This window comes from Aulonocara stuartgranti (assembly GCF_965226115.1).
Source record: "Aulonocara stuartgranti genome assembly, chromosome: 15".
NCBI classification, from domain to species: domain Eukaryota; kingdom Metazoa; phylum Chordata; class Actinopteri; order Cichliformes; family Cichlidae; genus Aulonocara; species Aulonocara stuartgranti.
In genome coordinates this window covers 21,781,234-21,850,828 of record NC_138951.1, presented here as the reverse complement: position 1 = coordinate 21,850,828, position 69,595 = coordinate 21,781,234, and the positions used below count along the sequence as shown (strand labels likewise).

Genomic DNA, 69,595 nt, shown 5'->3' with positions numbered 1-69,595 from the left:
TTTGGAAACAAAGGAAGGGAGCGAATTACAACTTTGGGGTGAACCCAAGGCCAAAATAACAAACAAAAGGGAGCCTGTCACGGTTCGCTTGAGGACTCACATGCAGGACTCAGAGGCACAGTCAGTATTTATTACAGTTCCACCAGGTGTATATACAAACAGTGCAGGGGATAGTGCTATATACAAAGCGGTGACAGGGAAAGGGCTCCGGGGAAATCCAGGTAGGGAAAAGACACTTGCTCCTCTTCTGGCTCTCTCTCCAAACACTCACACAAAAGGGAATCCACTCGGGGAATGCAGGGTCGGGTCCAGGGGATCTATGTACAGAGGGAAACACACGTTAGACGTTTTGCACAGGGAAGCAAAAGAGAACTTGCTCAGAGCCGGGCTGCACTGACGCGAGTCACACACAACGATCCAGCGATGAGTAGAAGCCACTCCCTGGCTTAAATGCTGGCTGCGCTGACGAGGCCCAGGTGTTTCCTTTTCAGAGGGGGCGTGGGCCGAGGGAGTGAACCCACCATGAGTTCCGCCCTGGCGAGAGAGCGAGAGAGAGAGAGAGAGAGAGAGAGAGAGCACTACTAGTCAGCGGCCTGCTGATCCCCTGGCCGTGACAGAGCCTATCTCAGGGATAAATCAAACTTACCTAATCAAAAGAATTAAACCAAACGACAATGACGGAAGATGAATCTACTAATGTGCTTAAGCTAAGCAACACTGATGTTATTTATGTAAAAACATGTGAGGTGATGCAATAATTAATTCTGACTCAGTTCAAACTCATGCAACTTACTGAATGTGTCACACAGCGGAAATTTGTGTTTTTATGTTTTGTCAATCTGTGTATTGGTACATAGTGTTGATTTTATTTGCATGATTTTATTGTGATATTTATATTGCATGTTTGTTTATTTGTATTTATACGGCATGGTTTTATCCTCATATTTATATTATGTGTGTTAATGTTATACCATGTTCCTTTAACCCACTGTGGACTAAACAGTCAATTGTAGTCACCTGTGAGGTGGGGGCGTTCCCCAAGGTGGCCTATCAGCCGCCAAGTTGACCTGTTAAAGTGGATAGCGAGCGCAGAGACAGAGAGGAGTGACGCACGAAAGGTGAGGAGGAGAAAAAGGAACGCGTGCAACCCCGCACGTGTGTGGAACGAACTGCTGCCTGACTGTGGGGCGCCGCGAGTTGTTCGGCTATCCAGTCCCAACGCAGGAACGGCAACAGTGGGTGGCGATGGCTGCAATGTACAACAGGGCAGGGATGCCCTTCTGCCTGCATCTGACGGTGAGACGAGGGAGGCCGTGTTCAGGTGTGGAGTGGGGCGGGACTGTGCGGCGACGCGCTGTCAGGAGGAGACAGGTCTGCGATAGGAGCCCCCTCCATGGTCTGCTGCTGACGAGTTTTACCATACTGGAAGAGAAGTTCCTCTCCTGTCTCTTTTATATAAGGACCACTCGCCCATGTGTGGCTGGACTGTGGGATTATGGGACTATGGGAGGGTAATTTTAGTATATGGAAAACATGTTTTAGCCTTGTTTTAATAGTGTATAGTTATTTCTGCCGGCAGGGTTTTTAGCGGGTTGCAACACCACTTTTATTGTATACGGGGATTTTAGTTTGTATTTGGGGTTCTGACTGTGTTTTACCCTGAAAATAAATGGTGTGTTTGAAGCCAGCTAAATTTCTGTGCCCTGAGCGCTGACCCACCCACTCCCCTTTTTCGCTTGTATGTATACCAGACGTGGTGGTGAAGATTTAGGTCCACCAGTCTTAGCGGCTACAAATGCTCTATCGCATACATATGTTTATATTACACCCAATATTACACCATACATGTTCCTTTAAAAAAGAACAAAGAAGTTACTCTGTCATCCCAACATTCATGCAGCATCCAGAAAAACAACTTGTAACTTTACATGAGGTATCAAAATCCTAGTGTGTGTGTGTGGCTGATGTTAGAACGAGGGTTGAAAAGCCCATCTTATCTGCTCTCATCTTATCTTTATCCATCCAGTGCTAACTATTGTTCCTTAGAGCACCCATTTTGCCTATCAAAATTTGTACTTATTTAAACACTTCTTTAAATAACAATATCATTCAGATATGCTTAATAGCCTGACACAACAGAAAAATCCAAAGAGTCATAAATCTGCCTGATAGCAGTTGGAAAATGGCTCTTCTACATCCTCCTCGTGTGACAGAAGATGGATTTATAACATTTTCCATGATCACAGTTCTTCCAGGCCTGGAGCAGGGTGTTGTTAGGGTAGTGAGTATCTCTATCTAAATCTAAAAAACTCTCCACCCAGAGCTCAACGTTAATCTTATGGCTTTAGACATCAGTAAACCACAACTGAACTGAAAAAATTATTAAAACATAACACTGAGTTTCTGCACACACACAGTCAAGTGTCAGTCTGACATTCTAGACTTGAAAATAAGAAAAATTCAGACTGTTCTAGTAGATTATTTAGTGCTGTCAGTGTCCCTTTTGATGTTTTTTTTCCTATTTTGTTGTCAATTTGTTTGTTAATTTTAATGTTGGTCTAATAGTTGATTTTGTGGATTCTGTTGATGATGTTCTTGTTGTCAAACAATATTAAAGTTACTAACAGTAAGAAAAGACTTGAAAGTAAGTTGACCTGAGGAGAGTTCATCAAGTCTCTCATCAAGTTGTTTGGCATTAACATCCCAGAAAAATACTCCATCAGCCTTCTTTCACCACACATCATAAGCACCATGCTGCGCTCTCTCGTCTTATGTCTTTCCAACCTTTTTCTCTCTCCTGCACCAGAAGGTGGCAGTGTTGCACTGAATTTATTTGTTGAGAGATGACAGGGAGAGGCCATGACAGGATCTCTGTGTGTTACGTGTAATTGTGCTTAATAACGCTTAAGTATAAAACTTCCATTGAAAGATATAAAATGAAACTAAAACGAACCATTAACACTGAATTGGTTCTTGGTTTTTGTTACATTTTTAAACTCTTTTTTTTTTACATTACAGTTTTCTTACAATTTCTCTTTTTCTCTCTGGTTTTCAGCTTCAATAATGTTTTGGAGTGTGTGGGAGGGACTGAGGCTGGGAGTGGGAGGAGGAGCTTTGCAGCTGAGTCCTGGTTGTAATTTGCTTATAATTTGCCCAGATGTTACTACCTGCCCATCTTAACTGAACAACTTTCTAATGGATGTTTCAAGTGGATCTCCTAACAGCATGTACAGATTTTTATTTGCTCTTTCTTGTTATCACTCAACCTGGACTGGTTCAAAGAAGTTCACTTTTAACTAGCTTATTAGCATTCGTGCATTCTGCAGGATGCAGATTACATGAAAATTACAACCAGGACTCAGCCATGAAGCTCCTCTTCTCAGCACACGTCTAAACATTTACAAAGGGTTTAAAACTAAAAAGCAGAGCTCATGTTAAATCTGCTTCTATCTTTCTGAATCCATGAAAAAGATAAAAAGAGTTCGGTACAAACAGAGCTGCTTAAGAGTAAAGGTTTAATACTGAAGATGAAAGAACAGCAGGTCAAACTGGAGAGAATAATTGAGACTAGCTTGTAGTCTATTATTATTCAGGTGTGTGAAGTGTCAGAAAGAGAGAGCTTGCTAACAAATAAAATCAGTTACAAATGCTTTAAAAATAAAATAAAAATCATTCGTATTGTCATACAGCCAAAACAAAGTGTGACACTCAGTGGGCTGGCCTTGTTTTCTTGTTGCCTGTCTCTTTCAGATATCTGGTAGGTGGAGCTGACTCAATTATAGATGCAGCAAACCTGAGAAGGCCAGTCCCAGTGCATTATAAAGACACTTTGAATGAACCTCCGGCCTCCTTCGTCTGTGGCTCATTATGCTCCCCTGGTTATGTTTGGTTATGGCTGTTGTACCATTCAATCTGTGTTTGGATTTCTTTACTTTATCCCATTAAAATATCTTACAGCCTTTGTGGCCTCCCACCTACTTGTCATATCCTTTGAGCCGGTTGTGACAAAAGTTATCGATAACATAAAAGTTATAACATTGAATATAACGTTGGTGTCACAAATAAAGATAAAGTGTAACAATCAAATACATTAAAAAATAAATGTAAACACCAAAAAAGAAGCTGTTATTCTGATTATACTGGCCTCGCCTTTTCATGGCTGAAGCAGTTTCCTTTGTCATAACTCGACTTCTCAGTCAACCTTCTGAATGCAACGTTCTCAGTCTGAGAGTCTTTTCTTTATGTAACAAACTAACTGGATAAACTGTTTGAGACACACAAAGGTTTTGGATTCTAAATATGAGATAAAATCAAAATGTAAATATTTTAAACATCAGTGGATTCATTTCTGTGATCAGTTGATGTGGAAGTTGTTGATCAGTGGAGTCCGACAGAAGCAGAAGAGTCTCCAGTGTTTTCATAGTTCACTGTACCTTCATCTTCATCATTAGACACCTGTGGAAAACAGCGCATCACACCGTAGATTATCTCTCATATTCATACATTATGATACTTTTTTTCTGATATTTTCCATTTTCTGTTAATATTTTTGTTACATTTTTGAGATTTCTAAAGATAATGCAGTAGGTTCAAGAATGGTACATGTTTATGTTTGGAAAATCAATCATTCCCCCTTTTTTATTATTGTGACCTGTTATATACCTCATTATGTCAGTAGATGGTGCTGTTTAAGCCCTTCAGCTCAGAAATAAATGTGAATATAGGTTTAATTATCTGAATTCATTTAAATTTGGGGGGGTTTGGTAAGAATGCTTTAAATAACTTTATTTACTGTTGTTAGCGAAATGTATTATTTTATTGTTTTTTTAGAGTAATTGGGATTAATTTGATTTGTACTGTTTACATGAGTGAATGAGGGAATTGTAGCTCAGAAATAAAAGAGCTCTGGCTCAAGCAAGACACTAGCTTCGGTGTCCTCTCTGTTAATCCACAGTTTCTATATGAATGGCTTTGCAGTGCCCCTTAGTCTGTGTATCGCTTCCTGTTGGTCCAGATTTCCCCTGGGTCAGGCACAGTAACAGTAACAGAAATTAGAGTATATTGAGTGTTCAGACTCACAGTGTTTTCTTCAGTCTGTGTTTTGTTTCCTGAAATTACAAAAAAAAAAAAAAAAATGCATACACCAAACAGTAAAACTCAAAGCTTTTTATGTGTAAAGTTTCATCTGTGAATGTTCTCACCTTTAGTTTTTGTCCACATGTTGACTGTAACAGCAGATATTAAGAGTGCTGCTAAACCCACAGACACGATGATGCATCTCAGCAAATACAGACAATCTGAAAATAATACAAAAATGTTGGTGTCAAATTTTTGTTCAACTCAAAAGATTTCAAATGTGATAAAAACAGTCAGTTTTCTAACATGTAGTGATGATGTTTGAGTGGGTTTTTTTTAGACTGTGGAGTTTCTAAAGTATTTATTCTTATAAGTTGAACGTGATACTGAATTCTCCCACAAAGATTCAACTGTCAGTCTGACATTCAGAGACAAATTCAGTCACTACCTGCTGCTGGATCATTTGATGTCTCTTCTAACGGTGTTGATGTTGTGGATTTTGTTGTCGATGATGTTTTTGTGGTGAACTTCACTGTTGTTGATTTTGTAGTTTTCACATCTTCACCTAAAGAAAAACAATAACATCATTAAAGACACTGACAGTAAGAAAAGACTTGAAAGTAAGTGAACAGCAACAGAGAGGAAACAGTGGTGAGATGTTTAACAGTCTAAAAAGTCTCATTTTTGATGATGTCTCATGTCTGAGGATATGTTCTCTTTATCTTCATACAGACACTCAACTGTGAGTCTACAGTGTTCATATGTCAACACAGAGCTGTTCAAGATGCTTTATCATTGTTCTCATGTACACACACTGGTGAAGATGGAGATATTGTAAGAGAAAAGCAACAATAGAAAAATGAACTTCATCACTGTGATCATAATTATTGTGGTGTTTCAGTTTGTTGTTCTAACAGGACAGTTTGAGCTGAAAACATTAAGATGTAAATACTCACTGTTATTAACAGACAGATCAATCACAAAGTCTGAACCTTCTTGTGATCCTGTTGCTGTTTTGTACTGTCTGCAGGTGTAAAGACCAACATCCTGATCTGTGACCTTCTTTATAACCAGAGAACAGTTTGCAGAAAGACTCAGTCTGTCTGATTCAGGTTTGGTTTCTTTAATATGCCCAAGGTTAAAGAGTTCTACTGCTGCCGTTTTACTTGAATGACTGAAGAGCCAGGTAGTACTGCTACAGTTATGCTGACCTTGTATCACATTTTTACAAGGCAGAGTAACATCATGTCCACGTCCAGCTGTGACAGTTTGAACAGTTTGATGTTGCTCAGTTGTTCCTGTTGAGAAAAAGAGAGAGAGAGAAATGTGAAACATCACATATGTTATGAATATGAGTGTTATGTTTATAATGTGAAGTTTATTTTAAATACAACACAAGTTTAAGATTTAACTTTTGTTTTAAAGAGTCAGCTAAAGTCAAAAAGTTAATCATGACTGTTTCAGTTAAAGGAAGAAAAAGAAGCAACACCTGTGATAATAATGCAGTTCATTAATTGAATGTGTTTCTATGTACACTTACCTTTAAACTGAAGCATCAGCATCAGTAATGAAGACATTTGAATCCATGTGAATGCAGCCATCGTGCTTCTCTGTCTCTCTCAGTCTCTGTTCTTGCTCTCAGAGATGAACACAGCATCAACTTCCTGCTCACTTCCTCATAGTGGCATCACTCTTTTTTTCTTCTCTTGCTGAATTAATCCAGTTCATAATGTTTAAGCATCTGTATCTCTCCTCTCTTAATGTTGATATCAAATGATTAACAATGTTTTAAATATTCAATTACTTTTACATCTAATCTGTAATTATATACTTTTTTTTATATTTTAGTAACTTTTACATTTAAGCTTTAATTATATTTAGTTTATTTATGTCTTATAGTTACCAAGTTCAATTTGTAGACTTCTAGCAGCAGCTAGATAAGAACACAGATGAGATGTGTTAGTGGTCAGAGACCTGCTGCTTCCTCATTGCACCTCTGAAGTCATTTATTTCTGAGAAGTGAAGGGGAAGCAGAAGTGCTTTGGTGAGAATGTGGGTACAACAGCAGCAGAGCTCTGGAGGTTTCATGATGACCAGATGAACCTCTGACAGATAAATGGTTAACACATCGATGAGGATTAGACTGAAGCATCTTTAGGTTTCCCATCATTTTCAACAAATAGCAGATTATTTTATCTTGTTTTTTTTATGTAATTTGAATAACAGGCACTAATTCTGCTGCAAAACAATCAATAATATTATTACATATATTTTCTGTTTATCTTTGGTTCAGTCTTATTATCATACAGCCAATACAAAGAGACATAATTTAAGATAAAATTTAAAAAATTGTAATATGCAGTATAACATCAGTTACTGTCACTTTTAAACACATTTAGTAGTAATCTCTCCACAATTAAACCATCACTGTGGGAAGATCAAAACTGTCATGCTTAATGCGTTTGTATTAATCCTACGGTAGTGAAGTGTTAATTTATTTACTTCAGCAAGTAAAATATTTCCATTGGTGTGTCATATGTGGGTCTGTACATTTAATATGTCAGCTGACAACAATGCTGTCATTTCCTGTTTCTTTTAAAAGAGTTTAAAAACCTTTTTAAATAGATTTAATGAGCAAATATGTACTAGACCTCATATCGCTGGACAGAAATCTGTAGATGACACTTACTGCACTAAAGTTTCTCTCTGTGAAGTTTCTGCCCGACTGTGGTTGTTTCAGGTTTACTCAAAACATTTTGTTTATGGTTTCAAATTTACACCCTCTTTAATACTTTTAGAAGTTACTGGATAGTTGCATTTACCTGAAGAAAAAAGTAATTATGTTTATATTTCCAGACCAAAATGCACACAAAAGACTGACTGACTGAAGAAAAAGAATTTATTTCTACTGATGAAATGTCCAAAATACAAAGTCCACTGATCGAATAAACAGATTTCAAAACCAACTGGGAAATCACAGGCAGGAAAAGAAACATTAAGGCAAAGACTGAAAGAAAGACAACACTACTTATAAACGAGGGTATCATAATTACAGGAAGTGAACACAGGTGGTTGATGAAATGTAAGTGAAAATAATCAAAGACAATTTAATTAGTAAAACTAAACACAAAGACAATAAAACAGGAAGTGAGAACCATAACTAAATGTGGAAAAAGACACGAATGAACTTCACATAAGAAAATTGGCACAAGAATTTATGACAGGAAACTCTAAGGGAACAAATTCAACAGTAAAACTGAGACTAAACTATAACAAGAACTAAAGTCCAAAATACTCAACATTATGTTTACAATAATGAATAAAGGCAGCAAACAAGACACATAATAAGCTACTGTAAACTATGTTATTCAGTAACACAGATCATAATTACAGTGCACATACAGGTATATCTATAATAGAAAGATTAGTATGGACTAAAAAAGCTCAGACTCTGTTGGCATCAGAGCCCTTAAAACAGTCACTGCTACTTGAGGAGTTTGGTTAATAACAACTACAGCTATGGCTAAAACAAACTAATCAAACTGTAGAAAGTAAATCAACCAACTGCAGAGACTGTTTGAGTTTACTGAACTGAGACGCTACATGTTGTAACAGCTCAGATTAAGTAGTTTAATCAAAGCGCTCTGCGAAGGGATCAAATTAAAGATGAATATTTAGCTCTAATAATGTGCTTAAGCTAAACAACAGTAATTTTCTTTTTAAAAACATGACAAGTGATGTGTATACCTTTATTCCAAATACATTTTTCAAAGGGAAGAAAAAGGAAGTTACTCTATCAAACAAACATTCATCAGCATCAAGGAAAAACAGCACACAACCTTTCATTAGCAACATACTGTTTCTTTGGTTTGTCCATGGTGGAATAGAGGTCGCTGGGATGAGCGGAAACTCCAGTGGGAAAGGAGGAAGCTTTCACAGTGATGTAAGTCACACTTCATCATCACCACCACATGACTATAAGTAAACAGTATGTGTTATTAAATACATATACCTGGCAGGAGCTTTAAAAACCACAAACTTCCTGCTAACATCATGTCTGTAAATATTAAAATCTTACCTGGTCTTTGTTCTTGGTTTTCTTTGTGAAGCTAATGGAGACGTAGGAAACACCATCATCATCTTCAGCCTTCACAGTGAAGACAGCATAATGATTGCTCAGTAATATGTGGATTTATAACAGGTGAGTTTCACATTTATTTAAGTAAATTCATTTTCAGCTCATCCTCATCACATCACGGTTCTTCCTCTTCTCTGTTGACCTAAACATAACACTTTGAACTGGTAGTAGGGTGTCATCTTACCATCTCCTGACTGGTTCCTGGACCAGACTCAGTGTCTGCAGGGTTTAAACTCAGTCATTGCAAAACGTTTGTGACCAAAATAGTCATCAGACTCATCTCACAGGAAAAAAACATCAGCTGCAAATGAAAAATAAAGATGTAATAATTATGATAATAATGCAGTTTATTAATTGAATGTTTTTTCTATGTACACTTACCTTTAAACTGAAGCATCAGTATCAGTAATGAAGACATTTGTATCCATGTAAATGCAGCCATCGTGCTTTCAGTGTAATCTCACAAATGAGACAGTCTCAGAGATGAATACAGCATCAACTTTCTGCTCACTTCCTCATAGCAACACATAACTTCTTTTCTCTCCTCATGGTGAATGAATTCAGTTCATTGCTTTTAAGCATCATTAACTCCTTCTCACTCTTAACATAGATATTAAATGAGTGATAAAAACACACCAACATGCTTTAAGTTGATATTTAATATATTTTGCAGATTGCCTTGTTGTTCTTTTAAAGGACTGTGCAACAGTGGAAACTGATCAATAATAGAATAGAGGAAGTTAAATGTGTGAAGACAATTAGTTGCAACTATTCTTGATGGTTTATTTTTGAAAACAGTGTCCGTGGTGATGCTTGTCCACATGTGAAAGAGATCAAAACTCTTTACACCATTGCAGATCATTTTGTTTTATTTGTTCATTTTTAATAAAATTTGAAATCATATAGTAGGAACACCCTGTGATAGACTGGTGAGCTGTCTATGGTGTACCCTGTCTCTCGCCCTACTTAGATTTTTCTGTTTATTTTTAGTTCATTCTTATTATAATACAGGCAACAGAAAGAGAAGCAGTTGCAGAAAATACTGAAGTTGTAATATGGAGCATAACATCAGTCTGTAATTATCTTTTGAACTGAGCTCAAAGCTCAAGTACAAAGGAGGAGAGATAAAAATTAAATATATAAATGACAAAATTAACCCTCCGGTTGTGTTCACCCAACCCCCTTACTTTAATGTTCCCAGCCAAAATTGACCGGACAGTTTTAATAGCTCTTAAATTAACATAAGAAACATTGTTCACCACCAAATTCAGTTCAGTGGGTAGGTCAGTGGGTTGTTCAGTAAGTCGTAAAAGTGGGTCTTTCATTTTGTCATTCAGTGGCCCATTCAGGAGGTCAGAGGCCAAAGGGACGGGTGGGGGTGGATTCCCATTCATTTGCTACACCACAGATGTAACAAAGTTGATTAAAACACTCAAAATTCAAGAGGTGCTCATCACTTTTATATGTTAAAGTGCAAAGTGTGGAGGATGTCATAAGGACTTGAGGCAATCGGATGTAAAACACAATTTATGAGTTTTTAAATCTGTAAATGGTCAGATTTGACCCGAACACGACAGGAAGGTTAAAACAACGAGTCATTTTGATCTGTGTGTGTTGCATTTAACTGTAAAATTAAAAATCAGAAACTACAGCTTTTATAATCATTTCATTTCGCAGCATTCAATTTTTAGAACCAAGCCCGATTTTTTTTTCCTGATTTTTGGGACCGGATAAACGGATGTGACCAATCAGACGACTGCATTTGAAAACAAGTGCGGTCAAAGCTCAAAATGCAAATATACTGATTATGCAGAGTAATGGAAATAGTAAAATTTCTGTTTTACCTCAGACACACAGTTACAGGCTGCTCTGACTCAGGCCGCACAAAAAAGATTTCTATGCCTTCTCAGATGAAGCCCCAGCTCTGCTAACAAGCACTCAAACTGCCTCACTGACATCCTGGAATGTGTGAACATGATGCAGCTTCGAGTCGTGGATCAAACCACGAAATTCTCCCTGCTGCTGCCTGCGTGTGAGAACTGGATGAACTCAGACTCTCCATTTCTTCCTTTTGTTGAAACATGCAAACTAGCTCATCATCACTTCATTTTTTTCACATTGCTTTTTTTAAGATGACTTTTTCACAACAACCTATCGTGCTCGGTGTGTAATGTAATACTGTCATAGATAATCATGAGAATATGTTTAAGGTATATAAAATTTTAAAAATTCAGGGATGGGAACATTTATATCTACTAATGTGCTTAAGAAAACAACAGGTAAGTTATTTATTTAAAAATATCTCACATGACTTAATTCAGCAGCTAAATAAACTACCTTCTCTGTACTGACTTGAGTTAAACTTTCAAAAAAGTGCTTGCTGCATGGTGGTTATTTGTTGATGGTGGAATAGACGTCGCTGGAATCAGTGGAAACTCCAGCAGGTGGAGAGAAGGCTTTCACAGTGCTGTAGGTTATAGTGTCACCATCATCATCGACACAGGGCTGTAAGAAAACATCACAAAATTTTCTTAAAGACAAGACCTTTGAAAAGTCTGAACTTACTACTGACATAATTTCTATAAATATCGAAATCTTACCCGGGCTTTATTCTTGGTTTTCTTTGTGAAGCTGATGGTGGCGTAGGACAATTCATCATCGGCTTCAGCCTGCACAGTGAAGACAACATAATGACTGCTCAGTAATATAAATTTAACCTGAAGAAAACTTAAATGACTACAGGAGGAAGTGATTTAAGTTATTTGTCAGCTGAAGTTATTGCCATTGGTTTTTCCCTTTATCCTTTTCACTTTATGAACTGAAGTCAACACTAAAGGTGTAAAATGATTCTGGTATGGAGAATAAACGGCATCTGAGTATTTGAAGATTTGAACTCACAGTGTTGTCGCTCTGTTGTGTTTTGTTTCCTGAAGAAGAGAAAATAATTCATTAACTTCCCCATTAAAAATCTCAGTTTTTTTTCTGTTTTTACTAATCACAAGCTACAGAAATGTAAAACAAAACTGCATTCAACCATATAATTATTTTAATTAATATTTAAATTTCCTTATTTCCATTTATGATCAGCTTTAGTCTGTGAGTCCTCTCACCTTTACTTTTCTTCCATATGATGATGACCACAGCTAACAGTGCTGCTAAACCCACAGGAACGATGATAAACCATGACTGAACTGAAAACATTATTAATAAGTGTTAAAGGTGATACTGAATTTTCCCACAAAGATTCAACTGTCAGTCTGACATTCAGAGACAAATTCAGTCACTACCTCCTGGTGGATCATTTGATGTCTCTTCTAACGGTGTTGATGTTGTGGATTTTGTTGTCGATGATGTTTTTGAGGTGAACTTCACTGTTGTTGATTTTGTCGTTTTCACATTTTCACCTAAAGAAAAACAATAACATCATTAAAGACACTGACAGTAAGAAAAGACTTGAAAGTAAGTGAACAGCAACAGAGAGGAAACAGTGGTGAGATGTTTAACAGTCTAACAAGTCTCATTTTTGATGATGCCTCATGTCTGAGGATATGTTCTCTTTATCTTCATACAGACACTCAACTGTGAGTCTACAGTGTTCATATGTCAACACAGAGCTGTTCAAGATGCTTTATCATTGTTCTCATGTACACACACTGGTGAAGATGGAGATATTGTAAGAGAAAAGCAACAATAGAAAAATGAACTTCATCACTGTGATCATAATTATTGTGGTGTTTCAGTTTGTTGTTCTAACAGGACAGTTTGAGCTGAAAACATTAAGATGTAAATACTCACTGTTAATAACAGACAGATCAATGATAAAGTCTGAACCTTCTTGTGATCCTCCTTTTGTTTTGAACTGTCTGCAGGTGTAACGACCAACATCCTGATCTGTGACCTTCTTTATAACCAGAGAACAGTTTGCAGAAAGACTCAGTCTGTCTGATTCAGGTTTGGCTTCTTTAATCTGCCCAAGCTCAAAGAGTTCTACTGAGCTGCTTGAATCACTGAAGATCCAGGTAGTACTGATACAGTTATGCTGACCTTGTATCAGATTTTTACAAGGCAGAGTAACATCATGTCCACGTCCAGCAGAGACAGTTTGATTTTGCTCAGTTGTTCCTGTTGAGAAAAAGAGAGAGAGAGAGAGATGTGAAACATCAAATATGTTATGAATATGAGTGTTATGTTTATAACGTGAAGTTTATTTTAAATACAACACAAGTTTAAAATTCAACTTTCATTTCCAAGAGTCAGCTAAAGTCAAAAAGTTCATCATGACTGTCTCAGTTAAAGGAAGAATAAATAACACTTGTGATAATAATGCAGTTTATTAATCGAATGTGTTTCTATGCACACTTACCTTTAAACTGAAGCATCAGAATCAGTAATGAAGACATTTGAATCCATGTGAATGCAGCCATCGTGCTTCTCTGTCTCTCTCAGTCTCTGTTCTTGCTCTCAGAGACGAATACAGCATCAACTTCCTGCTCACTTCCTCATAATGGCATCAGTCTGTTTGTCTCCCCTGTGTCCAGAGGAATTAATTTATTTAATTCTGCTCGATAACCTCCCTCTCTCTCTTATTGTAGATATTAAATGACTTTTAAACATTCTTACTTTTAGATTTCATGTGATTTACATGAAAACTTGTCAACCTTTTGAAGGACTGAAGGACAGAAGTTGAAGATATCTTGATCAAAAATAGGAGAGAGCAAGTTAAAGGTGTGAAGACTGTTAGTAGAGATAAGTGTTTGCAGTACTTTAGCTCTTCTGTGCATATGTTTTATTATTAGAAAACAGTGTCCATGATGATGTTTGTAGACACCTGGAAAGAGGTCAAAATTCAAAAAACTCTTTCTGCAACAGAAACTCTGTTGCTGTCAACAATAAAACATGGTGTTACTGCTACAGTGATCATTAGCATTAGCAGCTAGAACAAAGGTGAAATGCATTAGTGCCCTGATACAATGTGACTCGTTGTTTCTTCTTAGAAGTGAGAATGTGGTTACAACAGCAGCAGAGCTCTGGACGTTTAATGATGACCAGATGAGCCTCTGACAGATAAATGGTTAACACATCAATGAGTCTGAGACTGAACCGCCTTCCGGTTTCCTACCACTTAAATACAAAGCAGGTCCTCATATCTTCTTCTTTGTTGTATAATTTGCAATCATATAGGAACAATCAAGGGAGATGTATTCATAATCATTCATTATCTTATTCTTAAATGTTAGTTCAGTACAAACAGATCTGTTTAAACCAGCAGAGTAAAGGTTTAATACTGAAGATGAAAGAACAGGAAGTCAAACTGGAGACAATAATAACCACGAGTTTGTGGTCTGAGGTTCATGGATCATGTGTGAGAGGTATCAGAGACAGAGCTCTAAAAATCTAATGATACTGATCACAATTTGTTTTCTGTTTACTTATCATTTATTCTTACTTTCATACAGCCAATACTGTAGTCCCGCTGGAACATATGCTGCCTTACACCATCAAGAAAAGCAAGGAGAAGCATAGTGTTATAGGGTCCTAGAATGGCATGGCGGTGGATTAGCCCTTGTTGGCTGATGGCTGGGCACATAGTGACATTTTCTCCATGCTGACCAGGGACATTTACAACAGCCCGATGGGCAGCTATGTTCCTCCATCTCCACCTCCTCCCTGGTGTCCTAGACCACCTCCTCCTCCTCGACCTCTTCCTTTACATGTCTTTGGATCCATTGTTTCAAACCTGAATGAGCTGACTTTGGCCCTTTTATCTATCTATTAAAGTTTCTGATTGGTGTGTGATAAATTTTAACTTCTAGTGTTTCCACTTGGTTAATTGTGCTAGTTGAGCCAAAGCTGTGCTGATGTGAGTTTGATGTGACATTATTGACTGCTAGTAATTTCTAAGTGACCACATCATGTAAGCACTGACAAATGTAGGGATTTGTGTCTAGAGTTTTGCAGTAACAGTTCACCACATCTGACTCATGTGTTAAAGCAGGTGCATAGTGTTTATACTTCAGGGAAATGGGTGTGCTTTTTGGAAAGTGGCATTATGGTTTTGAAATTTGGGTTCACAAAATTGGTTATAGTGTTTTAGCAATCGAGAAAAACTGTAAATGCACTGGCTAATGATGATGACTAGAGACCTGTGAGTACACAGCTGAACTTAATCTAACTAATGATACGTAGGAAGTGGAACAGAACATAATGCACACAAACAGATGGATAACATGATAAAACAGCAAATGTGAACATGTGGAAAAGAATCAGAGAACAAAAACAAACTGAAAACACTGGATCAACGACCGAGGAACACCGACAACAGTAACCAATGTTATTAACCAAATTACAGCTTTAATGTTTTCTATAACTAGAGTATTTTAACCCCGCTGCCTGGCTAGCACCAATATAGCCTGTAATGTGGATGAGATTCTCTGGCCTGACCCAGAACACACACAGGATGCTGAGGTGGAATAATGTTCTTGGTGTGTGTTGTACTGTATACTACATGGATAAAAATGTGCCACTGTATATACATTGGTTGCGTCTTCTGTGTTCATCATGTGAAAAGGTTTTTGAGGGGAAGAACCACACAGCTGTAACGACCAACATCCTGATCTGTGACCTTCTTTATAACCAGAGAACAGCCTGCAGAAAGACTCAGTCTGTCTGATTTAGGTTTGGCTTCTTTAGTCTGTCCAAGTTGAAGGGTTGATACTGAGCTGTTTGATTCACTAAAGATCAGGTTACAGTTATGCTGACCTTCTATCACGTTATAAAGAAATATATGAATATGAGTGTTATGTTTATTATGTGAAGTGTATTATAAATACAACACAAGTTTAATTTTCACCTTGAGTTTCCAAGAGTCAGCTAAAGTCAAAAAGTTAATCATGACTGTCTCAGTCTCTGTTCTTGCTCTCACGTCCACAAATGAGTCTCCGAGATGAACACAGCATCAACTTCCTGCTCACTTCCTCATAGGTTCATAGTGTTTAAGCAGCCATATCTCCCTCTCTCTCTTAATGTAGATATTAAATGACTAAAAACTTTTTAAAACATTTACATTTAATATCTTCTGTAATTAATTTATTTTGCAGACTTTCCTGTCTATTTTAAAGGACTGCAGAACAGTGTAAAATGTTTGATCAACAACAGAAAAGAGAAGTTAAATGTGTGAAGACTGTTAGATGAGATAAGTGTTGACTTTAATGCAGCTCTTCTGTACATTTGGTTCATTATTAGAAAACAGTGTCCATGGTGATGTTTGTCTGCACACACGAAAAGAGGTCAAGATTTAAACTTATTACACATCAGAATTTGAGTTGTGATGTTCGCAATGATGACACTGCAGCAGTGACCACTGTTAGCAGCTAGATGAGATGTGTTAGTGGTCTGAGACCTGATTGTTCCTCTTTACACCTCTGAAGTCGTTTTTTTCTGATAAGTGAAGAGGAAGTGTTTAGCATTCACTGAAAAAGTTCAAACTGTACTTACCAAGAAGCTGGAAAGCCAGTCAGCTCGGCACAATAAGAAAGTTAGCCTGTTAGCATCAGAGCCCTTGAACAGCATCTACAACTTGAGCATTTTGGTTCACACTAATCTTTAAAACTAAGCGTGCACAGTCAGACATGTTATCGTTACTCGTATTCTTTTCTTTTTATGTTTTTAAAGTGTCTGAAGGCTGAAATTGAGTGTTTTTGCTGTCAAAGATGTTTTTTGAATATCACTAACAGGAAGTTTGATATCATCATAGATACAGTGATATACTCCGCTCCTTTTTTGTATTGTTAAAAATGTAATGGACCAGATTTAAACAAAAAAAAGTTTAATAACAATATACCGTGCAGTGTGTCACTTAATATAAAGGTAAATGTCACTAGATTACAATAACAATGAAGTCTTCTTCATTTCCAGGCCATTCCTGCAGCATAACAATATAACTGACTGATAAATATACAGTCAGTTATATGTTTTAAAGATTTCTTCAGTAACTACGGAGTTACATGATGTATTAACTGAGGCGAAGTAGTTCACTCAAAGTTTTTTTTGAAGACATCAAAGAAAAGATGAATTTTTAGATATATTAATGTGCTTAAGCTAGCAACACTTATGGTAAATGGCCTGTATTTGTATAGCGCTTTACTTAGTCCCTAAGGACCCCAAAGCACTTTACACATCCAGTCATCCACCCATTCACACACACATTCACACACTGGTGATGGCAAGCTACATTGTAGCCACAGCCACCCTGGGGCGCACAGACAGAGGCGAGGCTGCCGGACACTGGCGCCACCGGGCCCTCTGACCCTCTGACCACCGGGCCCTCTGACCACCACCAGTAGGCAACGGGTGAAGTGTCTTGCCCAAGGACACAACGACCGAGACTGTCCGAGCCGGGGCTCGAACCGGCAACCTTCCGATTAGGCGACCTCCCAACTCTTGAGCCACGATCGCCCCTTATGATATACTTATTAGCTGTTCAAGCATTCTGCAGGATGCAGATTACATGAAAATTACAACCAGGACTCAGCCTTGAAATTCCGCCTCCCAGCACACACCAAAACAGTGACAATGGGTTGAAAATGAACAGCAGAGCTCACGTAACATCTGCTTCTATCTTTTTAAATTCAGCAAAAAGAGAGCAAAGCGATCAGTACTAACAGATCTGCTCAAACTAGTTTAAGGTTTAATACTGAAGATGAAAGAACAGGAAGTCAAACTGGAGAGAATAATCTAGACTAGTTTGTAGTCTATTATGGTTCAGGTGTGTGGGGAGTCAACTGGGAGTCTACAGTGTTCATATGTCAACACAGAGCTGTTCAGATGGTTCAGATGAGTGAAGATGGAGATATTGTAAGAGAAAAGCAACAATAGAAAAATGAACTTCATCACCGTGATCATAATTATTGTGGTGTTTCAGTTTGTTGTTCTAACAGGACAGTTTGAGCTGAAAACATTAAGATGTAAATACTCACTGTTAATAACAGACAGCTCAATCACAAAGTCTGGACCTTCTACTGGTCCTGTTGCTGTTTTGAACTGTCTGCAGGTGTAACGACCAACATCCTGATCTGTGACCTTCTTTATAACCAGAGAACAGTTTGCAGAAAGACTCAGTCTGTCTGATTCAGGTTTGACTTCTTTAATCTGCCCAAACTCAAAGAGTGATACTGAACTGCGTGAATCACTGAAGATCCAGGTAGTACTGATACAGTTATGCTGACCTTGTATCACATTTTTACAAGGCAGAGTAACATCATGTCCACGTCCAGCTGTGACAGTTTGAACAGTTTGATGTTGCTCAGTTGTTCCTGTTGAGAAAAAGAGAGAGAGAAATGTGAAACATCAAATATGTTATGAATATGAGTGTTATGTTTATAATGTGAAGTTTATTTTACATACAACACAAGTTTAAAATGCAACTTTAGTTTCCAAGAGTCAGATAAAGTCAAAGAGTTATTCATGACTGTCTCAGTTAAAGGGAGAATAAAGAAGTAACACTTGTCTCCCCTGTGTCCAGCTGAATTAATTTATTTAATGCGGCTCGATAACCTCCCTCTCTCTCTTATATTATTTTTACTTCTAGATTTCATGTGAATTGCAGACTCACTTGTTCTCTTCTCACTTGTAGTTTTTAAGGACTGTACAGAAGTTGAAGATATCTTGATCAAAAACAGGAGAGAGGAAGTTAAAGGTGTGAAGACTGTTAGTAGAGATAAGTGTTTGCAGTACTTTAGCTCTTCTGTGCATATGGTTTATTATTAGAAAACAGTGTTCATGATGATGTTTGTAGACACACATGTAAAGAGGTCAAAATTCAAAAAACTCTTTCTACACAAGAAAACCTTGATGTCAACAATAAAACATGGCGATACTACTGCAGTGACCATTAGCATTAGCAGCTAGAACCCAGGTGAAATGCATTAGTGCCCTGATACAATGTGGCTCTTCGTTTCTTCTTAGAAGTGAAGGGGAAGTGAGAATGCAGCACAGCTCTAGACGTTTAATGAGGACCAGATGAGCCTCTGACAGATAAATACGTAACACATCAATGAGTCTGAGATTGAACTGCCTTTGGTTTCACCTGGTCACTGAAGACCACACAGCTGTTCAAGAAGGCTCAGCAGCGGAGGAAATTCGGTATGTTGGCCAAAATCCTCAGCAGGTTCTTGGTTGACAGCAGGCTCTTGAAGAGCACAGTGACCAGCTGCATCACTGCATGGTACGGCAGCACTACTGCTATGGACTGCAAACGCCTGCAGAGAGTGATAACAACTGTGGAGAAGATCATCATGACTCCATTGCCCTCTCTGCAGAGCATCTACCATCGCAGAGTACAGAGGAGAGTTGCCTCCATCCTCTAAGACCCCACACACCCCCAACACGGACTGTTCACACTTCTGCCCTCGGAGCGGAGGTTCAGAAGTGTGAAATCCAGAACATCCAGACTCAACAACTCCTTCTTCAACAGTGATGTTCTGAAGGCAACATCACTGTTGCCTTCAGAACAATGATGATAATTTTTTTTGCACATCAGGTCATCCTACATATTAAGCCAGCATATAAAGCTGTAGCTCTTTTGCACACATCTCTGTTTCAAATCTCCATATTTTGTCTCCCTTTCTGTCTTTGTTTATTTATTTGTACTATTTGTATTTATGTTCTATTTCTATTGTACACATTAATCAGCATCTGTGGGTGGACAGCAAAGAAAGAATTTCATTGCACAGAGAAATGCCTTTTTCTCTTGTGACACATGACAATAAACACTTTGAATATTGAATTAATGGTTAAGTGTCTGTTACTGTTTGAGGGGTCGGTCTGTTTGGCACAAATGACAGTAAGCAAAGTAAAAGTAATATATTCCCTAGCATACCCCTCTGCCTATTTTAATCACACTGGGAGAACTAAAATTAACTTCATAAGGAAGATGACTACTGGATAAAACGTTTTGATTCACAAGATCGAACCATGAGTTAAATATATGATGGATGTTGTATAACATGTCCGTTTCATTGAAAGACCATCAAGATAAACATCCAGTGTAATGGGACCTTCTGAGCACCAGGGCGGTGTCCCGACTTCCTCGCCATACGCCTCTGGGCTTCAATGACCTCCACCTCCTAAGGCAGCGTGGAACTCCGCCACTGTACAATCAAATCAGTGTAATTTCCCTCTCTGCTGATAGGGGGCGGTGTGACCCTCCGTGCTTGCACAGTGACATGGCGGTCTGACGTAAGGAAAGCGGAAAGCTCCCTGACTCGGTGTAAACAACTGTGAAAATGTTTGTAGTTTGCCCTCCTTGAAAAAATTAACGGCATGATTTTTATGACGGCTGTGTCCCGGTAAGCTCCGGTGACTTTACATGTCGTGGTTTCTGGTGGTTGAGGTTGGGATTCGATCCCGGGTGGCTGGACTCTAGCTTCCCGTGTTCTGAACGAGGTGTTTCAGCCTCCGCCACCGAGGAGGAAACCGTAACACTACACATGGTGAGTTTTTAAACGTGCTACTATCCGGTTAGAGGCCGATTTTTAAGTATATTATAATATATTATGATACACTTGACTGCTACTATATCCAGTTAGCATTAGCAATGTGTTAGCTCAATAGCATGGCTAACTAAGACAATGTGACTCGTTTTAAAAACTAGTGACATATGTGTATCTCTTAAATAACTTGATGTTTTATATTTTTACATTGAAAACATATGCCGAATTGACGTGTGGCCTTAACCATTAAATGCCTTAAGTATCGGTGTGTATATTTTACGTCTTCACTGTGAGTAGGGAAGAGAGAGTCAAACTGTCACATTATTGAATGAGGTTTGGTGTGTAGGTTGTAGACAGCGGCTTATCGACTTGATATCGGTAGAAAACACCGGCTCCCTGACTCAATTTTTGCACTGTAATTATTTTAGTGTCGTTAGAAGTCTATAAGGTTGTTTAAAACACTGAAAAGCCATATCTGTTTTGACTTTCATTCGTCCATTGTACAACTCCAAACTGCAGGAAGAAACAGCTATTTTGATTAAATATTGCAGTAGTGGACAGTTATTTTATACATTAAGTAATACATTATTTCTTTTTCTGTCTGTGCAGCTGCAAAGCTACACTGAGAAGGAACTGGCTCTACACATGAGGAGGCACCTAAAAGAAGAACCACAGAATCAGAAACCCAGAGCATATGGAGCCCACTGAATCTGCACAAGGTTTGTCAAACTTGAGATTTAAGAGGTACTTCAAATTAGGAACATGTTCTAAATGGTCTAATCCAGGGGTGTCATCTATTTTAAGATTACAGAGGATGAGAAAATAATATTTCAGGATTTTTTCAAACTTTATTTTTAAGAGCTATTCACACCTTGTTCTTCTATTATTAGTTTTCATTCCTGTCTAGCACAGCAGCACTGCTGGAACTTGATTTCATATTATGCATGTTCAGCTAACAGATGGAATCCAGCACTACCAAACCGGAAATGTTGACCAGGCAATGACTTTCCAGTCACATTAACCCAATTTTACATCATTCAGTGGAATGATAATGTCACATTTCTTGCAGGGCAAGAGAAGCCATTGGAGGAGGGTGCAGATTTAATATTCAGCTCAAAAGGACGACAACGAAAGAAAAATCCCAAATATCTGGATTATGAAACTGATGACAAAACGAATGAACACCTTTCACCCAAAACACCTAGAAAGAGCTCAGGAAGGAGAAGAGCAGCTTCTCAGAAGACTCCGACAAAGAGTAGAAAATCCAAGGCTGCCGCACAGGACACTCCAGATGGAGAAAATGAAAAAAAAGATAAAACACCTACAGAGTGTGATGGACAAACTACAGCAGAAGTGGCTGATGAACCACTGAGAGGCAAGAAAACTCAGTCAAAAAGGACTCCTGCTAAGAAAACCCCTGCAAAAAAATGTAGCAATGCCAATGTAGACCTTATAGATGGAGAGGGTGTTGTTAAAGATACGGTGCAGCAGGAGAATGGGACGCCAAAGCCAAAGAGGAAGTATGTAAAGAAGCAGTATGTACAACAAGTGAAGCCAGTTATTAAAGAAAAGGATGCAGAGGAACCTGAGGAGGAGACTGGACAAGGTGGCCGGCGGCGGAGAGGAGCTGCCAAAGCGTAAGATACGCCTACAGTACTGAGCTGTCGCATAGGTTAAATGACGCTAAACACCGTCACCTTTTTTTTTTCTTTTTTTTTTGTTAAATCATTTTTACATCAGACATCATCAGTTGAAACACAGGAAGTCTGAACTGTGACTCCAGACTTTGGTGATAGTTACTTTCACTATTAGTTTTGTGATAATTACACCCTAACAATCAGACTTTCATTTTTTGGTTACATGTACACTTATCCCTACATTAATTACATGCATCTATGTAGCTATATAAAAGCATACATTGCTAATTGTAAAATAATAAATTTTCTGTCTTTAAAACATTTTTAAAGCCATTTTTTTCATATAAATGGTAATATAGGCATTCAAAAATAATGTAACCTCAATCTTCCAGGGCGTTGAAGTACCTCCACAATTTGGCAAAAGACTTATTTGGGCAAACTGATGAGCCAGGAAGCGAAGATACTGGATCAGAACAGAAAACTCCCAAAGCAAGCAAAGGTACAGTGAAAGTCTCGCCGTCTCTCTTCCCCAGGGCACCAATCACAGCTAAGCATTACCTCAGACAGTTTCTGCATTTCGTTGCCTTGTACTTGTGACATGTGCAATGACAATAAAGTTGAATTCTATTCTATTCATCTTTTTACCTATTTCTTACAGAGTTAAGTGAGGTTGCTACCACTCTAATTCTACGTTCACACTGCAGGCGAAAGCGCATCAAATCCGATTTTTTTGACCCTATGTGACCCATATCCGATCATGGTATGACAGTGTGAACGACACAAATCCGATATTTTCAAATCCGACCTGGGTCACTTTTGTATGTGGTATTGAATCCGATACATATCTGATGTTTTAGAAAGCAACTGCTCTCTGAACGGTCATGTCGCATTAAATCCGTCTCTTACGTCACTGACACAAGACAGACGCCAATTATCTGCGCCGGAGAAGACATCGTGAACGCTTCCTGGCCGTCTAGTGTAGATGTCAGTGAAACTGTTGGGAAGACAACGTAAACATTTTATTTATACTGAATAATCTGCAGATTCTCACAGAAATCTGCAACTATCCTTTGAAGCACCGCTCCTCTCTGAAACAGCAATAAGGATAACTATTAGGCCATATGTAAATAACAAAATAACTTAAAGCAAAATTGGGGAACGTAAAGTCCGAAACAAGTCTTTATATTAAGGGCCATCAGTCAAGCAGTACTGTTTGGTCTGGGTCTAAACAGAGCATGTTGTGTGTGACATCTTCTTTTGCGCCGCTTTGTGGGTTCACACTAGAGCGCGTTTGCTATCACATTTTATTTGTAGTGTGAACAAGCAGACAAAAAAATCAGATTTGATCAAAAAATCGGAATTGAGCATTAAGACCTGCAGTGTGAACGTAGCCTAAGACCTAAGACCTGTAGACGTGTCTCCCGTCTGAAAATGGGCCGCACTTCAAACGGCAGGAGTTGACTAACTGGCATAGATGTAGTTATATTAATGAACTTGTCTGAACTTGTTTAGAGTGTTGTGTCAACATTGCATTTCATGTCAGTTGTTAGTTGTGTTTTGCAATCTCACAAGTTACATGCAGTGTAAAATTTCATATAGCAGTGCAGAAAAATTCCTTCTTCTGCCAATATCAGTAAAGATCTCTGTGCACCGTAACTTAAATCCCTCGTTCTATTCCTGCAGTGGGTAAAGGCAAAAAGAGGAAACATCCTGACAGTGATGCAGCAGAAGACGAAGACTTTGTGCCAGATAATGATGAAGAGGAGGATGCAGAGGAGCTGGAGGATGATGACGAAGAAGCTGCATATGACTCAGACCTCGACTCCAATTGTGACAAACGTGGAAAAAATCCTCCAGTTTATTACGTCAACAATAACAACGTCAGTGGTTTTCTCATTTTAACTTGATGGCACAGTTACTGGTTATGACCTCATGCAGTGCACTAGAGTACATTACTTCAGTACGGTATCTCCATATCAGTCTAATACAGAAAGATGAATCTGCTTGATGATGGTAATTAAAAGTTAAACTGTTGTGATTTGTCAATACCAACCTGGGCTTATAAATATGAGTCATTATAATGAGCACTTTATATCAAACATAAATCATCAGATTCTGCGTTTTTCTGAGACTAAACCAAAGTGCAAACCATTATTGATTAAAATGACCAGAACATTTTAATTTCTAAGTTTAATGCAGCTGCATAGAAAAGAAGGAAGAACATGTGCATAATGAGTTCATCCTGTCTCCTTCTGTCCTGCAGACATGCTCGTTCGTCAAAGCCCAAAATGGACTTAACACCCCTATCATGAAAACTGCTTTGGAGAGTGCAAAGACCACCAAGAAATTGTAAGTCGCAGTCAGTTAACAGTAATGATTTGTTTTCGTGAAGTACCAGTGAACATTGTCCTTTTGCTGTTAGTTCATACATCAGTTTTTGTGACGACATACACAATGAGTCTTGAAGTGCAAACGACACTGGAATATTTGAACATTCAAACCCTTTATTTTGAAAGCTTCTTAAAGTCAAATTTTGGGTTATCTCAAAATTTCAGCTTACAAAACTTCACCTTTTTTGGTTGATTTTGTTGAGGTTTTTTCAGCATTTTGAATAAGTAAGTCTCAGACTGACTAACTGCTTGCTTGTTTGTTTGTTTATTTAACAATGTGTTTGTTGATGTTTGTGCTTGCAGTCGGGAAGAGCACTACAGCAGCTGGGTGTTTCCAGAGTGGGTGCCCTCCACCAGGGATTGGGTTCCTGTCCCACAAAGGTAGTTTCTGTTGCTTTGTTCGTTTAATACAGTCGAATCCAGTTTTAATTGAATAACTCATTAAGTTTTATTTGGATATACCTTTTTATTTTCTGTGTTACAACGACCGTACCCAACACTCTTTACCAAGTAACTTTGAATGTTTTTTTATTTTATTCACTGAAATTCTAACACAAAAGTCATACCAGAAAGTCTTAGCTGCAATTGTGTTTATCTGACTGTTTCATTAGATGCTTAGTTATTTAGTTTGTGTTGGGACATCTGTCCACTTTTTTTGACTGAAGGTGGGCAGGAGCCTCTGCCAGCTGACAGTGGCAAAGACAGGCTGCACCTTGGACAGGTCACCACTCAATCACAGGGCCAGACAGACACAGACAGCCATGCACACCTAGGATCAATTTAAGATGACCTGTTAACCAGAGTGTCACCTGCCTTTAGTCACATTACTGAATCAATCAGTTGTCACATGGTCATGCAATGAGATATGCTGTATATGCTTTCAAGTAACCCAATGAGGTTCAGACTATTTTATACTCTTGGCAGGAACAACACAGAGAGACTCAAAGTCACATTTAAAATTTCCCATATCTTTGAATTGTGGGCTGAGACTGGTGTGAACAAAAAAGGCCCCAAACTGTGGATTTGAACCCAGGACCTTCCAGCTGTGAGGCAACAGTGCTAACTACCACACCACCATCCTGCCCTCATAGTTGCATTATATCCATTCATTAGTTCAAATAAGGCTTTTAAACTACATAGGAACAATAGTAAGGAGTCATCCAAATCTGATACTTTATCCTAATTAACCCTTAATCGACTGGGATTCAAACAGGCCTAATGGACTTATTTTGTCATTTTGGCTGTAAAATGACAAAATAATTCTCATCTTTCAGGAACAATTTTTATTTTCTCACTAGCCTATAATGAGTGAAAAGTAAGGTCATGTGAGTAAAAGTGGTAACATTTAGGCGGAGCTGATTTTTTTTATACACTGATTTCCCCCCAAAAGCTTGTCATCGTTTCTTTCTGAAACAATTTGAATTTTGTCTCAAACAATATCGCTAAGAGAATTCTGGTCATTTAAAAAGCACTTGATAAATAAAGGGTTAAACAATAAAAAAACAAAGGAACTGCCAGGAGGGGTTGCTGAGATGATGTCTGAAAAGTGTGGCTCCAAGAAGAAGCCAGTCTAGTGAATAAAGAAGAGCCATCGCAGGACTATGTACCTGCGCTGGTCTGGTGGCTTCATAAAGGGAGCTGGACAAGGGACGTGTTATTCTGGCTGATATGCACAAAAGTTATTAAAAGTGTGTGTGTTCTGCTTTCATTTAGTGATTTGGAGAAATATCTGCCTCAGACGCCTCGCTCAGCTGCTTTCAAAGTGTCCAGGGAAGGACTCAACAAGGAGGAAGCACCTCTGCAAAGACTCAAAAGGTGACAGTGATCGCGGTGTAGTTACCCCCGGTTGATGATTTCCCTCAGATATGTCAAGAACAGTTCGATTGAGACATAACTGCTGCTAATACATTTCCAAAGAAAACCTCTTTTTTGTATTTGTTTGTTAGTAAAACTCATACCTATAAAAATATGTAATTGTGATCATTTGCAGTTTGTTCTACATGGTGCAGATTTTTTGGTGGCTTTTGTAGGCGAGGGGGAATAAAGCATTTGGTGTCTTTTTTGTTTTCATTTTTTTCTGTTAACTGGCAGGTTCGAATCTATTCCCCCTCACCCAGAACGCTGGGACATGATGCTGTATGCAGGTGGACCAGTGTGGGCTCTGGAGTGGTGTCCAACACCTGATGGTGCTCCTGCTACCCAGTACATCGCTCTGTCCTGTCATCAACGCATGGATGATTTTCACTACGTCAACAAAACATCCACAGGAACTGGACTCATTCAGCTGTGGGATGTGGGCAAACTGAAGTATGGCAACAGGTACAAATGAAATGTGCGGAGTGGGAAATCACTGATAAAAATATTATATTATAAAAGCTTATTGTCTGTCAGTCGCTTGACTGATTGACTAGTTTGAACTACTTCCAGAAAAAGTCCAATAGTCCTCTGTAAACAAACTGTCTACATCATAGATGGCAGTGAGATGTTCCCAGAACTTATAAGAAATTTGTCTTTGAAACTTCAGCCTTTTTATATTATGTTCTCTTTTCTTTCACCTCTGTCCAAACAGACCAGACTCCAAGCCAGTTGTGGTCTATAGTTTGGCCCAGGATAAGGGCTTCGTCTGGCATCTGAAGTGGTGTCCTGCTGGCGGCTGGGAGCTTCCCACCTGTGCCAGAAAGGTAAGGTGTTTTTCCTATGAAGTGTCTTAGCTTTTAGCTGCTATTGAAATGATGAAATCTTATAACATCCTAACGTGGTATCAATCCCTCACACTGAAGGCTCCATTCTTACCCAGACTGGGTCTTCTGGCAGTGGCCACCTCCACCGGGGTGGTTACCATTTATAGCATACCCCACCCTGATGCTCTGCACTCCAACATCACTCAGCCAAACTCTGGTAAGACTGATCATAACTCGCTGTGATTTCCCCTACACATTTTTTTTTGCAGCATTTATAACTGCTCCATCTAAAGTATTTTACTTGTAAAAATGAAGCGTGTCCTGTGTTCAGCAGAGGGCACTGTTGGCTTTCTAAAGTCTGAAGTCAGCATGTTGGGTGTCTATTTTCTCCTGTATCCTATGAGGACATAGGGATGCACTGAAGCAGTGCATTACTGGTGGTTTATAGATCAGCGCATCACTATAAAAACACTGGATGTCTTTATACCTGTTTATTTATGAATTAGCTTAGCTCATTTTCTTTCTTCGCACGCCAAATCAGAAGGTTTGGCATGTAAACGCTGTCTTTGGATGCACCATGCAGCCCTTGGATTGTTTGTGATCACAGTAAAGCTCTAAGGCCTGTACTGTGAAACAGAATTCAGGGCTCAGGATTAAACCTGAAGTTGAAGCTTCCTCTGTGAGTTTTCAGTTTGATAAAGGTGACTCCCCGTGGTATCTTGTCCTGTAGACCTGACCTGCTCCTGATAACAGGTGAACATATAAACCCACCACCTGCTGGCTAGTTTATTTGGATAATATTGGCACAATTGTTTCATGATATCACAGGATTTTCGAGTGAGTCTGGACCCTTTTCCTGAGAAACTTGTGCCTTTTGGCTGAAAGCAGTTTCAAAGCATCTAATTTTTCTGTTTGTCTTTATAAACTCAAATAGTCATATAAAAACAGTCATTAAAGAACCAAATTCTTGTAGCTCATTCTAGATCTAATATAAGATTTCCAAGTAACCCTACAGGTTTAAGTTTTGTGTTTATACTTTTTCCTGTACTTGCTCCTTAGACCGTTAAATGCCACCAGTGTTGTCGCTTAAAATGTTAGACCTTAAAATTATAAAAAAAAGGCTTCGGAGTAACACATTAATCCCATCAACCTGATCCTTAATTACTGAAAGTTTTTTTTCCTCCACCCTCCTGGCTTTGGATGAGTTTAATCAAATGTACAGTCATAGTATGTTGTTTGTGTTGGGTAATATTCCCGTCATGCCCGGTTTGTGTTTATGACCTAGTACCAATCTCAGCTCTTTCATTCAATAATATGCTCACAGGAAAATGTCACGTGACCTACATGATTGCAGCTGCTAGGCTTAGTGATGCCAGGTAATAAAAATCTATCCTGGTTATTTTGAACTTGCTTTGTATTACAGATCTGTTTTAGTAGCATTGTGGTAAAAGAAAGTAAACATTTTCTCACCAAGCAAAGTCAAAGAATTTGTGAAAATATATTATTTATCTTAGTAATTAATTATCTTTATCGTCACTTCTTGAGTTCTTTTGCAGTGTATCACTAAGATCCAGAATATTGACTAAATCAGTCTCATATTTCTGACAGTGTAATAACACGTGTTCTGTGGGTTCATCATCTCCACAACAGTCAAATTTCCCTGTATGTTGTTTCCCTACTATAAGCAATGTGCCAGTAAACATGCAGGGCAGGGCAAAGACACAGGGCCCACAGCAGTCTTGCTCTTTGGAGCCCCGATATGAGTTTTCACTCACCCCACTATGGTTGGGTTGCCAACAGAAAATCCTCATAGAGACTCAAAAAGGCAAAACTGCTGTGGGTCCCTCATGAGCTAGTCTACATGAGCCCCATACAGGTTTTCTATTTGCAAGACAAAGGTGTCCTGCCCTGTGTGTAAAAAGAAAAGAAAAAAAATGGCATTGCCATCTTTGTCAAGCTCAGATTTGTCAGTAAAAATAATGCAAACCTCACAACAAGGAACCACAAGCCACTGAATATTTGACAGCTTGCCAAAAAAGGATCAAAGTAGGTGCCAATTAATTTTATATTGAACAAATAGCTAATGAGAACTTGCAGCTGTAGTCCGTTACACACATTTAAACACAGCCTGATGAACTCAAGCACGAGTATGTAATCAATCAAATAGCACCTTATCCATCATATCAGACGTGACCCTCATTAAACGTGGTAGAGCTTGTGTTTGACAAAGCAACAGTATCCACAAGAAACCAGCCTCATGCAGCTTTCACAATGGCCACAGAACACTGTCCAACAGTGTAAGTACATGATGACATTATGGATGGAGGAGCCTGTGGTCCAGTCTATTCAGATCACTGCGCTGTCAGTCGCCTCTGGGGCTCTGCTGATAGAAGACAATACAAACGAGATTAATGACGAACTTATCTGCCACATCCATCATAGAGAGAAACCCAGTTATGTCTGCATGTGAGTGTGTGTGTGTTTATCAGTCAGTATCCTCAAAGCGGTTCAGGCTAATCTGATTGAACAAAACACCATTGTGAGATCATGAGTATAGCATACACCTTACATATAAATACGCACATTTTTGTGTTATATCTCAGTGGACGCAACCTTTTTAGATCCCATTAAAGCTTATCTTGTAGGGCATGTCTTCCCAGTTCCACAGTGTAACAGAAGCTTTGGGCTCATAGGGACAGCTACTTTGATACTTTCACTTCGTTATCTGAAAATGTTGCCATGTTTGATATGAATATCCACCACATTAACACCATATATGAAATAAAGCACATTAGGTCCCCTTTAAATCACCTGATCTCTCCACTGAAAGACATGCACATTAAATTCTTCTACATTAACATTAATTAAAAGGACTAAATAAAATAATTTTGCATCATATTTTTGGACTTGGAAGCCATGACTGGGTAAAAGTATGAAGCCTACATCATGGCCACAGCTTGAGAATTCATCAAAAGGGTTCCTGGAGTTGGGCCTTTTTATGATTCAGTTTTCCATCTCACCAGTAATGGCTTGCATAGGTGACCGTACAACTGCCTGTACTCTGATCATTATAACATTATGTGCACTGTATTACACATGGTTTGGTTTTGAAATTAAGAAGTATTTCAAATGCCTCAGTTTGGACATAAAAAGATAAATGAGACCCGACATTTCTGGTCTTAATTTTTTCTCATTCCCTCGTGGACTCGAGTTTCCATTCTGTTTTGTAGCCATGGATCATTGGGCTCAGTTTCCAGAGGGCTACTCCATCAGCCCCCTGCTTGCAACCAGAGGTTATAGTTATTGGATTGAAAGGTTACTGAATACCCACATTTGAAGATGGCTGCACACACAAACTACTACTGCAAAAGCTTGTTTAGCTTACACTGAGAAATTTTCATAAATACAGCAATCGTAACATTTGTTTTCCTTCAATATTTTTTAATGTAATGAATGTCTTAATGTTGCCACAAACCCTATTAAGGAAGACTAGGAGATGATCAGAATCTTTATAATCCTGTATAGCTTTGCTGAAGTTTGATGACCTGAGGAGAAATATGCTACACGTAATCTGTACTTGTTTGCAATTGGCTACCTAGTGCCAAAATCAACCTTTTTATTCTAGCATACTTAGATTGGAAAAATCTGAGTTCATGGAGCTGATAACTATAGACATGTGACCTATTTGGTTTAGTAAAGCCAATGTAATATTGAACTTTGTGTGGCATCTGTGGAGGCCTCTAGCACAGCCTGGCTGCATATCTTATTTGAGCGATATAACAGAACCTCAGTGTGTTTTCTTATCTGGAAGAAGCAGTAGCATAAATGCAGAAGAGGGAATTGGAACTAATTTCTGTGGAAAGTTGGGCCTTACAGCTGCATGGCCATACCTGCAGTTGTATACCTGTCAATTAATATCAAATATATCTTTAATAAATGTACACATGTGTTATAGTGTAGGTCTCCAGAAAGGTTCCTTCTGAAGGTAAACCTGGTTTGAAAGGTTGTCAGCAGAATCAGGTAACTGTCATTTATTTGATTTTTCTCACATAAAGCACACAAGAGGAGATCTCATCTCAGATTTGATTTTATGTTTAGTTTTGGGAAAAGTGCTCCATAAGTGGAGCCATTGGGTGGCATGCTGTGAATACTCTGGACTGTTACATGCACTATGCTCATAGTGTCATAGATTTGTGGAACTGGACATAAGTGAGGTTCAGAGATGTGCATGTAGAATATGACAGCTTAAAGACTGTTTGTTCCTGTCACTTGGTGCCAACATTTTCAAAAGAACAAACTGAATGTTTATATGAAAGTGATGTTACCTCGGTCTTGAGAATAAAAAGAATAGACATTCAAGTGGGACAGTACCTTCATTTTTCTTTTCTTAACAGCACTCACAAGGTTATAATAGCGCTATTTTGTAAGCTGCAAAATCTGCCCCAACTTAAATGCTAAACAGACTAAGATGAGTCAATATTAAAATCACACACCATATGTCTCACAAGTAAACTCCTGTTCAAGCCGTAAAAGCACATACTGTTTTTCTCTGATACTGCACTTCCTTCATAAAGATAAAAAGCATAATTTGGTCATATTATCTCTGTTCAGTTTTTTCTCAGTGACCATCACCTTTGCTAACAGCAACTGCAGCACCACAGTCCTGAAGCATTGACAATTATTCATTTAATCGTGTGATTGTAAGCAGCAGTCTAACATTTCTTGCAGGTTTTTCACTAATAATTTCGCTGTCACATGTGGTCGTTTTTTTCCCTGACATTAAATTTATTTTAAGTAGAAAAATGGCTAACATCAGCGCGACTGTTTTTCAAAGGCAAAGTGTCACTTTTATGCTGCTGTGCCTGCAGTGAGGCGGGGACGACATGGAGAGGTACATTTAACCAAGTGAAAAAATACCAGAGAATTTCTTAATAGCTTCTTTGAGGCTGACATGTCGAGCACCGACTGAATGCAGATTAGTTATCCTAGCTTACGGGACCAAAAGTGGATATAATATAATATAATCTTTCTATATCGGCTGCAAGGGTTGAAGGTGAAATTGCTTTGGACAGGGTTAAAACTGTGTGTGTGTGTGTGTGTGTGTGTGTGTGTGTGTGTGTGTGTGTGTGTGTGTGTGTGTGTGTGTGTGTGTGTGTGTTCATCCTGACCCCTTAGTGCTGTTTGCAACAGATAATTATAAATGGCTTTTGTGTATCCAGTCACCAGAATGAATGAGCGCGTGAATGAGAGGAGGAGGCTGTTAAAGCTCCAGAATTGGAGGGCGGGGGGTGGCTGGAGGTTTTGAAGGAGGGGGTAGTGTACGCACATAATTTACAGCACCATTCTCCATCAGACAAGGATCTATAATTGAAATGACAAAGAAGATGCATCACCGAGCCAGTTGTTAGTGTTGGAAGCTATGAATTTTAGGCCTACTAGATGACACTTCTTGTATCCTTACTCTGTCAGTCATCAAGGACTTACTTGAGACTGGACAGGGAAGAAGATGGAGGAGGTCACACAGAGGCCAAGTTAAAGTGTGCAAAATTGCAAAATACTGTAATTTTTTTAAATTAAAGATGAATGCTTCTAAAACTAGGTTAGAAATTTTTAAAGAGTCCAGTCTTAATATTGTTCTTTAATTAATATAAAGCAAGTTGGAACATTTCATATAAATAAGATTCACTGAGTTGGCAATGTCAGAAAACATGGACACCACCACACATTTCTTTTTCCCCTTTCAGTTGACTCTCGTCAGCATCGACACTGTTTATCTCCTTACAACAGACTAACCACCATTTATCCTCAGCGGCATATTTTACTGTCTTTAAGCTCTGTCTGTGGCTGCTCCTGTTTCTGCTCAGCTAACACAGCTGACCGGTTAGACACAGTCACTCAGTCAGCCTTTATCTCTTTGTTTATCAGGTGAAAAATTTTAAGATAATCATTATTAATTGCACCATAGTCAAAACCAGAGTTAGTCAAACTCTTAAGTGCTTTGTGCAGTGGATCTTGAGGAGGAAATTATGTGATAATTATAAAGCTAAGTATGTGAAAATGTTGATTAAGAAAAGGGAAAAAACTGATACAGTCTAATCATTCACCATATGGGAATATCTGTCATCACAGCTCATTATAATACTTTCTCTTTTTGCAACATTAGTAACTCTGAAGTTTGTGTTAAAACAAATGACGGCAGCTATTTAACTGTGTAGAACTGACTGGGATTCAAAAGATCTGAGCCTTAGAGATAAAGTAAGGGGCTGCTGGTCAGTCTGAGCAGCTGACTAGGATACCTGCTTTGGTGTTTTGGGCATGTTTAACAAAAAGGACACCCCGGAGGTACCCCCAGGTCACGGTAGCCTTGGAATTATAGAAGGAAAATCTATAGTTAGTTAGTTAGAGGGAGGTCAGGACATTTCTGGTGGTACAGCTACTCCTGCGATCCAGACTTTAAATTGCAGAAAATGAAGGAATGAATTATTCACAACATTAAAACTGTTCACAAGAAAAGTGAGTAAACACTGCTGCATGCCGAGCTGGTAGAAGGCTGCACAATGTGAGGTTGTTTTAATGTGACTGATGTGATTTTTACAATTATAGAGAGCCAATTATGTCCCTGAAGGTTAAAACTTATCACCCTCACGCTGTCAGACCAGCCTTCTCAAACTTCTGCTACACCCTAGTCAGACATATGACATCATATTGAATAATCACTCACTGATGATCTGGAGGGCCAAAAGAACAAGAGTTGATTTACAACAAGGTTTATATAAAATATTATTGTGTATTTTTCTGAGGCAGAGGTGAGGTGATGGAGGGAGTGGAACAGCGAAGAAGACACTATTAATCTAAACTCTCAGTAATCTAAACTGGAGGAGGAGAGAAAATTAATGATCTGGAAAAGTCTGACACCGTGTTTCTGTTTTTCGCTTTTAAACACAGCGACTGCCTAAACACAGATAGGAGAGTTTCTGCCAAACTAAATATCCAGTCATTTCGTAAAGTTTATCCGTTATCTGTTTGGGTCTTATAAATGTGCAAATCCTCTTGACTCTAAGATATATTTTTTCCACCTTTAAGGTTATTTAAGGGTGGTGTGATGGTTAGCAGTATAGTCTCACAGTAACAAGGTCCTGGGTTCGAGTTGAGTCTGTGGCTGAAGTTTGTATGTTCTACCATAGTTAAAAAAAACACCTATGTGGTGTTAATAGGTGATGGCCGTAGCATCTTTCTGTATTAGTCCTGTGACTGAGCCTACCTTGCCTCTCGCCCTATGATAGCAGTGAAAGGCTTCATCAGCCCTCTTACATCCTTGAATTGAATACAAGACCTTCTGTCTGTACTTCTAGTTATGTCAGGATTCCTGTTAATCTGTATGAAAAGCTAGCTAACAAGCTAAAGGTACATTACCAACACTAAATATGCTGGCACGTAGTATAGCAAAAACATGGTGAGGGTAAAAATGTGCTGCTTTTGTACTCCTGCTACACCTCTCAGTGAACTCTTTATAACAGAGTCAATTCCTTTTGCTCATACTGTATATAGCCTGTAGCCTTTTATGCATGTAAAATATCATTTGGCATTGCTCTATGATAATGGTGAGATTTGCATTCAAAGGGCCATATTTACTATGTGGGAAAAAATTGCAACATGCAGTGATGGGAAAGTTCTGCAGGTGATGTACCGTCAATGTGCTAATTTATAAACTGAAACGCATCATTTCAATAATGGCCAACACAATCTGCCAAGAGTGGGCTTCCACTAGTAATGCACTCAGTCTGTTAACATCTCTCTCAGTCAGTCCAAATAAATTAAAGCTCCTAGCAGCAACTGTAACAGCAGCATTGTGCACAAAATAAAAAAAAAGGAAAGAAAAAGCTTACAATTAATTTAAATATTTTTAACCCTCTGAAAGGGAAAGTCCTGCAAATGCACAGTGCAATAATGAGAGCCAAACGGCAGTAACCACGCCTACACCTTTCAGTTAATACTACGACTCTTTGGTAAATCCTGACAGAGACGTTTTTAATACCTAAAGAGGGTTTTATTCTGGCATAGCTTGTTAGAAAATCTGTCCCAAAATGTCAGAATATTAACACGTTAGAAATGGGCTTCTTGACATGTAACATCACAGCTCTGCAGCTGAGCTTTAATTACATCTGACACTAAGTGAACGCGTCTCAGATTGAAGACAGCCGAGTCAGGGCCGTCGATGTTTAGCTGAGCCTGTTATTCTCACTGCTTACAGAAAAATCTTCAAGGGACATCCAGCACTACATTCATGCTCACTGTGTGAATTTCTGTAGTTTTCATGTTATTGTCATCAGTAAACCATTACTGTAGCTGTCAGGGTTCATTTCAGATAGCAGAGTGGAACTTTGAGTTGGGTTACATGACAGAAATATGATGGGTCCATGTACAGTAAAGGTACATGCTACCTGTGCATCAAAGTGAATCATTTGTTTAAAAAATGAAACTTTTTAAAAACAGTTAGCAAAAAATCTCTGGGTATTAAAGAAATTGATTTTTATGTGTTTTCACAGGTAAAGGCATTGAAACACCTCAAGTATACAAGGTAGGATGCTCATAATGTCACAGCCCTGTCGATGTTGTGTATCTACCATTAGGTTGAGACAGGACATAAATGAAAATGACCTTTGTTTTCTGCAGGTTAAAGGAGTGGTGACATTGAAGCTGGGCGCCTTCAAAGCCCCTCACCATGAAATGAGCGGGCTCGTCCTGTCTATGGATTGGCTTCCTGACAAACCACACAATATAATGGCTATTGGATTCTATGATGGTATGAATTGATTTCTTGCAGATGTTCTTGATTAACTAGTTGTCTGTTTGAGAGAATAAACAAAGGAGCAGTCCTGAGCTGATCTGATTCAACTATAAGTCAAGATTATGGATTAAAGAACTGTTTTATGCCAGTAGTTTCACTTTTCCGCTTGTTCTTGTTCTCTCCTCAACTCTCTCTCCAGGTGTAGTAGGTCTTTGGGATCTGACAGCGAAGTCTGCGCTGTTGCGTGTGCGAGAGTCAGACAGGTCGCTGAGTCTGCTGCCCTACAGATGCATCCTTGCTCACAACAATGGAGTCCGGTCCCTGGCCTTCTGTCCTGCCTCCAGGTGAGCGTAATATCAAAACTCTCTCTGGATCAAAATAAAACACTGTGACTTCAAAATCAAGATTTTAATCTGTCATGCCTCTATGCCGTATGCATTTTATTGAATTTTGATAGCTGAACAGTTCATGCTTATGAGGACGAGAGGGTGGAGTACTAAGTTGTCAGGTGACATGCTTGCTTAAAAACTATATCCAAGAATAAACTGTTGAGGTTACAAGCTAGACCCTGGACAGGCTACCAGTCTATCACAGAGTTAGTTCATAGAGACAGACAGCTGTTCACACCTACAGTAAATTTACAATCATCATGTATGTACCGACTCACTTCTGGTGGCTGATTGGTGGGGCCTGGCGCCCAGCTGGGCCCCTTCCAGGGGGTGTGGTGCCCTCAGGCCTCTCTGGCACAGCTGGCTGCCGGCAGACCCGCGGGCACGTCACTGCAACCCCCTCTGGCCTCTGCTCCATGGCTGCTGGGTGACCTCTCGTTTGGGGCTCTCCTCAGCTCTTCCCAGGAGGGTGGCACGGTTGCCCCTGTGGTGGTCCTCCTTGGGTCCTCGTATTCTGGGGCCTCTGAATGTCTGGGGCCTGTAACTCCGCCATACCTGCTTCATGCCCTGGGGGGCGGAGCTATGACTCTCCACACTCCCTAGCAGATCGTTACATGGAGAAACCTTTTGAATACAAGTGTGCTGATCCACACAGGTGTGCACACATGCAGACTCCACACAGAAAGGGTCCAGCTGGCCACTGGATTTGAACCTAGGACCTTCATGCTATGAGGTGACCAGCTTCCACACCAAATATACATATTGCATAATGCAAAGGCTCCAGCAGCACAAACATGGCAGACAAATCCAGTAGATGTCAAGATGCCAGCTACAGCTGTCAGTCAAAGTAAACACACGTCTAACTTTAAGTCTTGCCTGTATCCAGTTAGACAAGTTATTCAGAAAAGCTGTACTTTTACTGTAAAAGGAGAAATTATATCTGAAGGAAATAAATACATTATTTTAGACTGGGCTGTAAATTTGAATGCTGTTAACGGGAGTCTGTGGGAACTGACTCACTTTTTGAGGCAGCGTCACAAGGGACTGCAGTGTTTTAGCACCTTCACATTGGCCTTATTTTCAGCTTTAAAGGTCACTGCTTGTGTAACAGTACAATAGAATTTCAAAGCTCAGTAAAACTTAAAGAAAATACTGCAGTCACCCAGTGATCCCATCTTTGTGTCTTTATTTCATCAGTTTTTCCTTCATCTACTTTACTCTGGTAGTTGTTATTCGCAGCCAATTAAAAAGGCGATTTGTTGGCGCCTCTGGTACTCGGAGCTAAAGGCGAGACGATAAATTTTGAACGCACAGAGTTGCAGTAGAGCCCTCCCTCTATTGTATTCAGGCACTAATTCAGAATGTAGGGTACAAGGCCGGGCAAGCAGCCACGTCCTTATCACCACTCAGACAAGGCAACCTGAATTAGCTCTATGCAAGTCAACATGCGCTGACCTTCAGGCTGCAGCCTTGCTGAGGTCTCACTGCCTGGTGTGATTTTCCATTCATATCTAAAGTTCACTCTCCCCGCTTGGAATAGTTAACTGACTCAAAAACTTCAAGTGTTTATGGAGGACATTTTGTGCTGTTTTTTCATGTCACCAATATTTATTCTTCATATCTTATAACAAATAAACACCCAGAAATAGGCAAGCTGCAGGTATGCAACTGGCTCTCTGAAAGGTATGTAAAGTTACATAAACCTGACGCTTGAATGTTTACAGGTTCTAGATGATAATGGGCTTATGTGAGAATCGTTCATGTGGATTTTAAGAATTCGTTTTGTTTGGTTTCTTAGTTTCTGACTTTTATTTATCTTTATCCCGTGATATCTGAGGGACTGCACTGTGTAAGCTGGATCTTCTTATAGTATGTATACCAACATAATCACTTAACCAAATTAACTAAAGCACAGGTGGAAATAATTCAGATGAACTGCTCGCAACTTTCTTGATGTGAGTAAACTTTTTAAATGCTCGATACAGAAGTGAAAACGGGATGGCCAATTTAAAAAATAATAAAATGTCATAGCTAAGGATTTGACTTTAGCCCCATTACGGACTGTGTCTCCTGAAATCATTTTTCTGTGCTCTGTTAGTCAGCTGATGTATGTGCAGATAGGAGTGAGCTGGAGAGGTTATTGAAATCACCTGTGTCTAATACGAGTATTCACAGATATACACTGCAAGTCAGTATCGGGGATGAAGCAGAATTGGTTTTTCATTAAAAACTGTCCAGAATGTCATTTTTCCCACTAACAGGTCAGTGTGAGGTCATCAGCGTCATCTCCTTCTAAACCCATCCAGCCCTGCCGACTCACCTAAAGCATGATTAATATGGCTTATATTGTGGCGTGATGTAAAAGCTTTCACAGAGGATTTTCTGCCTTGTCATGAATTTTGCTTTTTTGAAGAACTGCCAAATAACATTTTGTAAATGTGTATTTAACCTCAGATCAGAATTTGAGATAATGGTAACAATAGTTTCAAACACATGGTCCTGCTAAAGCCCATTTTGTGGGGCTGTAACCTCTTAAAACAAACTAATGACCCATTTTAGTCAACACTGCTTTAAAACAGCTGGCAAATACAAGTAGTCAGATGTAATGATTGAGGTAATTAGTATTTCCATTAAAACTACAACTGCAGCCTTCATTTGAGCAGATGTGAACCTAATTTGATAGCAGCCAGTTTTCCTCCACTTTTTAAACTATTTTCTTCATTTCTGAACCACAGACTTTAGTTTTCTCTAAAGATAAAACTAAAGTTGGATTAAAGGTGGATAAATGATCAAGATTAATCCCACAGAGAGAGAAAAAGCTCCTGGCTGGCAGCAGAGAGACTCTGAGGACGCGTATCTTGTCTGGATCACTGCTTTTTAATTACACAGTCATGCTGAAAAAGATCAAATCTCCCCTCTCTTTGTCTTTGCTCTGGTTTTTAACACCTTTGTATTTTCTTTTTCTCTCACTGCAAAGTCTTTTTTCTCCTTTGTCATCACATTCATAAAGCATTTTTTGTCTTACAAAAGAAATCCGACTATATCGATTGTTCTGCCTTCATTTGTTTTATGGCAGACGCCGCTGTCAGATTTGATCAATGTAAAGAGAATAATGACTTTCACTTCAAGCACTGCATCACATTTAAATCCCTGTGTTCAGCCTATTTATATTTTCCACCAACAGAACATCCTGGTCTGTTTTCCCATCGTCAACATGTCTTTAACTTTTCATTTGTTTTTTGTCTTCTAGATACCTGTTGGTGACGACAGGTGACGACCGCTTCGTGAAGACATGGGATCTGAGGAGGCTCTACGATCCCATCACGGTTCAGAAACGCTGTCTGGCCAATGAAATCAACTGGCCACTGAATGCACCGGGGGTTTTGATGGCCCAGGACAATGGCACCGTGGTGTAAGAAAGCTTGTCTCTGTTTCTTTGTTACAACTTTACATCTGACTCACTTACATTGTATCTCTGGTATTTGCCTCTAAGGTTTGAAAGATATGTTGGACAGTTGTAAACCAAAATGAACAAATACTAGAGAGTTAGTGAGTCCAACATTAAAGCATGGAGGCAGTCTAGCCACAAGTCTATCAATACAGTGCTATATGTATTTAATCATGCTCAGAAAAGAGACAGTATGTTGAAGCAGTGGACTCCAGGGTGAACCAAAGCCAAATCCCTGACCTCTGTCTTTGTTAGGGACACATTAGCATTTACACTAGAGAACATCCACGATCAGACCCCAGAGCTTTTTGGGAAAGGATTTGAGAAATCAAATCAAAATTTGTCTCAGTCACTGTTCACTTGGATTCTAGATTCCTAAGGTGCACTTTAAAATAAAAAGACTACAAAAGTACTGGGAAAGGAATTCTTTGACAGCTAATGGAAACGAAAATTGTCACAATAAGAACCAAAACAATCACTGATAATGAAATTAATAGCAATTCTTTCTCTTGAATGAAAATATCAGAGTTCATTTTTTCCCTTGAGCTTCTTCACAATCGCTTCTTCAAATTCAGAAGGAATCTGAAGAGTAGGATCCACAGCTGCTGGCACATCCCTCAGGTACTCAGCCTCTCCTGAGATTTTCACCTGGTCAGCAAATGGTAAATGGCCTGTATTTGTATAGCGCTTTACTTAGTCCCTAAGGACCCCAAAGCGCTTTACACTACATTCAGTCATCCACCCATTCACACACACATTCACACACTGGTGATGGCAAGCTACATTGTAGCCACAGCTGCCCTGTGGCGCACTGACAGAGGTGAGAGTGTGGGAGCTGGTTTGGTGCTGGGTTCATGTACGCTCTTTTAGCTCATGGGACTAACTGTGTCAGCCCTAACCTAAAAGTCACCACATGAAACTCCTATTTACAGAAGTCTTTCCACTGTATCAGTGTCCTAACTGAGTTTCATTTGGCATACTCACTTGTGATTTTTGTGTCCCAAAAAGTTAAAGTGTGGAAAACGGCCAGCACCTTCCAAAGATTATGAACTTCAGGTTACAGCTTTGTAAATTCTGTAGTAGAAACAGTCTGGAAGATGAACAGAGTGGCTGCATTTAGCATTGAAAACAAAAATTCAGCATCAAAGATAATATCGTAGTTCATGCTTACTTTTCAGAGTGATTCAAACTCCAAAGGTAGTGGAGCTTACACTAGCCATAGTGTGACCTTCCTGCCTCCTAACAAGCTCCACATCCCCACTTCTCCTCTGCGATCTGTCAACATATGCAGTCTTGAAGTAAGAATAAAAAAAGTCATTATGACTCGTTCTTTCTCTCTTTTTTTAATTTAGGAAAGGTTCACAAGGAGTCCATTACATCGACCATCACATGCGCTCGCTCTTTGCACTTCCCCGGTCCGGCACTGTGTGGGTGAGTGTAGCTGTTGTAATCTTCCATTCTTCAGTCATCAGCAGCCCATAATTCAGTCACAGAGCACAAAATAAAATAGCTTTGAACTTCAGGAAACCTTTAAATCAGGGGCACGACGGTCATTTTCGAGACGATGAAGAAAGTTTGAGGATGTTAATATTATTCAATATATATGGATAAAAGGTAGTTAAGGCCAACACAGACTTCTGGAGTATAAAGGTATTCCATAGTTTTGTTACTGTCAGAAATTCCTCTCAAAGGTCAAATCCAAGTCTTGCATTTCACTCGTCTTTGCTGACACTGCAGCCAGTTTTTTCCTCCTGAGGATGTGAATCTTTAGAAGTTTTTCTGGTAGGTTTCAGAGTTTTTTTTTTTCCAAGCGTCAGGACATTTTGCCTTCGTTTGGAACCGTCTCCAGCAGTGGATTAGTCCACGTTTTTTTCTTAAGTGAGTATTTATGGGAGAAAAGCTGCCCTCTAGTATTAAATTGATTTAAAATAAACTACAGTCCGTGTTTTATTGTGATTAATGAACACGTCCCCCATCACAACAGTGTGGTGTTAAATAGTTTAGGCCAGGCGTAGAGCGAGGTGGCATTGAGCAATAGGAAAGGTATAGGATGTGTCAGTTATGGATTCAAAACAGTATTTTATCGTTTTGTTGATGATGAGGAAAATAAAGACTGCTACCTTCTTTTACCCTTTGTAATCATTGAAAACCTCCTTTTGCTGCAGTGTTTTGGGTTTAATTGTGTGTGAGTTGAAAAAAACTACTGGAACTGATACAGTAGTAGTAGTAGCTAGTTGTGCTTCTGTAATTAGTCTCATTACTCAAACTATCCCTGAGTGTCTGAAATTTGCTCTAAGTTACTGAGAGAAACTTTTTTTCCTAGCAGTGCTGTGTGATTTAATATTTCATTTTCTATGCGTCCCTGCAGTCTCTGTCATACACCGAGTGGATTAACAGTCTGGTGACCGCAGACAGCTTCGGAGAGGTGATTTTCTCTCTGTTACCTCAGATCAGCTACGTTGCTCCTTACATCAAACGCACAATAGAGAGACGATTTGTAAGTTTACTTTTCCTTTACTTTTATCGCTCTTTATTTTTCCCTATGTTTACTTCAAAAATATCATTTTACATTATATCAGATGTCATATAAAATTGGTAGTGTTCATAGAAAATAAGACAAAGAACATGAATTGAACATGTGGCCAGTTGCAGTGAAAGAATTGCTCAGATTTAGAGACAAGCTAACGGTCCATTTTATTAACCTGTTCCCTTCAGCCCATCTACTTCACATCTATGGTGCCTTATGATGCAACGGAGAGAGAAAAACAAGAAATGGGAGGAGAGGAAGAGGAAGGAAACGCAGTTGAAGAGCAGCAGGGAGAAGAGACAGAAGAACCAGATGCTACACAGGAAGCAGGAAATGAGAACGACAGTGAAGGAGGAAGAGTTGGACGAAAATGTCCTCCGCTGAAATTCCAGACCTACAAAGAGGCTACAAAGAAATACTGCCTCCATTATACAGATTTTGATTTTGTGGGTTAATTTTTATCTTCATTTGGTTTCATTGTTTTTTATTAAACAGATATTTATTAAAAAGTAAGGAATGTTCAAGTAATATATGTAGGCCAAAGACAAACTGGAGAAAAAGGCTATAGTAGAATAGAGAACGAAATAAGAGGAAGACCACACTGACACTGTAATAATCATACACTCTGACTTTCAGCGGACCACTGCAGGAAGCGAGAGGCGAGCTGTGTGGAAACGCATGAAAGACACAGAAGTGAAGGCAAAGATCATCCTGGATGACATGCCTTTGTCTGCTCTATATAAGGTATCTGAAACACACACACACAGGGCGGGTATCATCAGACTCCAGCTGTAGTGCAACACAAAGAGAAAAAGCAGGAAAAGATAAACAGTGCAATGAGAGGAAATGGAGGTGAGATCTGTAAGAATAGCCTCTTCCTCCTCCCTCTTCTGCCTCCTCCTCTGATGGGCAGCTATAAAGGGGCTGAATGTAATGATGTGTTAAATGAGAAAAATGTCACCCTCAGTGGAAGGAGGGAGGGGGAGATGGAAAGCAGCCATTTGAGGATTTGATGTGTTTAATTTTAAGAGAGGCAGAGTGGAGGGTGTCGCTGTGCCCTCTGGGATGAAATGATGGACGGAGACTTCTTGGGACAGGCTCCAAAACAAAACGGGAAAGGTTTTTGACTGGCTCTTTGTCTGAGAGGGATAAATGGATTAGAAAGAGGAGGATGGCAACTTGGGAAGGAGAAGTGAAAAAATATAGGGAGGCGTGCACCAGGAGGATTTATAGTGGTGAGTGGGGTGGATAAGCGTCTGTAAAGAAATCAGGGGGAAGTGATGATATTGACTCAGAGCTACAGCTGCGTCATTCACTGTGGACAGAGAAAACAAGAAATTAGCCTATAAATAAAAACCACTGTCGCCTTAGTAGAACACAAAGAAAGCTGTTTGTATTAAATGTGGAGTCCCTCAGGGATCCACACTTGGTCCTCTGCTTTTCTGCCTGTAAATAATGCCAGTATCTGCTCTTCTGTAAATTGACCTCTGATGTTCAGTTGTTGGTTGAAGAGCACAGACGAGAAATATTCTCAGCTGTCTTTTCTCATTTCTTCAGGTTCGTTTCAACCCAAACATGAGCTGCCACGACTGGGTTGCATCCGGGGGTCAGACTGGACTGGTTAGATTTAACTGTGTAAGGGCTCTGATGAACTCTCATCTGAAGAAGATGATTGGTGAGAGTCAGGCCCAGTTCAACGCTCTGTACTCGCCGGGCCAAGCGGTGACAGAGCAGCTATAGCAGGAGTTTAACTTTGCTACGGTGGGTTGTACTCCCTCAAGAGACAGTCAAAAAAGTGACCTCTGAAACACGCAGCTGTGAATAATGAAAATATGTATGAATATTACGTTTTTATTCTTATACATTTGTATATGTTGAAAATCAGTCAACGAAAACTAATGACATCATGCCATGAAGGTACTACAGGTTTAATTGGTCCAGGTTTTGAAGCATCTAGACATGGCTAGATATATCCAAATTGTCTGAATGTCACTCCGTATATAATGAAGTTCAACTTTAAATTGACATAATTACAGTATGCAAGCTAACAAAAGTAAAACTCGCTCATGACCAGTTTAGGGGCTTTTCTTTTGATCTTTGGTCATCGTTGACCCTGAGAAACTGAAGCAAGACTTTCTCTCTGTAAACCAAACCCAACCAGAATCTGTTGAATTCAAAGCCATTTAATTTTTCCTGGCAATTAAATGTTTCCATGTTTTCCATTTTCTTCTTATCAAATTATAATAAAAGTCCTAATAATGACAGTTCTGTTCTCTACATCAGAAAAACTGCAGCAGTTGACAGTTAAGTGCCTTTCATAACCCTCACTCACACAGGCCTAGAGACCATTTCAGTGATGAAATGTGTGTCCGCCACCTGGTTGGAGAGTGGTTGTTTGCACATGAATTTGGTTGCAAAGAGGAACACGGTGCTGCAACAAAAACCTTCTGGTGATTGATTTGGTCGTTTTGATTACATTACAACAGTTGCCCATAGTTTACATGGAAGACGCCAGATTGTCTGCAAACACTTGCAAAATGTTCTCCAAGCAACATTGAAACTGAAAAGCGCGACACGTGGAGAATGCTCACCTTCAAAGTAAAAGTTGGACCTTTTACAACCTGTTAGTTACAGCAGGAAAGCGCAACCTTTTCTTTGAAGGCACATGTTCTCAGTGCGACGGAGAGCTGAAAGACGTTTAAAACGTTATTTTTTTTAAAGTGAGGATGGCGTTGTTTTCCAAAGAATTGGTGCGTCATGCCAATATTTCTTAGGCTTACTAGCAAGAGTGTTCTGGAACGTCATAAGTAATTTCATTAGTTAAACCCACTGGTGTTTGTAATATTTCCAGACTTTCTCACGCGTTGTTTAATTTGTGACTTTGTTTTTAGAGAGGGTTTTTTTTTGTGCATTCCCTCATTTTGTTATCAGCCTCTCACGTTATCGGTAGCAGGCTGGGAGCTAATTTTGGCTGCGTTTGCTTGTTCAAACAACTCAGGCTCTAATTAGGGAAAATACTTGAATTTTTTGTATCTACAGGATATAACACTTAGAAATGTTAAATCTTTTTCTTACCTGGTGTACATTTTCCCGTTGTTGTTTTTCTCCAACTTTATTTATTTTTAACTGTCTACAAGAAAATAATAGTGAGGTGTAATTAATTACTGGCATCACTTTTTTTTAAAGACACATTTCCCTCTGAGTTAAATTAGGGGTTTTAAAGTGTGCTTCATTTTTTGATTAATTATAAATTTTAGTGACAGTTTCACAATAATATTTCATTATAGTGTTGTCAGCCGTGGCCATATTTCATTACTGACAACATTATCTTTAACTTATTCATAAAAGCATCGAAATGTTCTTCTCCCTGCTCGCTTTTGCTTTTTTTGAAATGTTACATATAATAAATTTTATTATAAAGCAAGACCGTGGCTCCAGTCTTTATTTCCTGTTAAACTTTTAAACTAAAATAATCCAGCTTCTTTCCATCATCAGCAGTCTTTTATTTCACTTTACAAAAACTGTTGCCACACATAAAAATGAAATATCAAACATCACACATGTGACAAGTGGATCGTATGTGACATCACAACACAGACAAATAGGACTTTTTGGGAACCACTTTTTGTACATGGAAGATAGATGTATTTACACATGTACACACAAAATCACATTATTTGACATATTTACAACAGTTACACAAATTCTAATTGTCACAAATGGCAACGGCACAATAACAGAGCATTCTCAGACATTAGATGTTCAGAGTGAACAAACAGGAAATGTTATTCCTTTATTTTATTTTTTCTTGGAATGAAATAAACTTTATAAAGCTTCAATTGTAACAGTAGAGCCCGTATAGGAGAACTGCATGTATATCAAAACCAGTGCAGTAAAATGCATTGGTCTTTATTATATTTACTTGGTTTTAACCTAAAATCTGTAGGTGTTGGGTCCTTTATATATTCTCATTTTATAATTTCTAAAAGGAAAAAAATATATAGGATCTCTAAAAATTGGTGAAAATATAGAATTTTAAAGAAGATTTTATTCTTTGATTGAACCTCCACATGGTGCGTCTACATATTCTGACTGGCAGTTGAACAAGAAGCTACTTACAGTACATGATATTGAATAACAGCTAACAACCATGCAAGCTCTTGGATCAGAATGGACGTGAATTCGGCAATTTCAATGCATAATTGTCCTTTAATTTAAAGCAACAGTCAACAGTAACACTTGATAGCAGCTGGGAAGCATTACAGGCATGTTGGCGGACTCATTGGCTTTTTTATGGGTGTAAAATAGCTTTTTTTTATTATTATATTTTCTCAACCTGAAAGAAAATACAAACTAAATCTGAAATCTCCATAAAACATGCTGTGGGTGTTTGCGGATCTAAGACAGTGAATTTTTATAATGTTGAAGATACCCAGCTCCACCATCACCTCAAAATGTTTTAGAATGAAACAACCAGAGAGCAAGTCCCAAGGTGATGCCCTCTAAAATTTCCGGTTTGGTCATAAAATAGCTTAACCTCTCATGCCAAAGGAGGGAGGCACTTAATAGATAATCACCATAATCATGTTGCTCTAAGACTTAATTTACATATTCATTGTCCCCAGAGGATTAGATCTAATAGAAAAAAAGAAAAATTATCGTGAATTTACACGTAAATCACACCAAAAGCAATGGATACATTAAAATAGTGGATATTTTCCATTAAAATGCTGTGTATTTTTTATGTAAATATATGTAATTGTAAGTCTAAGTGCTCGGTTCTAAGTGCCATCTTCAGTGTAACTAATGACCTCTCTGTGAAGCGTGCTGTGGATATTCATGGTCCCCAGAGGATGTCTCAGTTAAACTTTGATTGTGATGATTGCATTACCCCTTCTCCCAGTGCCATCACCAGCTCAGATTTTCTGCACTGTGCAAAATGAACTAGTACAAACCAATTTAATGGAGAGCTTGCTATGAAAATGTCCCCATTCCTGCTCCCCAGAGGAGGTATCTTTACATTTTTCTTTATAAATTATCCAGTTTGTCTTTTTGTGACCCTTTAGGCCAAATTATAACTTTTGAAAAGATTGGTGTGAAACTTCCTGTGGATATTCATGGTCCCCAGTGGACAATGTGATTACAGCCCATTCTTAAAACTATCATCAGCCCAAACTTTCTGCTTGCTAGCTTGTTCTTGTCCTCTAAGCACCCCAACAGCTACATCATGATTTTGAACACAAACAAAACAAACTGTTGGCCAGATTGATGTAAATTTAGTGGGGGTGGGGTGGAGGGGGGGTCCTCTGCATTCATTCTGTGATTGTTTTTAGTTAAAGTACAGTATATGAACACTACACTATATGAGTAAATGTACTGGACCACACCTCTTAATCTTTAAATAGAGGTGTTTTCAGTCCTATTGCCATAAGCTTATCACATTAAGCATCTAGCCATGCGACCTGCCTTTGTAAACATTTGTGAAAGAATGGGTCACTTTAAAGAGCCCAATGAATCTGAACACAGTACAGTGATAGGATCCACAGCAACAAGGTATTTCATGAAATTTCTCCCTCCTAGAAATTATATGATCAGCTGCAAGTGGCGCAGCTCCTGTAGGTGTGGTGTGTAGGTGTCCCATTACTTTTGTTCATATAGTTTTTCTTGTCTTCATATTTATGTGTTTCTCTGTAGTAGACTGACTGACAGTCACTTTAAACAAACTGGACCCTGGACTAATCTCTTGGGCTTCTTGGTCTATGTTCAGTAATCTGTCTACAATTCTGGTGAAAGTTAACAAAATGTTTAGGTCTCTAGGCCCAGTCTCTTATTTGGAATGCCTTTTGAATTTCTCCTAGCTCTTTGGGATTGGTTGGATCCCAGTACAAAAAATAAGCATTGCCTTCTTCTGTGGTCAAAAACAAAGCAAAACAAAAATATAACAGATTTGTGTCAGATATGCATAAAGTTATAGCCCAGCCCCAGTCTATAAAAAGGTAAGAGGAAGCTGATGCTTCATGACTTGCAAAACATGAATGGATGGAGAGCAGATGGATTGATGAAAGCCCAGGAAATGGAGAAACATACAGTAGATGGATGTCTGCAGGAAGAATGAGAGAGAGATAGATGACCGCAGCTGAAACTAATCGTCCGGCTCCAGAACTAAATCATTTTTGCCCTCAGACCCAAATGTCCACTCAGATCTGACAGTGGAGGTAGGTGAATGCTTTTTCAGTCTGACACTTTCCGTTCATTTTCCTTCTGCTCAATCCATATCGATACTCTGCCCACCATTATATAAACAGCTCTGAGCTACACATGCAACACAGATTTGATCGTGTCTGTTTTTAAAGGTCGCTTTGGAAAGCTAATCGTGATTCTGAAACTCTTTGTTGTCAAAGTGCTTATCAATCATGAGAAGGAACACGTTTCCCTTTGTTTGGTAGAAACATGAATACGTCTTTATGTATTTTCTAAAGTGAAAACAAAAGTGTGAACTTATATGTGAGTTTATTACTGAAGAGCTGCACACATTTTGCATGTGACACATTTAGTGCCACATGCCTCCAACATTTCCTTTTAAGGATGAACATTGTTCTTTAACAATTTAATTGTTATGTCCTTTCCTGTTTGTGTCTCATGACGTCCCTGTGGTCTTTAGTAACAGCACAATGTGGTCTTTGGTGACCAAGAGTACAGACAAAATTAAAAGATTTTTAAAGAGTCATTCTTATTCTTACTCATAAGACAGCATGTTACAGGTACTTGAAACATGCACAAAGAAATGTCAGAAATCAATCATCAGTGAGCTTTTTAACACTTTAGCACTAAAAATATGTTATGCTTGCAAGCCTTGCATAGAGATGACTACACTATAGTGGGTCTGGTAGAGCTGATACAACAAATGTGTCTGTAGTAGAGTTTCATCAGGTGCTCCATATTAACATCTGCAGCAGATGATATAGCTTATGCCTCTTATTTATTACCTTATGTTCTTGTTACAGAGTAAAGCTGATGTTCATAAATTAATTGGAAACATTTAATTAATAGCCCAGAAGATAAACTGAAAATTACTTTGGACAAACATCTGCACAGATGCCTTTAATCACGTCAGCAAAATCAATCTCCTGTGGTGCTTTAAAAGTGTTTTTAATTATTTATTTTTTTTAGCAATTTGAAGAAGACTTTGAGGAGACTGTTCCTGTTTTGTGGAACTTAACTTACACTAATTTCACAGTTGATTGAATTAAAGTGTTTGAGTGATTCAGCATCTTTTTGAAAGAAGAAGGGATTTTACTACAATTACTGCCTTTCAATTGTAGAAGACAACTATAAAAAAATACTTGCAAAATTAAAAACGTGCAATTCATCACCCTCCACAATGGCTTAATTTTTTAAAGTCATTTTATCATTTAAAATGAGTAAGAAAGTTGCATTAATCAAGAAGTGGCTGAAAAAAATATTTTCAGAAAATTCCTCAGATTTATTTATTTCTTTGTTGTTCAAATGTCTGACATGGGCATCCTTCCTTCTGACCAGCAGAGGGCGACTCCTTGAGTTTCAATGAGGCTTCTGGTTGTACAGAACTCAGTGGAACAAAGAAGCGTCACCTCTCTTAAGTCAGGACCTCAATAAACACTTTCTTTGAACGTCTATTGTCTCATTATCGAGTAACACTTCTTATGTAATGCAACATAATATTAACTTTGTAAACTGTGCTAATTATTAGATTCACAAAGGAAGGATTTACCTTACTGTAGGAATAGCTATAAGCCTAATCACTGTATGTGCTCATTTATTTGGCAGTGTTTTCTGTTTACTTACATTAAGCCTGAAATGAAACATGCTGAGGCGCAAGTAAAACAGAACTGTTATTTTTTTTAAAAGAAACAAATAAAAACTTAATACACAGTGACATCAATAAATAATGTCACTGTGTCTTTAGGGTGTTTTAATACAGAATTTATGGTAAAGTATAACTCATAACTTCTGAATTTTAGCTGGTATGACTGTTCTTAATTTAAAATAGGGTGTCTGATGGAGAACAATTACTATTATTGATCATTTCTATGCATCACTTATATCTATTTTCAACCTTGAGCTTGTGCACAGGCATTTCCACCAAAAAAGTGGTACTTGTGACCAAAAGTGGGCACCATCTCTACACCACAAAATGTCTTATCCCAAAGATGGACATCTGTCATTATGAAGGAACTACCACATAAAGTTATTTCCATGATAAGTACTCGAGTTTCTGCCAGTAACTTTACAGATAACCAGTGGGCTGATTCTTAAAAGGCACCAAGGTAGAACAGAGCAGAACTGGCACCATATTACTGAAAATAAGATATTAGTGGTCCTTAAATAAATAGTATTGTGATGTGATCTTTGTTTTGTTGAGGAAATTAATTAGAAGAGGTCAGATTTTTGGTAAAATGTGTTTTTTTTTTTCAGGGCCCTACTTTCCTTTATTCTTGAAAACCTCCTTACAAGCTAGCACCAGCAACCCCAAGGACAGCTTCACCCTGATGATTCTTGTGAAATTGTCTCAGTTTGTGATGGAAATAAAGCAGGCCACCCCTTTTTGAAGGACTTTGAATGAACTGGCATATTCCATGTTAGCATGGAGCTTTGGTATCAGGACTCTACTATCAGCACAAGGATGATTTCACTGTCAAATCTTTTAAAACTTAATGGCAAAAACAACCCAAAAATTCTTTCCTTGAAGGGAAGCTGCTCTGTGAATACATCCCTCACGACTCCAGACCACCAGGAGAGAATGACAATCTGTCTTAGTCATCCATGTCCTGCTGGGTCCAGTCCACTCTGGTTGTTTATCAGTCACTGGGGTCCTGGCAGTGGGAGCAGTAGCTCATGTCTTCAGAGTAGAGCTCTACCTGGATGGTGATGCTGTAGAAACCAAACTTGGTGTGGAGTAGGTCAGTGGCCTCCTGCAGCACAGACTGCTGGTCAGTGCCCTCCTCTGGTGGTGAAACAAGAAGGTAAAAATGAACAGAGTGAGTGTGGTTTACTCTACTGTGGTCTGTGAGGGGTGTAACTCAGAAATCCACATTTCGTATCACAGTTTTCTCTTCCCATATCGGAATATGCCGGCTAATGCTCATCAGCCATGTGGAGCTTTTAATGTCGGGTTAAAGTAGCCTTAATTCCCTGTGCCTCTCACTGTACTATGCACTGTAGATCAGTGTGTTACTTTACCTACAGCCAGGTGAACAGAAACCAGCGCCTGGCCCAGAGTCAGAGCCCAGAGGTGCAGGCAGTGCATGGACTTCACAGCTTTCACAGACAGCAGCACCTCCTTCACCGAGTTAAACTCGATTCCTTTAGGGGACCCTGAAAAACAACGGGCCATCAAAATTAAGACACACCAAGTTAACAGTACGTCTGTGAATGTGTGGCTCACATGCAAACAGTCTGCTTCAGATACACAGAGACTTTGTAGAGCTGATTATGGCCTGGTATACAGAACAATATTATTCCTTGATAAGCACACAGTGATATATTTTATTTTACTGATCTACAGGTTGAAAAGAAGTCAAATTTGACTAAAATCATGACTAGTTATACAGTAGTTAATTAAAACTAGTCACTACAACTATAGAGACAATGTGTAGGAGGCATTCCTGCACATGAGACTAAGGTAGTTGCATGACTGCCTTCAAAATTTGTTTTGTGTACTACAATATCTATTCTGAAGATCTTAAATCTGGGAAATATTTCTACGTTAAGATTATAAAAACACTAAAACTAACAGTGAAAGTAATAAAAATAGGCTAAAATTGGACATTTCAAACTATATAAACAGACAAACCTAAAAGGGAAACAAAAAAGTAAATTCAACCCAAAAAGAAATATAAATGCAAACTAATCATAAATACAAGTATTAAAACTCTGATGTATGTATACAGTATTACATCAGATACATGGCTCTCATGCACGTTATCATTTTGCTCATTGACACCAAACTGTTTCAAAGATGCCCAAAAGCTACTTTGGGTCATCGTGTGAAAGTTCAGTGACGTGCAGAGACTTGGGTGATCTAACATCTCAGGGCATCCCCAGGATGTGACCATCTGTCCTCTTTGTTCTGTGCTAGGAAAACCACAGACGCGTTTCTCTGCTGTTTTACACAAACATGCCATGTGGAGCTTGGAGACATACATATCTGAAGCCATGAATACTTCAGTTAGGCTCCAAATATGTTGTTTTTTGCACTTCTACGTGACATAACTGTCCTTTGCAACATGTGATGTTAACCTTTTTCATACCAGGTCAAAGCCTGACAGCTGGATCCAAGCTGCAGGCATCATGGTCAGAAATATCTCATAAGCTTAATTTAAAGCAATATTCAACCTTTCTCAAAAGAGTTTTTTCTAATAAACAGCATAAACTGATGCAGGGTAGCTGCATGCTTGTTTCTGAGCGTTGACCTAAAACAAGCTGCTGGCTTTAACAACAGTGTTACTGAACTTTATAGGTATTGGTAGGCTGGCGGTTTCTCCCTTTTCCAATCTCATATCAAGCTGAGACACTGAATTTATAGCTTGAAGAGTCAGGAAATAAAAATCAGATTTATGTTTGTTGGATTTTTTTGTGTTTTTTTCTTTGGCTCGTATTCCTGTTTATCTACTTTTCGCGATATCGGGCACCTGGGTACCCATGAATATAGCAAAGGTAGTTTGTGGTGTTTAAGGCAACAAAAATATAATTAGAAAAACTGCACAATGTATTTTTCCACCAACTGTGATAGATTTACCAAAAAAAAATGTACAAATGAAATCAAATCCACCAATTTAGTTTTAAGCAGTTTCACCGGGAACTGTGTTGTTGTTTTTTTCATACTAAACTATTGCTAACCAAAAGAAGCATGTAATTGAAATTACAGCAAGGGAGCTGCCATTAATCATTACATTCTGCTGTTAGCCTGAGCTTCTTGTTACCGGCAGTTGCACAGTTTCTTCTGCACAGTAAGGCCTCGATTATACTCTGCTGAAAACACAAACAGCTTGAGAAACCACGGCTGAGCAGTCATTTCTGCTATACGTCTTTAAAGTCAACCACCTGGGTTGCATCCATGTTTGGTGCATTGTAATGCAAAGTCCCTGCAGCTGAGTCTTCACTCGCAGAAAAATGAAGCAGGCATGCAAACATCTGCACAGACATGAAGAAGAAATTTAAGTCACTCTAAGCCAAGCCTAGAGGAGGAGACGCTATAACAGTTATATTTTTATTTCATCTTATTTTATCTTTATTTAGATTTCAAACTGAAAGGGTGTTACAGAAGCTACAGCTTATATAACATCTGCCCTTGATGCCACAATCATGTAAGGAAAATTGTGAACTAGATTTTAAACCTCAGATTTAACACAATAAAAGAAGAAAAAGAAATAATAATCATTCATGTCAAATCCAGCTACAGATGAACCCGTTGTATCGAAAGCATCTTCACATTAAACATTTATCACAGTATTGAAAAATGTATTTTTCTGGACGATCTTTTTAAGAAGTTTCAGTGTGATGCAGGTTTTTCTTTCAGGACAACAACCTTAGGACACAAAAACTGGCCTGACTTCATACTGGACTTATTGGATTGGATTTGTTATAATTCCATTTTAAGAACTTCTGGAGATATTATGTTGCAATTGTACATTTTATGCTTTGAATCAAATTTTTGAACTTCAATGTGTTTAATTAAATTATAATAAATAAATATCAAATTTATTGACTTACAACAGGGTTTGTTATCATTACATGGGTTGTTTTTTTGGTTTTTTTTTTGAGTAACTGCATTATAATTTCTGACAAGAGTTTGTGAGTTTTTCAAATACATGTTTTTCCATTTTGAGCCCACAACGTCAGTTCCCTCCTGCACTCAAAGACAGGCATTTCTATCTGGAGAACCCAGTATGTAGATAGATCAGTGGCGCAACAAGCAAGAGGAAAAACACATATGTAAATCTGGTGTGAAGTACCCCTTTTGCATAATAACAAAAATACTTTATACTTCATGGGAACTATCAGGTACAGTATATGATTCCACTATTAAAATATGAAAAAGTATTTCGAACATAAGAAGCTGTTGATTGTTTAATACCTTCCATGAGTATCCTAAAGACGTCTCTGAGGATGGTGACAGTGGTGCAGAGAACAAAGACAGAAAATAGGAACGTGCAGATGGGGTCTGCGACTTTATACTCGGGCTGAAAGAGAGAAAAGAGGTTAAGGACACTTTAAAGAGCAAGGAAAAGGGCGTCAGATGGTGATTTCCACAGTCATGAGGCACTAAAGTGCTCCAGGCACAAAAACAAGAACATCTTGCAACACAACAGAAACGCTTGAATCTTTCATCCATAATACATAAGAAACCATACATGGTTTCTTTGTACACATTCAAATATAATTCTCTAATGCTCAGAATACAAATATGCTTGTACCTGTAAGTATGTCTTTGTGCTTTTAACATGACTCTGTTTTATATCATGTAATATATCTGTTTATCTGACCCGGAAGTAGATGATGGTCGCCGCCACCATGACGCCGACACTCTGCAGCAGGTCTCCCACCACGTGGATGAAGGCAGCACGGACGCTTGTGTTACCATGACTGCCGAGGAGGGCGTGCGAGTGGCCATGAACCACGGGGCTCTGACCATCCTCGTCGATCTGGTGGTAACCGCTGCCGTGAGCGTGGAAGGTGGTCGAATGGTGGAGGATGTACGCCATGCTAGAGAAAGGAAACGAGACAAAGGGTCATCAGTTGTATTCGCATGCCTTGCTTCATGGCACTCAGGAAACAGTCCATCATTTTTCTCAATCAGATCCTCCCTTTTGCTTCTTGCATCTGGTCTCATTAGACCGAGATGTCAGTAGAGGAAATGTGAGTGAGGACGCCATGGTTACAGCCATCTTTTAAATACTGTCTATGGTTTTTGTTAGTAAAATATTTGTAATTTTTTTTATTATTAGTAAAAGTAATGGTAATATTATGTAATGGTGTCAATAGCAGCAGCATACATTGAGAGCAAAGTTTTTACAAGCGTTAATATACTTTTAAAGGTGTGAAGCACTCACACAATATTGACGATGACAGCACAGCCAGAGGTGACCAGCATGACGTGTCCATCAATCTCATAGTCGTTACGTACGATCCTCTCAATGGCCAAGTAGACCAGAGCTCCAGTGACGATCCAGATGGACATGACGGAGATGAATGCCCCGAGGATCTCTGGAAGGAGAAGAAAATCATGAACCTTTATTACTTTATTGTAGTCATGCAGTTCATCACAGATAATAAGGAGGCACATCTACTGTATGCTGCTGACCATATACTTTTAAAATTAAACTGCTTCTTCTGAGCTTAAACTAAACTGACTTTACTAATACGTTGATGGCCTCAATCACCAGTTCCCTGTCTTAGTAAATGCAAGTTAATGTTCATCTTGTAAATGATGGTCAATATAGCAGGCTACACTTAAACTCTACACCATATGAGCCTCCCGCTGTACTTCAGTCAGAGTCATTACTTGCTCAAAACAAGTGGTCTCAAAATAGCAAAAAGAGTTCAGATCAAGGCTTTAAAACAGGAATTCATAACTAATGGATGATTTCATAGATGCCAAGTCTGTCTTAATAGGTGTTTGTTTTTCCAAGGGTTGAGGCTAAACACTGCGCTCTCTATAATCTGTATCTGGAATCTGTCTATATAATTTCTCCTTGTGTAAGCCACCACGTGAACATCATGCACCTGATATATAGGACAAATCATTTAAATAAAAAAAGGATGAAGACAGTATTTTTTCTTAGTATAAAAATGCTCCCAGGAGAAGGTTAGCAGAAAATCGATCTATCCATTTTCTGCCACCTGCATAGGACTGTGTCATGATACTAGCAGTCTTTACAGAAATAATCAGGCCTCCCTCTCTACAACCACAGCTTCCAGCTCTTGTGACACTAAAGTGTTCCCAAGCCAGCCGAGAGACATGATTTCTGCAGCGTATCCTGGGTCTACTCCAGGTCCTCATCCCATACTATGCCAGAAACATTTCAGCTAGGAGGTGGTAGGTGTGTTACTCAGATAGCCAAACCACCTTAATTGTCTCCTTTCAAGGAGGAGAAGCAGCAGACTGACTGCAACTAGAAATCCCGTTGATAAGAATTATGAACAAAGTTGGTAACAAAGAGCAACCCTTTACCAAACTGCAGCACCACTGGACTCTTGGAGAACCAGAGGGACATGTTTAAATGCCTTCTTCACAAAACACATCAAAACTGAAGGAAGGCCACATCATTCCTCCTGAATCCAAAGTTTATACTGTTTAGATTATTCTCTCCTGTATCTTGGTGTAGATGTTTTCAGGCAGGCTGATGAGAGCGATCACTTGAAGATAGAAAACAGCCTCTAGTTCCTTTTCTTAAAAAGTGAGATCATCAATCCAGGCTGACATTACCTGCCCCAACCTTTACACAGGGATACACCAGGGTGTGCAATCAGAATAGCCACAATACATCTAGTGACTCAAGCAAGTTGAGGCCATGTAGAGTTTATTTTGCCCATGTGCAGTTTACATGGACAAAATAAAGGAAAATCTACACAAAATAACTCAGGCCCAGGAACTCCTACAAATGACCAGCAATATAATGCATATACGAAATGTTTGTCTCCAGCATCCAGTCGACATGAAGCTGAAGCTGAATTCTTATTATTCTCACCTGATCTGTGCCAACCAAAGTTCATGGTTTTGGTGGGCGGTCTGGAGGAGATCCACAGGGAGAACAGGCTCACCATCATGCTGCCAAAGTCTGTCAGAAGGTGGGCCGCATCAGTCATGATGGCCAGGCTGTGGGCCAGGTAGCCTCCTGTAAATCAGGAGGAAAAATGACACTGGGCACAAATGATAATGTATATGAGCCAGGAGACTGCGTTTATAATAGTCTGCTTAGAGATAAGGAAAGACACATAATCCAACTCATGTCACTTTTTTTTTTGTGGTATGTACATAAATGTTGAATACGATATCCAAACAGAACAGAGCAAACAGAAAGTGTGAAGCTGTGTTTATTTTCATTCACATTTAGCTAATAAAAAAGATTTTTATTAAAAAGTGTGTCGTAGCTCGCCAACTGTGAAAGTACCTGCTGGGTAATAACATCTCTTTTAATAGCTTTTAAATACACCCATCTTAGACACTCAGAGGTATATTAAACATGTGATTTAAAGCCTCAGTTGCCTCAGGTAAAAGAGCGATTTTATTCTTTTAGATCATTTTAAATATCCGTGCAACCAGCCAGTGAATGTCAGCCACCATTTTATTCTCTTAACAGTAAAAAAGTTACACTATAAAAAGAAAAATGAACCTACACTTTTACAGGGAAATAAAGGAGTTCCTCAATAGTTCACCACTGAAGCATTTCTTGCTATGATGCTTATAATGATACTAACGTCTGCATGAACACTTGTCTGCATGATTTTTTTGCTCCTGTCAAAAGTGATCATTTGGTCAAATGTAATAGCTTCCTATGCTTAATAAGTGCTTATAACCATCTTCTTGTCATAAGTATTGTGTCCCACACAAATCTCCACACTTTCTGGTGTGTGAATATAGGGAAGTTTATTTATGTCCAAATGGTTGAGAAGGCACATAACAAATTAGGTCACCATTCAAGCTGCTTTCTTTTCTCATTCATTTCTTTTCTTGGTGCTTCTCACCTATGACCTCGCCAATCATGAAGACGAGGCAGACTGCTGAAGCGATGTAGAGTTTCTTCTTGGCCAGCAGCTTGTCCACGCTCTCCTCGCATGCCGACGCTTTGGGGCCGTGGCAGTGAGTGCCGACGGGTCGTTTCAGCTCGATGGCGCCCGACATGCCTCCATTCTTTAAAGGGAAGTCTGAATAATGTTCTTTGGAGTCTGGAAAGGAGCTGCAGGGGGCAGAAAATAAACAGTAGTATATTTTCACAGCTTGAATGAGTGAGCTTGCCATGAAGGATGCTATTATCACTTAGCTGCTGCTGATCAAACAATGTGACCCTCAAGCTGTTCCTCCTGAAGAACCTACCTATGATGCACAGGGCTGCCATTATAATCTTACACCTGCAGTATTGTGCTGTTGCTCTAGCTTTCAGTACCACATTTAAACATACTTGGTTACATCACCTGTATCAGCTGTAATGTTTGATTTTTTTCAGGTAATGAATGAACAGAGTTGTTCGCTGTGGTTTTTGATGTTTCATTTGTTATATATTTTTACGCATTTGTTTATTGTAAAGCTTTTATGTGACCTTCCCTGGGAAAGAAGGAAATTAGCAATTTTGGCATGTTTACATCTCACCTTTTTCTGCATAATGATGTGAGTTACTTGGACTATTAAATAAATAATAAATATAAAATAATAAATATGAGTGTTGTCACAGAGACAGTTCCCAGTTCAAACCCTAACTGACAAGCATGCTGGGTTAACTGGTAATTCTACACTGATAATAAATGAGAGGTAGATAACATGTGCTCCAAAGCTCAGTTTTAATGCATTGTTAAATGAGGTCAGTGCAAATAGAAAAGCACTATATACAGTATAAATATTATAAATCATACTGGGCTGTTCAGACAGAAAACATTATATCTGAAGATGTGAGCTAGTCTGCAGTGTGATGGGTGCATTTAAAGATAAATCTACTTATTAAGAAAAAAAATTATTTTTGTATCTTCTGACCGACATGTCTGTTAAAACAATGTAATTTCAGCCTTAGTAAAACCCCCTGTCCGATCTCATGGAGGCCGGCTTTTTGTCCATCCTTGTAACAGCAGCACAGCTGAGGTGGGTTTTTTTTAGCTGATGTTACAGCGCAGCAGATCATCTTTTGATAGAGTCCCCATGGTTTACAAAGTGGAAACCTGACAGAGTGCATCGCAGTCAGTGTTCACTTAAGTGAAAGAATGGTGTGCCGTTTCGTTCGATGAAGAACCCATTAAAATCGATTCATGTTGACAGTGAAGGAGGGTGAACAGACTGCCCTGTTTTACAGTCCAGAACTTCACGTCACGACTGCTCCTGAGTTTTAATAACTCATAAGCGCTCCATCTTAGGTCTTGTGCGTTGTGTTGTTTTCTATTCATCCAGGTTACAGCAGTGTTTTAATTGACAACAAATTTGTGAATGAAAGTCATATCTATCCAAAATGTTGTAAAACAAGCAAACAACAACAACGAATAAACAAACAGCAAACAACAACAAAAACCTTAAGAAAGTGTAACAATCCTTTGACAAGCAAATTATAAAATTAGTGCTTCTTGTGTATAATAAATCAGACTGTAAACTTGAAGCCAGACACTGCCCAAACATCAAACATATAACAACAAATAGATAAATGTTTTTTTAATACTCCATCCATCTATTTTATTTACCATTAATCCTATTAGGACTGCCAAGGTTTGGAGACTATACCTGTTGTTTGGCAAGAAGAAGGATGTACCCAGTACTGGTCACCCATCAACCACAGAGATTCACAGAGACAACAGACAACCATTCAAACCCAGTACCAGGTAATTCCAAAGGAATCTGAAGGAAGTTGATTAGAATACAAAAACATGTGTACACTGGACAATCTTTTGTCTTCAGAAATGCCTTAATTCTTATAGCACAGATGGAACAAGGTTCTGGGTCTAAAGGTTGCTGAGTTGACCTAATACCTAATAATCTGGCCTGTTTATTTGGTAATTTAGTAAATTAAAACAGTAGCAGTGGTAAAATAAATAATACTGTAATCATTTAATAGTTGCCATTCTGTTCATTTTGCACATAAATACAGAATCTTTTCATTTAACACCATCTTGCCCATCTACAATAAGATGCTTTTCATTTGAAAGTCAATTTTTCAGTGTTCAATCGGGACATTACAGATCTATGTATACTTGAACCCTAGCAAGATGCAGACCCGACTGGATTACTGCTGAGAATAAAAGAAAATGCTGACCTTTCCATTTATTTTCTATCTTTGTCTCTCTCTCTTACACACACACACACACACACACAGGTTGCTGTTCTTATCATGCGTGGGGGAGGATTCGATGATGTGACTAATGAGGTGGAAAAAAGCTAATTTGGCCTCACTTGAGATAACCAGACACACACTTTAATGTCACACTCTTCACACAGGAGATTGCGAGCGCTGTACGATTATCACACACACACACTCGTCTTCGAAGATGTCCAACCTCAAAAGAAGCAGCCAGGCGGAAAACAGATTCTGTTCAATTATACCACCGGGACACGAGAGAAAAACACACACACACACACACACACACACACACACACACACACACACACACACACACACACACACACACACACACACAATGAAACCTTGGGGTGATGATAAATTCCAGAGTGTGCAGAAAAAAAATATCCTGTTCAAAAGATTCATGCAAAATATCCTCAGACATTAAACACACTGTGTGGCCTGCAGCGCAACATTGTCAGGGGGCGGGGGGGGGGGGGGGGGGGGGGGGGCGCCTGTTAAGCAAACATCTGTGCCATTAACATCTGTAACCCTTCTGCCAAATTCAAACATAACAAGATTTTTTTTAATCTCTTTCTGAAGGTAAACTGAACAACAGTGAATGTTGGTGTATACATATGCTAGTATATGCATTTGTATATAGGTGTGTGTACATATACAGTGGGGCAAAAAAGTATTTAGTCAGCCACCGATTGTGCAAGTTCCCCCACTTAAAATGATGACAGAGGTCAGTAATTTGCACCAGAGGTACACTTCAACTGTGAGAGACAGAATGTGAAAAAAAAATCCATGAATCCACATGGTAGGATTTGTAAAGAATTTATTCGTAAATTAGGGTGGAAAATAACTATTTGGTCACCTCAAACAAGGAAAATCTCTGGCTCTCACAGACCTGTAACGTCTTCTGTAAGACGCTTTTCTGTCCCCCACTCATTACCTGTATGAATGGCACCTGTTTGAACTCATCATCTGTATAAAAGACACCTGTCCACAGCCTCAAACAGTCAGACTCCAAACTCCGCCATGGCCAAGACCAAAGAGCTTTCGAAGGACACCAGGAAAAGTATTGTAGACCTGCACCAGACTGGGAAGAGTGAATCTACAATAGGCAAGCAGCTTGGTGTGAAAAAAATCAACTGTGGGAGCAATCATCAGAAAATGGAAGACATACAAGACCACTGATAATCTCCCTCGATCTGGGGCTCCACGCAAGATCTCATCCCGTGGGGTCAAAATGATCATGAGAACGGTGAGCAAAGATCCCAGAACCACACGGGGGGACCTGGTGAATGACCTGCAGAGAGCTGGGACCAAAGTAACAAAGGTCACCATCAGTAACACACTACAACGGCAGGGAATCAAATCCCGCAGTGCCAGACGTGTTCCGCTGCTGAAGCCAGTGCATGTCCAGGCCCGTCTGAAGTTTGCCAGAGAGCACATGGATGATACAGCAGAGGATTGGGAGAATGTCATGTGGTCAGATGAAACCAAAGTAGAACTTTTTGGTATAAACTCAACAGAATACTGAGTTGCATCCCAAGAACACCATACCTACTGTGAAGCATGGGGGTGGAAACATCATGCTATGGGGCTGTTTTTCTGCCAAGGGGACAGGACGACTGATCCGTGTTAAGGACAGAATGAATGGGGCCATGTATCGTGAGATTTTGAGCCAAAACCTCCTTCCATCAGTGAGAACTTTGAAGATGAAACGAGGCTGGGTCTTCCAACATGACAATGATCCAAAACACACCGCCCGGGCAACAAAGGAGTGGCTCCGTAAGAAGCATTTGAAAGTCCTGGAGTGGCCTAGCCAGTCTCCAGACCTCAACCCCATAGAAAATCTGTGGCGGGAGTTGAAAGTCCGTGTTGCTCGGCGACAGCCCCAAAACATCACTGCTCTCGAGAAGATCTGCATGGAGGAATGGGCCAAAATACCAGCTACTGTGTGTGCAAACCTGGTAAAGACCTATAGTAAACGTTTGACCTCTGTTATTGCCAACAAAGGTTATGTTACAAAGTATTGAGTTGTATTTTTGTTATTGACCAAATACTTATTTTCCACCCTGATTTACGAATAAATTCTTTACAAATCCTACCATGTGGATTCATGGATTTTTTTTTTCACATTCTGTCTCTCACAGTTGAAGTGTACCTCTGGTGCAAATTACTGACCTCTGTCATTATTTTAGGTGGGGGAACTTGCACAATCGGTGGCTGACTAAATACTTTTTTGCCCCACTGTATATGGATTTCTTGTCATCTTATTACTCCATTTATTTTAATCTGTTCTGTTTATTTTGCCTACATTATCCTTATGTTCAGCACTTGTTCAACACCTGATGTCTTTTAAACATGCTATACAAATAAAGCTGATTTGACTAAAGGTGGACTTAATGGTGGTTTTACATTTATTAAGGGTGAAATGTTTTTGTTTGCACTTTCTTACTTTCTCATCCAAAAATCCTGGTGCAAATGAATACCTCATGAAGTTACTGCTTATTTTATTTGATCTTGGTAGTAAATTGCACTGTTCTTTTGGAAACTATATGGTTGTTGGTCAGCACTCCTTAATCAAGTGGCTCCTTGGCTTTAAACACTGAAAACACTCCCAGCCAACCGCAGTAATACCGCAGCTGTGCCTTAAACTGGCTCAGTAGCATTCAGCACTAATTTGTCAAGTCAAATAGTCAAATCCATTAATTAGGTGGACATATTGTGACTGTAATATTACCTGCAAAAAACACCCCCAGAGAATTGAAAAAAGTGTGTTTAAAATGATATTTGAAATGCAAATACAAGTTTACAATTATGTGTTTTTTGCAGTCTATTTATTTCAAAGTGGTGACGATGTTTTGACCCTGGTGGTGACTGGGCTTCAATTCTTTTAAGAAATAAAAACAAATTTGAAGAAAAAGCTTTTATGTTTGTTTGTAATGTGTATTTTCCTGTTCATGCATTTTATGTGTAACACTACAGACCTTAAAAAGAACAAAAGTTGTACAAACAACAAAAAAATATATTGGTGCATTTTAGTTTTTGCTTTCAGCGTTTAGTGCTAATAGTCTTAATGTTTTTAAGTCCTTTGGTTTAAGTCAGACGATCGCAGGTCAAACATAACTGTGTCTGAGCGTTTTCAGTAGGAGAGATTGCTCCTCGTGTTGACTCTGCAGGGGGGGAAAAATAACACAATGACCAAAATATTCATCGAAACAATCAAAAGTGTCGTCACTGAGACGTTCCCTGAGTGGGATAATTCACTCAGTGGTCTGTATTTAGGGATTTACAGCCCTCTGCTGACCCCGCCTCACTTTTGGTGTCTGGCATCAATGATTATTTTTCATTTAAATACAACTAACATAAGCACAAGAATGAGATGGTACTATAAACTGCCAAAAAACCTGCTTCTGCACTCCAAATATAATAAAAAAAAAACTAGTAATTATTAATGATACATGGCTCATATTCCTCTGGCAGTCATCCTCAAGTACTTTTTTCACTGCCACCCTTACAAATTGACGATATGGCAGACCCAAGGAGTCTCCTTAAGATTATTAACATTAGATTTTCTTTTCAAAGTAGATTTCATGTCTTTGTCAATACCCCACAGGGCAGGTAAGCAGCGTTTATTGTTGCCCAGCACCGGCAGCACAAACAGAGAGAGAGACTCCTCGGGGAAAAGTCAGTGATCTGTGAAATGAAATGAGATCTTGGAAGTCCAGCGGGGGAAAAAACCAAAATCATAAGCATTTAATTACAACTGCAATCTGCTGTATCAGAACATCCCGCAGCACTTTTGTTAACAGACAGAAGAATCTCTGCAGCGAGAAACTACTGAGCAGTGTTTTATTTTTACAGATATGCATATTAATATTTCAGCAGACAAATCAGTGGAGTACAGAATGAAAGTGATTATCATCTTATTATATCCTCATCTTTTTGTTTTATCACTTGTGATGTGCAGGCTTTAGTAAATAGGCAGTGTCTATATATATGTTTGTGTGTGTGTGTGTGTATGTATATATATACACACACACAAACACACACATTACAGTGTTGTAAATTTGTGTTTTATACAGATGCTACATTTGTTTCTAATATTTTAATTAGAGGTTTTGAAAGCTTTACACTTGGTGAGATCTTGGTCAACAGTCCATGTTTTTAACCTTAATAAAAGGCCCTGGTTTTATCCAGATGATCCAGCTTTTTTATGTAAACAAAAACATTTATTTTTAAATGTTTGTGAACGACCCATGAGATTTGCCTTTGTTTTTCCCCAGAGAGAAGAAAGGTCCACATCAGTGCACCATAAGTCATGTTTACAGTTTACGATGATTTCACATCACATTGCAGACCGAAGTCACATTTCCTTTTCATCACTGGTCTTCAATCTGTAATATTTATTCTCATGGATTAGATTAAATCCCTAGTGACACGCCTATTATGTTGTATATTAAAATGTATATTAACAGAATTTGTTTTCAAACTCTCAATAAAATCCAATATGGTCGCATCCATTAAAATGACAACCACTTGATGTGCCTCAGCCTTGGGACCTCCCACTGAAATACCAGGAATAGGAATTATTTGCTTACATCAGTGGTTTTTAAACTGTGGGAGCTGATACAGGTGGAGTCTGACCAATCAAGGAAAATATGCAGTGGACTAAAGTTAAATAGATCTGTTTTTTCTGAAATTAAATGTGCTGACTATTATTTATTTTTTTCAAATTCAAGTTTTCTGGGGTGTGGACCTTTTGCCTTCTTTTTTGTTTTCTGGGCATGCCAGAAAACATTAAGTAACCACTAGTGTACATTAAATACTTAAATACCCCAGTTTCAATGCATCTCCCTCTGGTGGTCAATGGTTCACTCTTCAAAAATGGGACTTTTGAGTTCTGGGAGATTGAAAAATTGTTGAGATATGTATGACAGCTTGTTCCTGCCACATAAATAAATAAATAAATACTTACTTAATTTTAAGTTTTGAGTGATTTTCTCAGAAATTTGAATTAGTTCAAACTTTGAGATAATCAACCTCATATTTTGACATAATAGCTGAACTCGGTGTATCCAGAGATGCCTAATTTAAAAAAGAATACACATACACCTATTGCTTATGTTTCGTGCGTGGAAACCAAAGAATCACAGGCCTGCCTCCAATGAATACAGCACATTTAAAGCAGTACTGTAGATGCCTTTTAGCTATAACTACTCCTGCTTGGTGCTGAATGACTTACTGACATTTGACTGAAAAACAAGAACAAGAACAAGAACTGCTGTGCCTTTAATATCAAAGGTTTTAATCTCCTGATTTTGGCTTTGACTAAAAATGTATTTTAATGGTCAGAATTTATTTTGCACATTTACTCTGATTAATGACAAACATTTAACAAATCTGCAGGAAGATGGAAACAGCCTTACTGAATCCACAGCACCATCAATTGGTCATCAGAGTAGTTACTGATCACTAAACGGAGTGAAAGATTTTTTGTATTTCTTTTTAACCCTGGTAACCTCAGACTCATGGCTAAAGCTTGTAAGTGGTCCACAAAGCAAAGTTTAAACATCATCAGCATAGCCATCAGTTAGATGTTGCAAACACTTTAAAAGTGAATTACATGGACGGATTAACCTCATTAGAGGTACCTGGGTAAGGATCAGTTCGCGCATCCCTTCTTTCCTCCTCAAACAGTCAGGCACTTACAAACAAATACTTTGAGTTTTTTTTTTTATCTCAACTTACTAATTAATCATCCAATCACTTTTGTATTTGTTACTCATCCATGTTAAATTGATTTGTAATGATCTTTTACTCTATTTTCTGACATTTTATAAATGGATTAGCAATCATTGTTCCAAACTTATGCAAGCTCTTTTCTTATCATTTTCGTTTTTACTATACTTGAAAAACAAAACAGCAGATTCAAGCTGATAAAACAGAACTTCGGGTTGAGCCCTCCGGTGATATTTGGCGGTGGAAATTAAATGAATTCTAAGTGATAGACTGAGTAAGTCTGACTTTGGAATCCTTGGATGCTCGTATTTATTTTATTAACTTTAATGCTAATGTTTACATCTATTCCTGTGTTTTTGATTACGAGTTCTGCTGATTCTAAAATACATCAAAAATACTGTAGAAACATTTGTGAACAATAAAGGTCACTTTACTGCCAGCTGGGGAGGAAAATGCTAAAGGTGACACTGTAAACACATGCGTGCACTTGCACAAGAACGGCGCAAATGGTGCATGAAATCCCAAATGTAGCGCCATATGCACATCTGTCTGTGTTTCTGAACACTTCTTTGAATCCCAAATGATCAGTAGGCCTATTTCACTTATTTCTACAAAATCATGTTAGAGCAATGTGCTTTTTTATTTGATTGATTCAAAATACATAAATAAATACAATACAAAGGCCCTGCAAGTTCGCACTAATATTTGCAAGTAACTAACCCTGTAAAACACGTGTTTCCCACCCGGTGGAGCTTCCCTTTTTCTTCTCCTGCTTTATAACGCGTAAAGTTTCTGCCACCTTATCTCTTTTTAATCGTGTTGTATCTGGAAATTATCTTTTAAAAAATAAATAAATAAAACAGCCAGTTTTAAAGCGTGAAATCAAAGGCATCGATTCACTTCCACCAGCTTCACTGACTTAAAAACAGTTGATCAAAGAGGTGGAAACGTGCATCATGAGGGCCTCTGAAGGCTGAAAATAACAGATAATTCTGCAGGATTATGATTAATGGCTGAGTGGGCGATTGCATTTGATTTTCCTCACGTATTTCATATTAAAGCGAGAGAGCGTCTCCACCTGTTTTTTTCTGCAGCGCGTTGAAAAATCACCAGGTGTGTTTCTGCAGCAGCCGGCTGGATGTTGAGCAAACAAAGCTGATGCACATGTTTGCATCAGCTTTGACTGTGCGCATAAAATCGTCTTTTTTTTCTTTCATTTGCTCCGCCATCTATATTTTAAACTCGGTGGTTTTTTAAATTAAATTATTAAAAGTGGTGTTTTTACACGTGGGCCTCTTTAAAATCCTATACAACTTATTTCTATAATGTGGGAGCTATTTGTTAAATACGCCAGAAAAGGAGCGCATTCCAACTATGTTTTAATATTTTTATTATCCTATCCTAGAATTAAAAATTCGAACCAGCTTTGTGTATGCTTTTTAGTAATATTCTCTGCTGTGTATTTTTTGTATCAGCAGGTTTAAGCACCTATGGATTGTGTGTGTGTGTGTGTGTGTGTGTGTGTGTGTGTGTGTGTGTGTGTGTGTGTGTACCCTCTGTGATTGCAGGCTGGAGCCTCTGCTAATGACAGATGATGAGTTTTTAGCATTGCTCAGTGAACTGGCCCCGGGGCCATTTGTCACAGGCTGTCCAGAAACAAGCCAAGCATGGAAATGAATTTGTTCATTCACATAAAACAACCCGTGAGAGCCAAAGCCTGCTCAACGTGCACTATAACAACCACTCTCGGTGCGCCTTCATTACGCACGTTTATAAGATAATGTGCAACAATAGTGGATTCTTCCTGCATCTATCTTAAAATTATAATTTAAAAAATAATATTTTGAGTTTTCTATTAAAAATGTTGATGTCCTTAACAAAATCTGCTTACTTGCATTTTTCTTTAAGTGTCAGCAAACAAAGAATTGTTGTCGCGCCCCCCCCCACACACACACATTTTATACACAGTTTATGCCCCAAAATGACTAAATGTGTTCACATAACTTCGTCCTACATGTGGTATTATTCTTCATGCGGCTGCAGTGATACGAAGCAAAGCATTTCCCCACCTTTGCAGTTTTAGTGAATATGTCTTGGCATTCTTCTCGTCTATGAGGTGAGATTTTTCCGAATTTCCAGCATTATTATCCATTTTGCAGCCAGCAGTCAGTTGGTGTCCTGTCCGAGAGGCAAAAAAGTACGACTTTTTTTTCTAAGGTGAAGATGATGCAGGTGAGAATCGACCGCTCCGGTCTTCCTGTTGTGTAGTTAGCGCGGGGAAAACTCAGGCCGAGACCTCATTTCTGTGAGCGCAGAGACTTCAGTACAAACGAGGAAATTCCTTCATTGCAGTGCTGAGAGGCAGGAGGAGGAAACCACATGCGGCTTTTTCTGAGGGAGGTTTTAATTTGGTCTGAGTTGCAGGTTCGAACGTGGAGCTGCAGCGGCAGTAACGAGGCACACAGCGCGCTGATCACTGCAGCTGCTGTGACTGGACAGCAGAGATACCTGCAGCGCAGAGCCTGACTGATCACCCGGTGCACATCATTGGTGAATGCTAATGGGACGAGCGTGAAAGAAAGTCAATTAGCAGAAAACGTCAGCTTAAAAAAAACCCCACGCAAATATATGTATATATATATATATATTTCAGATCCACCGTCACATTTTACATTCATTACAGCTTTATTTATACATATGAAAGCCAAAGGACATTTCTGTGCAATTTCTGTGTTTGTTGTTAGACAAAGGGAAACAGGACATTTTAGGCGTAACTCTAAACAGATGGGTAACAATTAATAAAATAGCTCTTATACCTAAATTATCATTATGTAGCTATGGATGAACAAATAAATAAATAGATAAACAAATAAGTAAAACATACGACTAAAGTAATACAAGGACACAGTCATATATACTAATATCCTGTACATAAAATCTCAGTTAGTCTTGGCGCCAGTCTTTTCATTCATGTCCTCTGTAGTGAACTCGCAAATCCTAAAAAGTTAAACTGAAAGATCCTTTCCCCCTCTGTTCTCAGGAGGATTTCATATTAACATTTTCGCAAAATATTTGTTTGCTTCTAAAATTCTAAAATAATACTTCTCTGTACCTGCAGGTTAATGCGGCTCTAACTAAAGAAGAATTTGAATTAATGAGCATGCAAAATCCTCTATTTTTGAAATGCGTTTTATTCATTACACAGCATGATACGCTAATTATTTTAAGTTGTGAGACTTTTCTTGTAATTCGTCTCAAATTCAG

General features: G+C 38.8%; 3 protein-coding genes across 4 annotated transcripts; 1 reads left to right on the top strand and 2 right to left on the bottom strand.

The window, feature by feature from the left end:
- Positions 1 to 6,084: 6,084 nt before the first annotated feature.
- On the bottom strand, positions 6,085 to 13,643 carry LOC309689476 (uncharacterized protein). 2 transcript variants are annotated; one of them, XM_082505912.1, is made up of 10 exons: positions 13,578 to 13,643; positions 13,010 to 13,336; positions 12,502 to 12,618; positions 12,325 to 12,405; positions 12,113 to 12,141; positions 11,815 to 11,883; positions 9,596 to 11,719; positions 9,399 to 9,515; positions 9,155 to 9,223; positions 7,996 to 9,051 (listed from the first exon to the last, which is right to left on the bottom strand). In XM_082505912.1, exons 1-7 carry the CDS (start codon positions 13,636 to 13,638, stop codon positions 11,606 to 11,608), a joined length of 798 nt encoding a protein of 265 aa, XP_082362038.1. In that variant the 5' UTR covers positions 13,639 to 13,643; the 3' UTR covers positions 7,996 to 9,051; positions 9,155 to 9,223; positions 9,399 to 9,515; positions 9,596 to 11,605. The 2 variants fall into 2 exon arrangements, with proteins under 2 accessions (XP_082362039.1, XP_082362038.1); XM_082505913.1 differs by lacking the exons at positions 7,996 to 9,051; positions 9,155 to 9,223; positions 9,399 to 9,515 and adding an exon at positions 6,085 to 6,374.
- Positions 13,644 to 20,401: 6,758 nt separating this feature from the next.
- On the top strand, positions 20,402 to 44,827 carry gtf3c2 (general transcription factor IIIC, polypeptide 2, beta). Its single transcript, XM_082505238.1, has 20 exons — positions 20,402 to 20,703; positions 21,313 to 21,422; positions 21,773 to 22,340; positions 22,733 to 22,839; positions 24,024 to 24,220; positions 24,604 to 24,689; positions 25,034 to 25,111; positions 26,444 to 26,545; positions 26,822 to 27,049; positions 27,300 to 27,411; positions 27,511 to 27,628; positions 35,958 to 35,989; positions 36,085 to 36,214; positions 36,399 to 36,543; positions 39,839 to 40,000; positions 41,389 to 41,467; positions 42,405 to 42,533; positions 42,752 to 43,009; positions 43,200 to 43,307; positions 44,121 to 44,827. Exons 2-20 carry the CDS (start codon positions 21,398 to 21,400, stop codon positions 44,301 to 44,303), a joined length of 2,847 nt encoding a protein of 948 aa, XP_082361364.1. The 5' UTR covers positions 20,402 to 20,703; positions 21,313 to 21,397; the 3' UTR covers positions 44,304 to 44,827.
- Positions 44,828 to 46,063: 1,236 nt separating this feature from the next.
- On the bottom strand, positions 46,064 to 68,831 carry slc30a2 (solute carrier family 30 member 2). Its single transcript, XM_082505160.1, has 8 exons — positions 68,401 to 68,831; positions 58,290 to 58,501; positions 57,293 to 57,439; positions 55,655 to 55,808; positions 55,088 to 55,307; positions 54,679 to 54,784; positions 51,783 to 51,917; positions 46,064 to 51,546 (listed from the first exon to the last, which is right to left on the bottom strand). Exons 1-8 carry the CDS (start codon positions 68,481 to 68,483, stop codon positions 51,401 to 51,403), a joined length of 1,203 nt encoding a protein of 400 aa, XP_082361286.1. The 5' UTR covers positions 68,484 to 68,831; the 3' UTR covers positions 46,064 to 51,400.
- Positions 68,832 to 69,595: the final 764 nt, after the last annotated feature.

What these genes read in the sequence shown, in the direction of transcription:
- LOC309689476 (XM_082505913.1), bottom strand. Translation starts at nt 13,638, where the DNA reads ATGGCTGCATTCACATGGATTCAAATGTCTTCATTACTGATTCTGATG. An exon ending in ATCAAATGATCCACCAGGAG is followed by an intron (nt 12,406 to 12,501) that starts GTAGTGACTGAA and finishes TAATGTTTTCAG; the next exon opens with TTCAGTCATGGTTTATCATC. An exon ending in AAACCAAGAATAAAGCCCGG is followed by an intron (nt 11,720 to 11,814) that starts GTAAGATTTCGA and finishes GTTTTCTTACAG; the next exon opens with CCCTGTGTCGATGATGATGG.
- slc30a2 (XM_082505160.1), bottom strand. Translation starts at nt 68,483, where the DNA reads ATGGATAATAATGCTGGAAATTCGGAAAAATCTCACCTCATAGACGAG. An exon ending in CTTTGGTTGGCACAGATCAG is followed by an intron (nt 55,809 to 57,292) that starts GTGAGAATAATA and finishes TTCTCCTTCCAG; the next exon opens with AGATCCTCGGGGCATTCATC. An exon ending in TTCTGTTCACCTGGCTGTAG is followed by an intron (nt 51,547 to 51,782) that starts GTAAAGTAACAC and finishes TTTCACCACCAG; the next exon opens with AGGAGGGCACTGACCAGCAG.
- gtf3c2 (XM_082505238.1), top strand. Translation starts at nt 21,398, where the DNA reads ATGGAGCCCACTGAATCTGCACAAG. An exon ending in CCTCTGCAAAGACTCAAAAG is followed by an intron (nt 26,546 to 26,821) that starts GTGACAGTGATC and finishes GTTAACTGGCAG; the next exon opens with GTTCGAATCTATTCCCCCTC. An exon ending in AAACACCTCAAGTATACAAG is followed by an intron (nt 35,990 to 36,084) that starts GTAGGATGCTCA and finishes TGTTTTCTGCAG; the next exon opens with GTTAAAGGAGTGGTGACATT.